This window comes from Sturnus vulgaris, chromosome 1 (assembly GCF_052056855.1).
Source record: "Sturnus vulgaris isolate bStuVul1 chromosome 1, bStuVul1.hap1, whole genome shotgun sequence".
Lineage (NCBI taxonomy): Eukaryota > Metazoa > Chordata > Aves > Passeriformes > Sturnidae > Sturnus > Sturnus vulgaris.
In genome coordinates, this window is record NC_142243.1 from 91155981 (window position 1) to 91228069 (window position 72089).

A 72089-nucleotide genomic window follows, 5' to 3' on the forward strand; every position below is an offset into this window, starting at 1 on the left:
CCCCTCTGCAGATTTTATCGAGGCAACTGGAAAAAAACCGGACACATCTGAGACTTGCACACCGTTCTCATCGTGTAAGGGCCTTTCACATAAACTTTATCTCACCTTGAGCAGGCTTAACACAGCACCTGCAGGGAGCACACAGAGCTCCAGAGCTGGCACGGCGCGGGGACAGGGCCCCACGTCCCAAACTACAGCCCGTGTGGAGCTGCTCCCACATCTTTTTACTGCGCCCCTCCCTGCAAACTACTGCAAAGGCCCCTGTGGTATGAATGACTCAGAACCAGCGCCTTTTCCAGTCCCGCTCACCCTCTACGGTGCGAAACCCTCACACCTCGACACACTTTGCTACCGCCCACGCACACGGGCTACCCCGGGGCTGAGGCTGCCACCGCAGCCAGGTTTCTAAAAAGGGGCCCACGACACCGCAGAGCAACGAGGAGGCGGCAGAGCTGCTTCCGACGAGTCTCGCCTCAGGGGCGGGCGCCCTGAGCCCTCAGCCCTACACGGGCCGGGCAAGCCCCGCTCACCCTCGGCCTCCCCGACCAGGCCCGGCCGGGGGTGTGGAGCCGCGCCACCGCCACTGCGCACGCGCGGCCGCAGCATTGCTACAACGACCGGGGAGGGGGAGCGCTCCCGGCCCGGGCGCGGAGCGGGGCGGCATGGCGAGCCTGGTCCCCGCCGCCGCCTCGTCCCCTGCCGGCGCCGCGTCCCGCGGCAAGAAACGCCCGGCGAGCCCGGGCACCGGCCCCGCCAAGAAAAAGAAGGCGACGGCGCCTGGCAGCTCGCAGGTAATGGTGAGAGGGGGGCGGCCAGCGCGCATGCGCGGTAGGTCCTGCCTTTCCCCGCCCTTTCCCGCCGTGCTGGGAGCGTGTCCCACAGCCCCCTCCCGCCGGGACCAGCTCAGCTCCCGGTACCCGCGGGTGTCCCGGGACACGCTGCCACCTTCCCCTCCCCCCCTGCCTCCTCCCTTCCGTCCCGCTGGAAGGTGCCGAGCCCGCTGCGGTGTCCCTCGGGCCGGCGGGGCCCTTCAGAGGTCGGGACTGTCGGGCATTCCTTCATCCCGCTGTGGCGTGGAGGTTGTGTCCCCTCCCCTCCATGTGCCCAGCTGGACCGGTGGTGCCGTTCTCCTCCCTTCCCCGGCCGGGTGTGCGGCCGGATGAGGCAAAGCTTATCCGGGATGCCGTGGGAGCTGCGTTTGTGACCACCGAAATAGCGTGTGTGGTGACACAGGTGTGTGGGGTGGCACTTCCTGACGAGCCGCCCGCAGCTCACGGCTCCTGCGCTCGCCTGCAGCAGCAGCTCCGCACTCGAGGCTGTGCCGGGCCCCAGCTCCGTGCGTGCCCCCAGTCACAAACCTCTGACCCTGCGTGATGCTGATTTCAGTGTGAGGCCGCTGAGGTGTCGTGGAGGAGCGACTAGTGCTGGACAGAGCACAATTCAGCAGCTTCTAGATCTGCTGTGTGCAGCGCACATGGCCTTCCCTCAGTTGGACTAAGTGGATAGATAGAAGATTTACATGAGAAATAAAGATGTAACCTCAGAGCCTGAGTTTTGGGGAACGGAGTTAATCAGGGAGGGAGAAGGGCTATTAATGTCAGTTTGCCCTAAACTCCAACCCTCAATTCGCAATGGGTGGTGCAGCCTCATTTTCTGCATTGTGTGACGCCTGCACCCATCCCCAGTTGATATCATCTGCCTCTTGATGATGAGGTGTAGGTCACACCATTACAGAAATAAGCAATCACTCAAACCATCCTGTTCTTCATCTGCCTCTTGATGATGAGGGGGCATCTCATGCTCCAAATTAAGTCATAGAAGATATTCAGAGTCAGTGTGTACATGACATCTGTATAGAATTTAGATGCTGTTATGTCTTGGAAATGGCAGACTCCTTATTTCCCTCTAGGAATTACTCTTCTCAGTAATATTTCACGAGCTATAACAGTAGCATAGCTACAAAGTCTGCCCTATTGCCAGTTAGGTTGCTTGTTTTCACATGAGCCACCAGATCAGGGGAGTGCTTATGCATTTTTCAGCAATCTTCTCTCCGGGCAAATAAAAGCCATTGTGCATGCACGAGAGCACAGACACAAACTCTTCCTCGTTTGAATGATGTTTTCACCCTGTGGCAGTTACATGGTTTCTTTTCTGGTGGGCTTATCCTAGGACAGGGAGTACACACCATAGTGCTTAATGTTGCTAACGAACTGCACCACAACTGTGAAAAATTACTGCCCAACATGATCATGTTTGACAGCTTTTTCAAGGTGTGATAGAGATCATGATCTGGATTTTCTAGTGTGGAGTGGTTTGCTCTGTGCATGTGTGTGTATGCAGATATAAAGCATTATATATTGATATATAACTTAAATGTGTAGAAAATAATTTATACTTAAAAGACTTCCCCACACCTTTCAGCCTCTAAAACTGTTTTCTAAAGTTCACACCAAACTTAAGCTTGTGGACAGCTTTCAGTGTTATGAGACAGTCCATGATTTCTTACTCAAACTGGGTTTCAACAGTGTGTGATAAACAGTTTTTGTAATTCTTCTCACAAGTCATTTCAGTGGAGAAAGAAGTAATTTCTCAACACTACATTCAAGTCATCATACGCATTCATTGACTTCAGCAGTGCTGAAGATCAATCCCACAAGGAAAAGAAAAAAATGGCTCAGAAAATGTGTAACCTCAGGAATGGACAAGAAACAGCTCATTCTAGCAATCTCATTCAGCGTTGCTGGGTAGCTCTGGAGCAAGCAAGTTCAAACAGAAATGAAATGGGGGCTCTGCATGTTTTGAGTTAAAAATGTTGATTATGTCATAGCTCACCAGAACTTATCATGCCATAGCTCAGCATTAAATGGTTTGTATTTTAAGTAAATTGACATTATTTGCTTGGTTAACTAGCAAACTACAGGTAAGAGAATCCCTACTGAGAATTAAAAAATACCTGCAGGGGTCAGCTTAGATCTGGGACCCCCCATTGTATTAAGTAATAACTTCTGCTGAGAACCTTGTGCTGGCCTACGTGAAAATACACTTCACATTGTGTCAGTTGTGAACATGCCCACGTCTCTGATTCCATCTTTGGGAAATTAAACTAAAAGGGATTTCTTTTTAGTTCTACAAATTGCATACTTGGTTTTTCTCTCGTACTCTACGTCACAAGCAGCTGTCACAATGCTCACCTGAAAGACAGGCTGGTCTGGTAAAACTGTAAATTTCAAGAATGTGTTTATTTTTTTAATATAAAAAATCTGCTTAAGCATACAATGTTATCAATTAGTTTGAGTAACTGTGTATATTCTACAAGAAGGCACAATTATCACACAGCATACAGATTTTTATAAACCCCATTCTGATTTTGTTTCTCCAACATGTGAATTGCTACTTTCTCTAAGAAACACCTTAGGAGCATTACCAAAAAACATTCTTCATCTTTTTTTTTGAAGCGTTGTGCTAATAACACCAAGGTTGTGGGTTCAATTCCCATAAGGGCCATTCACTTGAGAGCTGGAATTGATGATCCTTGCCAGTCCCTTCCAACTCAGAACATTCTGTGTGATTTGTGTGAGTTACCGACCCAAAGGTATTGAGTCATATTTGTTTTGCAAGCACATTGCTCATAGGGCTTGTCAGTCATGTCTACAGAAAGAGACACATGCTTTTTGGACATAATGCCTGTATTTGCCAAATGTAATATTAAAAGTGAGTTTACAGGAAACCTTGATTGCAAATTGATTACTTCACTTTCATCAGCATTACACAATTATTCCTCCCATGCTGTTGTGCCACTGCTAAATACCACTGCAGTCTTTGCTGCAGCCATGTTGAGGATTATTATGTATATTAAATGGTAACATTAATGTGTCAAAACCACTGATGTTTAATGATTTACACAGCTCCATTCCCTTAGATATCCCTGCCCAGTGGTTCACAGTAGCTGCTGATTCAGCTCCATCCCTGGTTCTTGTGCAGACTTGTTTCCAGGTCTCGTGTCTCATTAATTGCTATCACTTAACCTGGGATAGAATCTTCGATACTGATCTTAAAATGCCACCAGTTGCTCTACCTTAATGTTCACACCATTATTTTTATAAATTACACTGCAACAGGAAGCTTTTAAAAGAGTATATTCTAGATCAAGATGTAAGTAATGAAGTAAAATGCTTTTCCATGACAGCTAACAATTTTTAAAGGCAGAATTTGCAGTAAGATAGGAGAATGATTTGGCAAAAAAGTTTCTGATTTTATCATATGAAAAATTAAAGAGAGAAAATATGCTAAATTATATGGTAAATCTAAATTTGCTTACATTATTTGTGTGAAATGACTTCGGACTTAAACTGGTGAAGTATTTATATTAATTTTTTCTATAATTATTATTATTGCAGCAGTACTACTGGCATGTTTACTTAATGCTTTCTGTATTTCTCATACTATGTTTAAAAGCAAAAACTATACAACAATGTTAGAAAATAAAATCAAAATGGTTTAGTTACTATCCTTTAAATAAACTCCTCTAGTGCATCACACCAAAATAAATAGAGTGACTGATACAATTAGGACTCCATTGTTGTTTCAGATGTATCTATATTATGATATTTTTATCTCATAAACTGAAGATCATCAGATTTCACAGTTCTGATAGACAGCTGTAAGTTGAACAAGTGGACTTAAATATATACATATTAACATGGTTACTGTATGTACTCAAAAGCTGCACACTAAAGGCAGGGAACTTATCCTAGTACATAAACAGCACAGATTTTGACCCTAAACATCAGGAAATTTAATCAGTTCTCCTGTTATGCTATTTTACCAAGGCTAGCACTCTTAGTAGGAAACTATCAAATCAATTTAAAAATAACTTTTTTTTAAAGAGCCCATTTGTTCTGGCTGTTAGTTTCTGAAAATCGAGGTTAGGGTGACTGAGTTTAACTACAGAATCAGCAAATACCACTACAGCTACTGAGCTGAGCTGCTGCTGTCACCATGTTCTGGGACAACCTCTTAGAGGACCTCTTTCAGTGTGGCACAGTATGACAACTTCTGAGTGAAAATTAAGAATTACCTACTTACCACTTGAGACCTTGTTTACTGCAATCAGTATGATACCAAACTTATTCTAATTATTTCAGTATTACTCCATATTCGACTTTCTGCTGCAAAAAAGCATGATTCTCCTTTGTAGTTGGAAAGTTAATAAACAAGTAGCATTTCTCACTGATCCACCTGCCCTGAAAGACAGAAGGAACCTGACACAGCGTACTACCAGGGAGATACAAGTACATGTATTTGCCAGTTTATTAAAAAGCTGTCATGTCATTATGCTCTAGACTGCACGTTTTGTTTTAAAACCTCTCTCATCCTGTAAGATTGCAACAGTAACAAAAAGTACATGAATTTAACCAGTGAAGCAGTTCCAGTCTGAAGCTACTGTTTGCCTGGAATGATATCTTTAAAAGATACAATGTATTCCCACGAGATGTTTATTCAAACCTAATTAAATTGATTTAAATGACACTTCCATTGGATAAAATATAGATACCATGATATCTTGTAGGTGATTGCTAGTTACTGATAAATACTGCTAAGGTGAGTGAGCTCTTTGAGCTCAGCCACTTGCACAATTATATACCAAACCCTACCCAAGAGTTTTGGCTCTTACAAAACTAGCAACCAGTTCAAAACAAATTGCCGTGTCCTAACAAGAGCTTTAGCAGGTAGGATATCAATTGGCAGAGCTATCCCACACTTATTAACATACTGTGGCATCACAGTGCATGTCGCCAGACCACAGAGCACTGAAATCCCCCAGACCTGCAATTCTCAGAATGAAGCTCTCAGAGGGTCACTGCTTATATCTAATCCTTTCAGACTCTGCACCACAAAGATACTTTTTGCAACAAAGCTGATAGTGAATAGCTGGAATACTCTTCCCAAAATACATCTTATTTTCAGACAGTCCACTGAGGAGAAACAGGATTATCCCAAAGCACTAGTTTGTGTCACTTGCACATTTGAAGTTAAACCTGTTAAAAGAACCAGAATCCCTCCAGTCCCTGATGGGGAAAAATGGTAATTAAAAGACAAAAAGCAGATTTTCTACAGAAATCTGGCAAAATTTATGTGTGTTTTAAGCTTACCTTTAGTTTAAAAAGGGAATTGCTTTTATAGAGCAATCTAGATTAAAATGGAAACTGTCAAAACACAGATAGGAATTAACTTTGCTTGACATTTGTCACATTTTGAAGGCTTCATATGATCTGTAATCACGAAAGTATGTGAATTTCTAAACCAGACTATGCCAATCTCAGAGACTTACCTACCTCCTCCAACCAAATGTGAATAGATTTTAGTTTTAGAGTAAACACAGATGTGTTATGTTGTAAAAAGGCAAAAGCATATGTGTGTTGCCTTTTACTATGGGCATCAGTATGCTGGTGCCATGGGTTTTCAGGTGTCATGGGTTTTTTTACCCTTCTTCACTTGTCCTAGCAGACAATTTTAATCTCTCCTTTAGCTAACAGAAAATGGAGTCTTACAATGATCACACCTAGTTTCAGGATTCATAGTAAACATGCAGGAAATTTAGGAGACTTAATAAAGATGGTTCACCACTTCTATCATAAGGAGATAAGATAGGATAAGTTATTTTTTGAAGGAAAAAGAGCAATCTAAAACACCTCATACATGTACTATAGTATGAAATTTTCTCTGAGAGGCAGTACCCCTAAAAGTGATCTCAGAATCCAGTTAGTCCTATAAAAAATTCAGATTAACAAAAGAAAATTTGCAATAACTTAACTGTCTAGATATTGCAGATTTGAAGAGGTGTTAGACTGTTTTTCACATTTTTCTAAAGTGCAATAATTGTGTTTGGTAGTAAATTCAATTCTTGCTGTAGCAAGGCATTGGTAGTTATATCAATTATATATTATATCCATTTATTCATTCATTTATTCAGTGTGTTCATTTTGGTTTAGAAAGGCTAATATAAACATTCATTTTTAGCCAGGGACGGTTGTGAACACATTTTTCAAACATTCCAGCAAAACAGAGTGGAGAGATTGGCTGTTTATCTAAACCTGCAGAAAGCCATAAAAGCTGTGACACACTGTGTTGTGCAGTATGCCTGGCCCTGACACAAGAATTCATATCCATAAACAGCATGTCTTGCCTCACTGCAAAGCACACCTGCAACTTTAAGGCCTCAATTAGAAAAATGGATCAGTTTCTCATTATTGGAGTCCCAGGCTCCTCCTATCCTCTTGCCTCTTATCCACCTCCACAAGTCTCAGCTGCATGCTCCTGCTGCCTGCATCATGCCAGCTTTGGCCCTCCCCAGACCTGTTCCCACTGATAGAGATCAGCAGTCAGGACTTGCCAAACATTCCCCCTCCTCTGAAGCTGCATTGCCTCCTGCTGCACTGGTTAACTGGTCTGATTCACAGGGAATTAACAGCTCTGGGGTTTAGCACAAGGAAGAGGCATGACCAAGTGGTAAGGAGAGCCATTTTTCCACTACAAGCAACCTACTTCATGAGTTTACATACTCTTAATTCCCTATTTCATTAGTTGACTGTAACAGACTAAATGCAGTGCTTGATCCAGTGTCCCTGCTTGTGGGAAGGCCTGGAAAGTAACAGCTTCAGCTGTCATATTGCTTGTCTGTCAGTCTCAAAGTCCCTCAGCTGATTCTACTGACTGAGATGCCACCAAAATAAATTATCAAGAAATATGTACTAGTCCTAATTATACTTCTCCCTGAAGATTTAGGCAACTCGTTCTACTTGGGATTCAGACTCAGGAATATCTGCCTTTTGAAAGCAGGTATTAAGTCCTTTCTTTCGAAAGTAGGAGCACACTTATGCACTGATACTTGCTTTTTATATCATCTGTCCTTAAAACTGTTTAATCTCCCTCCACTTGAAGTTACCTGTTCCTACCTGAAGGGATTCAAACCCTCTTTTTCCCAAGCACACTCGAACCACTAGGCTAAAAGCAGATCTGTTGTGGAAAGGTTGTGTGGGAGCCAAGGATGGAGGTTTTCTCTCTGTTCCAAAGAGAACAAATCCACTGTTTGGTAATGAACATGGTTATCAGAATTGTCTGCTTATGTATTTTAGGTCTTTATTTCTGTTACATGTTTTGTCTTACAGTAATTTTAATAGAAAATACGCAGTTGTGTGAATAGGGATCAGAAATAATTTCCTTTCTAAACTCTAGACAAAAAGTGAAATAGTCATGCCATCTAATAAGATGTTTATGTTGTAGTAAAAATGCAATACTGTTAATTCAAGAAACAAATTCGACATGGATAGAAGGAAACTCTTTTGTGAATAATACATACTTACACTGTAGGCAGAGGCCATCATTTTAGAAGGGGTGAATACCTGTAGCTGTATGTCTTATAATTGTCCTGTCCTAGGATGTAAGTACTGATTGGCTCAGGACGAAAAACTTGCTGATTAAATGACCCTGCTGTGGAAAAGAAGCATTTTTGGGAATGAAAAGAGAAAATTCCTTTTATAAAGCATTTTAGGACATTGCTGGGATTTACCACATGAAAAGAGACTCTTAGTATCATATTAGCCTTTTAATCATTTATTAAACAGAGAAATATGATTTGTTGTGTATCGTATGTCCTTAATTTTCAGTAAACACACAAAATTCCATGCTTTTGTGTACAACCTATCTAATATATGTATTACATAAAATCTGATATAATTTAAAAAGATAACTCCCTTTGCAAACATCCACAAGCCTAGAGGTGAAACCTTCTACACTGTTTTAAGTAACTTAGGGTTTTGATTTTCTGCCCTTGGACTGTTGACATGCTTGTAGCTTTACTTACCCCAGTGTTCATAAGGATGCAGTGTGCTTATCATGACAGCCTTATTTATTGCTTCCTCAGATTTTTATTCTTCTGAGTTAATGAAAGAACAAGAAGAAAGGCAGGAAAGCCTGAGACACCAATGATAGTTTCTGCATAAATTATACAAGGTTTACAGGTATGGGGAGTGTCACTTAAGCAGTACAGCTGGAAAACTCAGATCAAATTTCAGGCATTTAAGTATTTTTTCGTATTTGAAAGTGAAACAGCAGCTTCCCAAGCTAAATACAGCACTACTGTTTAGAGTTTGGTTAGATATGGATTAAGGAGACTGTATTTGAAGAAAAGGTTATTGGCATCTCAGGGGTATAGAGGATGTTCATCAGGAAAGGGAGAAAGTATTGTGAAAACACTTATCATTTAGGTTAAAGGTGGAGGGAGTTAAAACCTTCTAGGAAACTATATGAAAGTTATGTGCCATAAAAGTCTTTCTGTTGAGTCTCTGGTGTATTGGTATGCAGTCCATCCAGAAGCTTGTCTTAATTTTCCAGATAAACAGGTACATTTAATAAAAGACGACTCCTCTGTCTAAAAACTTTGTTACATTTATGCTGTGAAACCATCAGGACTACAGCAAAATACTGCTGAATTGGAACATGCAGAAGTTCGGGCAGTAATTAATGTGAGTTGTACGACTGCTTATGACCAAAAGAGCTTTTTGTTACTAGAACCAGTATTTTCTATTATAAGATACTGATTTCTAGCCAGGGAGACGGAGAGCTGCACGGAGAGTTGTGCAATCTGTGTGCTTGGAAGTGTTCAGGGCCCGCTGGGGCAAAGCCCCAAGAATCTAGTCCAAGGTCAGATTTGACCCTGCTTTGAGCAGGACGTGAGCTGGTGACTTCCTGAGACCCCTTCCAGCCTCAGTGATTCAGTGTTACTGTGTCAACTTCCAGATGTGTGATTATGTGACTAAGATGGGTGTGTCCTCTCCCTAAACAAACAGTCCTGCACTCCTGTCGTAGGCAGGTTCAAACATGAAAATTACCACAAAAATCAATGACTACATTTAGACAGTATTAAGTCTCCCTATACTGTAACAATGGTTACGTTTTAGTGGAATGCTCTTCCCTTGAAAGGACAGGACAATGTTCTGATAGCAAAATTAACTGTTAAAGTCAACAAACTGGAATAGAAGAAGGCCATTTTTCCTTGATGTATGCACAGTATGGTCAGGCTCCTCAAACCAAAGTAGTAATCTGGAAAGACCTTACTCTTTAAGTTGATTATCTTTATTTACATAGTCTAGAACTAGAAGTGCTAGTTTGAGTCTCACATTAATGACCTTGAATTTTTGTTAAACCTATTTGTTGCAGCCAGAATTGCCTTTTTTTACAGATACAGACTTGCCCTTTTTATCCTTGTCCTCTTTTTTTATCTGTCCAAAAGGTATTTTTTTATTTGCTGAATAATTCATTGTGGGAAATGTCTTAAAATAGAATCCTGTTAAACCCACCTCAAAATGTTACATATTATGTTTCCCTCTCACCTACAACTGTAAATGTGATACCAGAACTTCACTAATTCTAATGTAGTGGCAAATCAAATCTTTTAATAGTTCTGCTCTATTTCAAGCAAAAAAGGCAGTTGGGATAGAAGTTTATTTGAAAACATGGAACTGTCTGGCACTTTTCAGATCTGCCGCAGTTCCTCAACTTCAATATATGGTATCAGGGTGAAGTGCCACAGAACTTCCATAGCTGAGTAAACAACCACCTACTTGTACAAATGTTTCTGCAGAAATATTTCAGAAATTTGCCTTCAAATTATCTCTACCATATAATTCTCTCTTCCCTTTTCCTCCTGAGCTGCCTCAAAATAGCCTTCAAGAGATACTTATATTACCTTATTTTCATCTAAATTAGAATTTGCCATATGTTTATTTTCGTTCAGTTGTCAGGATTTTTTTTCCCCATTAACCAGTTAAATGTAGTTATCCATAGGATAATGTACCTACAGTTTCTCCGAGTGTGGGAGACTGGTGTGCTGTTCAAGGCTGGAATGGTTGGTAGTGAGTTTACTAGATAAAGGAAAATGAATGCAGTATTCGGGACATGTGCAGCTAGATTTTTTTTGTCCCATAATATGAGACAAACAATAAAGATGACAGATTTACTTGAAGAATTTTAAAATACAAAGTATAGTTTCTTCTCTTGTATTCTTTATAAGACCTTTGGAGCACCTGATAAAATTACTGCTCTCTGATACATTATGCCTTTGATAACTTTTGGAAGGTTTGTAGAAAGAATGTTTTTATTCTCAGTTCCTGTAGCATTGCAATGTTTCATAGATCAGTGTACCTAACCTTTGTCTTTTTGACATGCTCTTTCAGTATGGCAGTCTTAAGTACCTGTGCACAAATGGAAAAACCTTCTTCTAAGAAACTTTAGACTGCAATGCACCATGGTAGAAGTAGTGTGGTTAGCAGAAATGAAATAAATCGATAATTTTTATATACTTAAAGTGACAAGAAAGACAGAATCAAGTGCTAAAATGTGCAAAAAATAGGGAAAATGCAAAAGTAAAGTTTTGTTTTCTGTATTGGTTTACCTGGTAGTCCATAACATTTTGAAGGCAAAATTTAACTCTTGTAATTCAGGTGTGCTTTTTCCTAAGCAAAATAGATCGAGTAGGAGCTCTGAAAGATGCACCCTGTTTTCAGTTGAAACTATTTAATTGCCTTTCCTCAAAGAAATGTTTTGTTTTTCTTTGTTACTCAAGTGTTATTTCTCATCCAAATGGATAATGTTCTACAGAATAAGTTACAATCAGGAAACTGAGGGGGTCTTTTTGTTTTTTTTTTTTTTTCCAAATGAAATTACTCTCCCATCAATCATAGGAACCAACAACTTTCTGCTTTCCTTGTCCTTGATTCAGTCATGTGCAGATGAATGGACTTGGATCCTTCTCCTACCTTGGCTGAAGGCTGTTACTCGGCACAGGGAGTCTGGTATGCTCCCTGAGCAGCATTACAATGTTAGTGGCACATGAGCATATTGTAATCCTCCACTCTTTTCTCCAGAAGTACTTTGACCTTGACTGTTCTGTATCAAATGATGTATTTTAAACTTTAAGATGCAGTTTAGCCAAAGTCCTTGACTGATTTTTTCTGATAGAGAAAGGAACATACTGGCAGTTTTTTTATAAAAATTCAATTGTGATTTACTGTACTCTTTTTTTGCTAGTATGCTTCCATCCATTTTCAGTCTTAAAGTTCATCAATTTAGGAGACTTTTTTATTTAGAGGGATCAAAATATTCTGTTTGCTAAGCTCACTTTTACCCTTGATGAAAGTATGACCCAACACATGCTTTTGGTTTCTAGGTATACTGAAACTTTTAGCTCTTGGGCCACTTCAGCAATGCCATTAAGCTTATGTGTATGAATTTGTTCAAATTACAATTTCCTAATAAGGAAAACTGGCAAACTATAAACAAGGAGTAATCCCAATCCACCAAGTGAAATCTAAAAGTGAAAGATCCCTTGCAATTATTTAAGCCGAAGGGAGCTTTGTGGCAAATGCCAATTAAACCAAGCTTTTCTGGGATAGCATGAAGCTATTCACAGTTGTGTCCCAATTACATTTTATTTGAGGCTTTTCCCCACAGGAAATAGTATTTCTTTTTCCTTTAAATATCTGTAAGATATAAAACTTTGCCTATCACAGTACTTAAAGGTCTTTAAATGGGAAAACATATTTGGTGGTTGAAATCTCTTGTGAATAAATCCAAGCTTTTTACTGAAGCTTGTTCATCTTTTTCTGTGTTTGACTGTTTAATAATTTTGAAGAGAAGAAAGTGAACTTGAGTTTTTTCTTGTTTTGTTTTTATTTTCTTTTTAAGTGAACAGTACCATTATGAAAGGAGATCTTGTGTCATGAAATTGCTATGTCTTTTTCCCCCAGGTTTTTAAGAAATGCTTGAGGAGGTAGGGAATGTAATTAAAATCTTATTCTCCCTTTGGTTGCATTTTTAATTTTGAATTCTAACCCTCACACATCATAATAGAGCTTTGCATTAGGGTGTTTTATACCTCTATCAAAGTGACTAAAGTAATTAGTATTTTATACATTTTGGTAAGTATTTTGTCACTGGACCCACCAGTGCAGGTGAATGATAATGGTTTGAAGCTCAGGCACTGACAGGACCCTAAATGAGAATGTCGCCTTTTAATCAAGAGCACTTGGAGTCTATGGTATTGAAATGCCCTACAGAGAGCATAGAAAAGCCATCCATCACTGTGTGACAGTCCAATCTTTTAGTGCATGAGTAAAATTTTATTCAGCCTTTCTGAGGCAGTTGGAATGTGAGATGTTTAACTCGACTCTGAGCAGCAGAAGTTCAAAAGCATGTCGAGATTGCTATCTGGGCACTTATGTGTCTTTATGTATTATCTTTATTTATTTAAATTGCAATTGAAGCGTTTTCCATGTCCTGTTTCAAACACCTTCTGCCATACTCTTATATACCCAGCAGCAGAAATTGTATCTAAATTTTAGTCATATGTTTGGAGTTAATTTGCACAGTTGATTAACTCTTGATGCTCAGTGGAAATACTCAGCAAATCAGAAGAAAAGGCAGGTTTTGTAAGTCTTGTACCAGTAAGTAGTTTGACACGTGACTCAAATCCTCTGGGAAATGGTTAGAAGAAGTGCATTTAGTGATACATGTACTTGGAATTGTAAACTTATTATAATGGTCCAACAATCTAATTTCAAGCTTTGTGTTGTTATGTTTGTTTTTAACAACCCTCTTTCAGCTTTCTTTATAAGTGAAAACAGCAGTAGCATCTGAGGACAACGTGGTAATTTAAGCAAAAATATTTTTGTTGTCAGGCCTTTGGAATATTTACTTGTGATGTCAGTGGAAGCAGAAATCTATACCAGGACCATTGTCTTTTAAGATGAGTTGACAGTGATGAAACCCACTGACTTTAATGGATGTACTCCCAATTTAAACTGTATACATAAATTACTTGCCAATCCTAGTAGCTGCTTGAAATCGAGGCCAATGATCTGCACTGTACTTAATAGCTGGATACTACTCAGGATTTTGGGTTTTTTAAGTAAATTCAATTTTACAGTGCCCCGTGGAACAAAATTTGCTGTGAATATGCAAGATTAGGGGTTTTTTTTCTCCTTCTTGACATTTGAACATTTTCAAGCTGAACTATTTTTTGTCTTATGCCAAAATAAGGTAGGACCTTCTGTGAAGGGAGGACGTTCCTAAAATACTACCATGTACCTGAATGCTGAGAGAGAAAAGGCTGGGGAAATTGTACTGGGCTTCATTTTAGTGAGTGGAAAGGAAGAGAGAAAAAGTTTTTCCTGCTGAATCCAAGAACTAGTAAAATGCAGCCAAATGAGAAAGATATGTTTATGCATCTTACTGAAAAAGTCTTTTCAGCAAACCCTTCTGTCACAGACATGGATAGAGTTAACATTGTTCTAGACAGTGCTGTTTCTTTGTCCTGCATTGAGTCTTCAGTAAGTTTGCTTTCACAAATGTACCATGGTTATAATGTTGGCAATGAGAAACTTTTTAACCATCATTTTAACTTGAGCTTAAACACATCTAATTCTGACACCTTTCTCAGTGAATTAATCCCAGCAATGTAAAGAGCTGCATTTTTGTCTGCCAGAGGGTATGTGTTCAAGTTTTAATGGCCCCTGTCATGTCATCACGCAAAGTTAAATGATTTAAATATTCAGAATGTCCAAGAGCCAGTCCAGCCTTGTTATAGTGAGAGCTAATATATTAATCAAACAGCTTAATATATGTTCCAGTATGAGCAGTATTCGCTGGCACTCTGTTAAATAGCTGACATTCAGGATCTACTCCCAATTTTAAAAAGTCTGCTCATATCATTGCTGCTGTCATTTAGTGACATTCGTGCTCTGTTTCCACACGGCATTCTCACTCACTGTAATTGTCTACTAGTAAAAATACAGGTATTATCCATTGATTTTATAAATCACCATTTTCTTCCCTGGCTGCATGCCACAGCTGTCAGGATATCACAGAACTTACACATAACTAAAAGCCAAGTAAGTTGCTACAAGTTGGATATTGTGCTTTAGAAGTTACCTACTACAAGAAAAATAAGATGTGCACCATTATTGAAGCTGAGTTAAAGTAACATTGTAGTAATATTGTGATTATGAAAATCAGCTGCCAGAGTAATTTAAAAGTAATTTAAACTATTTTTTGAATTTCACATAGAAAGGTTGAAGAAAGTGGGTTCCTCAGTAAATTGGTTACTTGGGGCCAGACCCTTCTAATTACTTCTTTTCAATAGTGATGTGCAACACCCTCATCATCACTATAAGACAAAACCAGCATTTCAGAAATACTGAATACAGAAACAAAACCAAACCAAAGCCCAACATGTGCAATCACCTTCGTTTACAATTCCTGTACTCAATATATTGTCAAAACTAATAAATGAATGATTTGCAGAAAACAGAGAATCAATATTTCCAGTATTGTTTTTTCATTCTTAAATTAGAAACTGCCCTTCCAGTTCTCATAGAATTTATTTATGCATTTAAGTTTTGATTTACCAACACACTATTCAGTTACTTTCTGGTTTTATATTTTGTTTTAGCATGTAAAACTGTTAACACCTAGTGAAACCAGCCACTGATGGTCATAGTATACTTTCAGTGATGTGCAAATCCATTTTTTTTCTAAGCCATGAGGTGCATGGTATGCAGTGACAGGATGCCAGAAATGCACGTATTTACATCTTTGACTTTATGTTTCATATTTTCATGGGTTCTTTTATATATACTAAAATCCTATTAATCCAAAATAATTTAAAAAATGTTATAGAATATAATCTGAAAGTAAATAGGTAAGAAATTTTACTTCAGTATGTATCAGCTATTCTGATATATACTGATGTTGCACAGTTTTAAGCCTTGCTGGGGGAATTAAAAAAAAAAAAAAGTGAAACAAGCACTTTCATTATAAGCTAATTTCACCTGGTATTTAGTGCAATTGCAGACACTCATCCCAAACCCCACAATACTGATTCCACCTAAAATAGCCAAAACAAAGAAATCAGCTTCCATGGTCTACAAGTTTTGTTTGTTCTCTCTAAATAAAACCAGACAGATGACGCAGTCTTTGGAAATCATGTGAAAACAGCTGCGGTAGGGAATATGGAACAAAATATATACAAAAAATTAATAGATCTACCAAAACCTAATACTGAAAATAGTATGTGAATAGGAAGCCTCCCAGTCTGTTTTCTCCCAGTACAGACAGTGTATACAGCAGGGTCCAAACTACGCTCATTCCTGGGGTTTGGCTTTACTCAAAAGAAACCAGTGTGAAGGTAGTAAAACTTAGGTCAGGTCTCTTCCCCAGACTTGGCTGCTCCTAAAACAAACTTATTAGGACTCCCAAGTGTTTGCTGCAGGTTTTCAGTCTCTCTCAAATTTTTGCTACCAAGTCCTTTGCCATCTTCCTCCCTTGTGCAACTGTCAGCCAGTCCTAGGACATAACAGGGAGGGCAGTGTCCCACCCAGCAAGGATGCTCTGAATACTCGATAGATGGTCTTGTGAAAAGAGCTGCAAAATAGATGCTCATCCCAACACTATTTCTCTTGTCTATCCCAGGAGGGGTAGAGGTTGCCAACTTGCCATACTGTGGTTGTAGTTAAAATTCAGCTGAAGCACATAAACACAATTTTACAGAGGAAATAAAATTGCACAAGTGCTCCTGTAAGAAGTATTTGACCTGCTGCCTATGACTTTTAATATATGCCATTCCAGTCAAGGTTGCTCAGTGCTTTGGGGATACTGGGAGGAGGAGGAGAACAGAGAGGAGTGACATGAGAAGGAGTGGCAACATGGACTTCAGTGGGGATTAACAGCCACAGAAAGAGGTGCTGGGAGAGGATGAGTTTCTCATAGTTACTGATGGCTTAGCTGCAGTGTTTACTGCAGTGTTTTTATCCTTATTTGAGGTAAAACTAGCATAAGCATGTTCAGCTGTACTGACGTCACATCTTCATTTTTCCCATGGAGGTGTACCCTGTAAACGTAAAACCACTCCAAAGTCTTTGTTGCTATAATCGTCAACAGAATATGGAGAAAAACATACTGCTTAGTGACTAATGTAGCACAAATTCCCTGTGGCCCTAGTTACATAAACTACCATTTAAAATACACAATTTAGTTATAAAGTGCATGTAAAAAACTGCTCTCTCCTTAAAGTGTATGTTGAATTCCCCATAAAGATTGTTTACAAGATCAGTTAAAAAGAAACTTTAAAGAAGCTTTTGAGCATTTCAGCCCATGAAATGCTCAAAAAGGTTGCACCTTCTTTTTAGCCTCACAGCAAAGCATTTGGGATTATCCCAGGAGTGTGGGGGTGAGGGAGTTCGCTAAGAGAGCAGCTCGGTAGGGAAAATGTGCTGGGGATGGGCTGTGGATTGGGCAGGAAGGGGAAGCTGCCCCACACGTGACTGGGGGTTACAGCACACATTGAGCAGAGCATGTTCCCTGGTGACAGACACTTCCTCACTGTGCTCACGACACCACCGTCACTTCACAGGACTTCAAAGGGCATTTGAATTCTTCCTGTTTGTTTGTCCCAACACATGACAGTGAAGAATGAACTGTCTTCCAATCTAAACGACCAAGAAAACAAGCACATTTGAGAGAGATTTGTTCAACCGATGTTAAAAGTTAAAGATTACCTTTACTGTGAAGTAATTGTTCACTGAGGAATCTCTTTTCAGGCTGTAAATAATGGTTTGTATTATCACTCTATTATTCACTTTCAGAAAATGTGCTCTACAGAACAAAGGTAGATCCATATCCCCCACCTTTAAGAAACTTTCAGAAAATGAACCTGAAAAATTACATGATGTTTCCTATGCTTTAAACCCTGACGTTTAAAATTTAGGCCAGAGAGATTTGTAGATTCTGGAGGCACTTGCAATTTGCAGCTATAAAGCTGCAGAGGATATCAGCCGAGACTTCTGCAGGCTGCACGGGAAGAGCTTTTCAGAGTTCTGTACTGCAGAGTTCATGCCTCTGTGCAATAGTACATTATTCGGGAAGCAGTGCTTCTGCTCAACTCTTTAATGTTTTTCCAGAAAGGAAAGCACGTTAGCTAAGTGTCTCTCTGCCATGGTCCCATTGCTAAAAATCAGAGTTTTCATACAAGCAGTGCTGAGTGAGGGAACTGTCATGCCTCTACAGTACATCTTTATCTCAGTTCCCAGCGTTTAACTGGAATCATAATACTCAGTCTTATTTGCTTCCCAGTCTGTCACAGGGCTCTGAAATCGTGGAATCAGCTGCATGCCTCAGTGGTATGAAAACTGCTTTACAGCCCTGCACCCTTTGCCTTGGACAGGAAACCAGTGCTCTCAAATTGTCCATGACAGATCCAGAGGCTACTGCTGGCATTATGTCTCACTGGCACTGGAGGATGACTTGGGTGATCCCATGAACTTGATGCCTTGATGGGCAGCAAACCCAAAAAGCAGCAGTTGCTGCTCTAGATCCTGCTGCCTCTACCACCTTGCAAGGGATACCAGCACCAACAAAATCAACAACAACATCTGTCCTGTAATGAGAACTAGCCCAACTCTTAGCAGCTCTAGTACCTGAAATCCCTTAGGAGTTGGTATGGAAAAAAATTACGTGTAGTATTTACATTCAGGAATTGTCCTGCTAGGAACAATTCCTTACTTACCTTCATACTGCACCAACAAGATTAGCACTGAATCCACACAGAAAAAAACACTGAAGACAGTGATGGTAGTCTGTAAATATATCCAGCTGCAGAAATTACCTACTATATGTATAAGGAAGTTTCTTCCCCTTTACTATTTAAGTATTTTTATTTGCTGAGTCTCAAAGTACTCGTTACTGTTTTGAGATATTGTTGAAATACTATTCAAAGCCTGTTTCATAGAAACCAGAATACTTAGGAGAAGATCACTGAAGGGGCAAAAGTGATAAAGTAATTATCTGTAGAACTGGATTTAAAACCAACCAGATGGTACCAAAGAAAAGGCAAGAATGCTTTGAAGAATAAATCTGAGTGCGGATTCTTCCACTTAAGAGAATTTACACTGATAATGAGCAGTATCAGAGATAATGAATTCATGAAAAATAATCTTGTATCTCAAGCCTTGTCTTTCTCAAAGCTGACTAATGTTTGCTGCTGAAATCTGAAGTGCTAGAAGCATGCATGTACAAGAATATACTTTGAAACCTAGGAACTCAGTGTATAAAGCCACTTTACTCAGGATTGATGAAGATATTTTCTCTGCTCACTGCCACATAATGTACATGTTTCTAAACATCCATCTGCATTTGTTCTGTTTCTCTGACAGTCACTGCCTTTTAATGTTTTCTGTCCTCAATGGAAGAATCAATTTAAGATACGGGCTTTAGTGTTGCTTCTGCTGATGTTATTATTGCTTTATCCCCTGTAATATGAACTTACAGAGGACTGTGTTGTTTTGAAAACAGATTATTTCTATTCATATATTTATTTTAGTAAGGCACTAGAAACATTGGTTTTTTTCCTCTATACTTCCAATATTTAAGACTTCTCTTTGCTGTGTTGAAAACAGAGACTGCAGAATGACTGAAGTATTTCCCCTAAGAAGAGTTCAATTTGCCTAGTCCCTAATCCTGTAATTACTTTTGCGTGTATTAGGAGTAAAAACACTTCCCTTGAAGTCACATGGAAAAGGATATGCTGAATCATGGCCTTTGTTATATAGTCCAGTTTGTAGAGGTACTCCAATAAGCCACAAATAATAACAGTCCTTTTTTTCATACTTAAATGAGAATTGTAGCAACACAAAAGGTTTTTACAGGAAAACACTTCTTTTCTTCCCTAAGTACTATCTCTCTAAACATAACATAAAAGAACATTTTAACCATCCACTCAGTAAATACTGACTTAGCTTTTAGCTAAGCTTTTACTCCAAGTAAAAAAAAAAAATAAAAAATCAAGGTATGAATTCCTATTGACTAAAATACCAAACTCAGTGGCAAAATTTGCACTGACTTTGGGATAGATGAGGATTTCAAACAAACATTTATATGTGTAGTATGGGCTAGTTCTGGTAATGTGGAGACATAGATCACTAACAGATTTTTTAAAAAAACACAAGCTCAGCTGTGCAGAATTATCAGAAAATTGTTTAGATTGACACACAACTTTTTTAGCTTTCCAGTCACACACATCTTTTCTGACTGCTCTTCCTGTTAAATAAATAAACAAACCATAAAGAAAACCTAGAAAATACTAACTAGTACCCATGTAGATTTTGTGAAGCTTGCATATAAAAATAATTTTTAATAAAATACTTTTTTCAGTCCTCACTCAAGCACAGCTGGCACCAAGGATGATGAATAAAATGATTAATCAAATTTTCTTTAGAAAGTTGATGAAAAGCCTTTTTATAAATTTTATATATTCCTGTTTATACTTTCTACAGAACATTCTAAAACAGATCCAGTGTACATTTCTGCTGGTTTTGGTTGCATATGCTGTCTTGCACTTTATAAAGTGAGATGAGGTGGCTTTCATTAATACTGCAGTAAACCTTATGTGGTTTTTACTTAGAAGGCCATTTTATTCCCCTCCTCCCTTTTGTATGTCAGTTGTAAATTGATTGAGAAATACTCTGTTTCCTGCTTTCCCACTCTTGGCACACAACATCTTTAAAGATTGAAAAGATATAGGAAAGCTAAAAAGGCAACAGGTAGGTAATATAGCAGATGGCTCCATCTCCAGTTAAACCTGCTCAGGGTAACAAGCAGTAAGACTGTATTTTTTCTGCAGAGTGCAGGTGGAGAGGCTGTGAGCGAAAATAAATTTCTGAACACAGACTCCAACTCAGGATCAGTGGAAACTACTGCCAAGCCGTTACCATTTAAAGACCCAAACTTCATCGTAAGTATATTATTTTAACAATTCGAAATTTCAAACCTTTCCCATAAAAGACTAACTAGGGTTCTATTTAACCATGTTCCTAGTGTAAATATTAAGAAAATAAGCATAATAGCCAAATTAAAGGCTGTCAGTTTTTAAGAAATTCACCTCAGTCCATGTCACGCTAGTGCCTAAAGTGCACACTGTATTATAGCATGAAAATGGCACTGGTCCAGAGGCAGAACTGTTATATTAAATTCTGGAACAGAGTGAGGAAACCTGTTAGGTGCACGTAAGTGTGGAAGTTTTATGATATGGTATCTCACAAACTACCACAGCTAGAGAGGAAAAATTAATACATGTTCCCATTCCTAGTCAAGGCAGGCTGCAAAGTAGTTGAGCTAGATATTAGCCAGAGTCATTAGCAAATGGCATTTTGCTCCTCTTCTGGTCCCTGAAACTCTTAACAGATTTGTGGTGTCTTCTTGCAATCATTGCTAGATTTAGAAGCAAAATGCTCTGTGCTCCCTAGAAGTTTGGCCTGCCAGCATTCAGAGTCATGTAAACACTGACAGCTGATGAAATGCAGACTCCTAACACTCTGAGGGTTAAACTAGGAGAGGAGGTGAAGAAAATTAAGTTAGTAATGCTGGGTTTGTTTTTGATATCTTTTTATCTTGCTGTGCCAAGGCCAACTCATTGGCACACTGTACAAATGCTTTCTAGACAAGCAAACCTCTCAGACTGTTGGTCCTAAGCCAGTATTTAAAAAGAAGGATTTTTATCCCAGATTTCATTCTGTATGAACAAGATACAATATCCCACAGCACATAACGAGTAATCGGGCAACACACAGCTCACTAAGCACAGGTTTGGCAGGGGGTATGAAATTAATCTCTGACATGTGAGTTGCTCTACATCTGCTTTGCAGACAACTTCAGTCATGAGAGGGGCATTCAAACAACCGTATACTTTGCTCACTAATCCTCCAGCAAGCCCAGCATCTTTGAGAAATGGGGCTTATTGCAAAAGCTCCTTTTGTAGCCAGAGGCATCCTATGTAGTTTCCACATAGGATTTAAATATCCGTGAGGCCGTGCGCTGATCCTTAGTTCTTAGACGGATGTCACTATTTCCAAAGAGGCAATACTAATTTCTGCATGCTTGAAATAATAATGAATGTGCAGGATCTTTGGCAACCACTGCAGAAATAATAGGCAGTTATAATAAAAACCATGAAATTGTCCCCTCCAATAGTGTAACTAATTTGAGAAGAAATGCATTGAGAGTTAATCAGCATTTCATTGGTATGACCTGGTAGTAACTAACAATTTGGATGGATTTTTCATCTTTCCTAATTTGCCTTAAAAGGAAGAAAATAAATCAAATAGTGTCTATCCTTTATATGTGTGCCCAAGTTTGAACCATTAGCTCACTGCAGAGGGTAGACTTAAGAGAAGGAGGAAGAACTGACCTTTTCCTAAACTTTCTAATTGGAATTTACATCCTTTGGCAATGGCAAAGGGGAAAAAGACTTTCTGACACTTTTGTAAAGCAATAGCTACTGTAGAGCAGTAGCTCCACTTCTCCTAGCTCCAGCTTTCTCTGAACTTTGCATGGTGCATTTGTGCTTGGCAGTTGTTGCCTTTTCATTGTAGGTGTGTGAGGTGATGCTTAGCTCTATTTTTAGGAGGCATAAGTACATATAAAAACAGAGGTTGGCTTTGAGAATACTGAACAAAAAATCATTACAATGATTTGGGGGAAAATTAATGCAATGACTTAGTAGTGTGGAAGTACATGTAGTTTCATCTTATTCTGTAGCAGTTTCTCTTATACAATGATCTTTAGATGACTAAGATGTTACCCTAAGAGCAAATACTTGCTTCTGTGTTTTAAATCAGATATCCATCACGAAAACCCAGTATATCATCATCTCATGAGCATCTTTTCTGAATATATCTTATGTCTGCAAAAAAAAGCTTTCTCATTGAATCCTTCCTCCTGTCCTCATCAATTTAACTGGTTAATTTACAAGCATTCAAAGCAGAAGTGTGTTTACAGAACTTCGCTGAGTTTCAATAAGACTCATGGGGCAAGTTCTAATTATTAACAGAAATACCAACTTCTCAATTGTAAGAACATTTTCTGAAGTTAAGCTGTAAATCTGTGTCCTTTGATCATTTAGAAGTAGTACAGTATGTTGTGCAGCTTCTGTCTCTGGAGGGACATAAATAAATTACTCTGTAGCAATCACATTTGATAACTGCAAGTGCCATTATAGTACCTGTAGCCTTCCATTAGTGTTCCTTTCAAAATGCAAAACTGTCTTGGCAGCGAACATTCTATTTATTGTTATTTTTCTATTATTCTGTCTCCTAGCCTTTGAAAGAAAAATAAAATTTCCAGAAAGTTTCTTATAGTATTCATTACATTTTTCAAGATCAGTTGTGTTTTCTGCAGTTACAGATACTTTGTAAAAGAGCTGTAATTGTAATATGCCATAAAAAAGAGAGGGAAAATTTAGCTGTATAATCACAATTTTAGAAGCAACTTCATAGTAATAAGTTCTAATACGACAGGAAGCACATACAGAATCCTGTAATCTCAGGCTAAGCCTAACCACATTGATTTTCTATTTCCATGTAAAAAGCAAATTTTAATTTCCTTCAGTTAATCGGAAACATAGAAGCTTTGACACAGTTCAAAAAGCTTTGTTTTTGCTTGCAGCCAAGATTAAAGTGTACAGTATAGTAGCCTGCTGATGAAATAAGTGAGAATAACAAATGGTTCATGACAAGATGAGACATATCAGAAAGACTATCAACTAGAAGTGTCATGCTCTGAAATAGTATTCTTTCTTTATTTTTTTCTCTAAACACCATATTTTTTATTCTAGCACTCTGGCATTGGTGGAGCAGCAGCTGGCAAGAAGAACAGAACGTGGAAGAACCTAAAACAAATTCTTGCTTCTGAAAGGGCATTGCCATGGCAACTAAATGATCCTAGCTGTAAGCTGCTTAGATGCTTTGCATGTATTTATAAATAATAGAATCCACACAAATAACTTTCTTTAAAACTAACCTAAATTATTTCATCAGTGCATGCAGTATCCTGCTTGAACGGGGTCCAGTAGTACATTTAAGATTACTCCAATCACACTTGTCAGCCCTAAGTGGAAAGTAGGGGGAAGCAAACAATTTGGAGCATCACAGCAAAGTTCAAATACATTTGGGGGGAGAGTTTAATAAGGAAAAAGTATTTATCCAAACCAAGTCAGAAACCCTTATTTCCATGAGGTTTTTGTCAGCTTCTCACTGGTTAGGCGCCTCCTCCTCTGTTTACAGTGCAGAGGTCTTTTATTGGGTGGCTGCTGCTTGATTTGCTGTATTTGAGCACTTTCAAATAGTTTCTGCTAAGCCACATACCTGCAGTAGCTTAGACCTCAGCCCAAGCTTTCTATCCAGCTCCTTATCCTAGATTCTTGAGAGATTTAAATCCTATATCCTCTCTTTAGAGCAGCACAGCTGAAACTACACTATAAGCAGGGCTGATTAGCAATCCTAGCTGGTTACATCCATAGGAGCAGAGTTACAGCAGTGGTCTTAATCTAGATAGTCTTCAAGTCTACTTGTAAAGTAGGATACTATTGAATGTAGCTGCCAGCAGAAAGCAATCCTCAGATTTTATTTAAGCAAGCGGAGGCATTTCAAAACTGAGCATATGCATATACTTTTTGTCAGACTTAGTGCTTTATCCAAAAATAGCTTGCCATTTTTTTAAGTGCTTTAGATGCAACTGTTACAGAAAAATGCAGACTACTGTGTGTTCCTGGCCATTGTAACTGACAATCTGCTGATGTTGCTATTTCTACTATGCTCTGTTTGCAACCAGAAATTCACAGGATTTTTTGTAGGAGGGAGGGAAAAGAAATTCAGTTTCATATTTAAAATCAGCTGTCTGTGGCATTAGAGTCTTTTGAATTATGAGATGATGAGTTAGAAATTTGATATGGGTGGAGTGTTTGCATTGAACATCTGAATGAGTTGGAAGGGAGATCAGGAAAGAGGAAAGAAATTAGTCAGGTACAAGATATTTTTGTAAACATACAAAATTGAGGATTTAACTACTTAAGCATACTAACTGTATCTTAAAAATGTTTATGAATGATAATTGCTATCTAAAGGGCACCAAAGAACAGCAATTTTCAACCCTCAGCTCAGTTTAAACATTCAGACAATTTTCTAGGTCATTGACTGGGCTTAAAGTGGTACATGCTTAAAGATTTAACTGATTTAAAAGATTACTTTGCTTTTCTGGATTATAGTATTTCAGAGCTGCAATCTTGAGCAATGTTTCATGGTCTTAACATACAGTATGCATTTGATAATGGCTATTCTTTGCACGTGACGGGCTGTAAGGTAATTCATTAAGACTTGGAAGAAATGGACACATTTTACATGGCTCTGGCATTTTCCTTTTGGGGAGAGCAGTTCTGCTTGCTGAACTCCATTAATAGGTGAGCAGGATCAGGTTGTGATTTACAGTGCTAACAGGCCAAATGTTTTCAGAGGTGATTCTGCTTCATATTTCTTTGCCTTAGTGTTGCTGGTTAATAGAGACCTCAGAGAGTAGGTTTATGTTATAGAATATATATATATATACATACACATATATATATAAGACACTGAGTTGATGCCTTTGTTTCTCTCTAGATTTTAATATTGATGCTCCTCCTTCCTTTAAACCTGCTAAGAAATACTCAGACATCTCAGGACTTCCAGTAAGTATATTTTCCCCTCAAAACTGGCACCTCATCTTCCACCATGAAATAGTGCTGGTGCCTTGTTTTATAAAAGATGTATATTCTGAGGTTCCTATTCAGACTTGGGCTTAATAATTACTCAGTGATTTAGGGCCAAACCCCAAATACTTGTCACTACATCACAAAATCCTTAGGTTGTTAATAGATAGCAGGACAGACTAAATACCTTGTCCTGCCAAGTAACTCCTATGACACCTCTTTCTCATCTGTAGAATCTACATTGGTGCCCATAATTTCTAATACCTAACATAGCTGCAGGGAAAATTGACAGTCCACAGTCTCCATGACTGCTAATTTTGCCAAGATATACCCACACTGACTGAAACGTTCCATGCTGTTTGCCTGATGTGGATTTATTTCATTGTATCTTGTAGAGGAAGTTTTAAAAAGATGGCTCAGCAATCTCAATAGTGAGATTAGGCAAAATTTTATTGTTTGGCCTCTTTTCCAACAGGTTAAAAAAAAATCCCAACCCTTGTTATCGTTGCTTTCAAACTTTTCCTCAAACAAATCAGCCTGAAACAGACACTTGGCTGTTGAGAATTTCAAATACCCCTATACTTTAGAGCTGGAAGTTGAGTTTGGCAGATATATAGTCTGTGTGTCACAGATGCGCTCTTTTATGTGTTTTTATTAAAGAAAGAGGAGAAAGGGGGAAAAAACCCCCCAACAAACTACATTTGACTTAGATACAGTTTGCACATGCTCCAGAAAGTCTTGGTAGTTACAATTTGGTCCTTGAATTCCCCAAAGATTCTGTTGGCGCAAAACAGGAGTAAAATCATTGAATTCTGCCCAGCAAAAATTTTGTATCTCCTGTTGAAACTGTTCCTATGTTGCATGAATAATTTTACTTAGAACAGGTAGTAGTAACAGCATATCTTTTCACTTTTCTCCTTCAAATGCCAGTGATTTATTTTGCAGAAGCCTGTGCATTTCTTACAACTGAAATTGAATTGAATGGGAATGTTGTGTTTTGGAGTAAAAAAATGCTTAAGTAGTGGTTACACTATGTAGCTGCAATAATGAAAACTTTGTAATGTCAAAGAGCCTTGCACAGAATTTCTGTGTCACTTCCCCCCGTTTAATCTGTTTCTCACCCATAGGGCACTAGCCCACCTTCACAGGCTTGATATCACCTCCTGAAGGTGTCCTTAAAGTACATATTTGTTATGCTGATGCAGGTTAGCATACCACCCTGCATTCTGTGCACTGAATTAGGCAAAACGTCCTCATTAGGACAGAAAATGGTGACCACTTAACTAAGGGCTGCCTTATAGTGGATATTTAGTGTAAGGCACCAAAGAATAGCTATAGCACCAACTGTAATCCTGTACATCCGAGCATTTGATCTTGATTTGGTAACATGGGTTTTCTTAGACTTTATTTTTTAAGCAACATATTTAATTAAGGCACCTAGGAGGTGACATGTGTCCAACCTGTGCCTCTGAATGTGGTTTGGAAAGGGAGTAAGGTGCTTAGATAAAGGCTGGTAACCCTTGGTGTTCAAGAGGGACTGGAAAAGCAACATCTCCCTTGCACATGAACTGGCAGACAGCAAATAGAAGAGACGACTCACAAACCCAGGGAAGATAATTCCCTCCAGCCAGGCAGACTCCTGCTCCATCTCCAAGGAACCAGATAATGCTTTCCAGCACTAACGTTTGCTGTGTTTCAAAACGAATCAGTCGTTGCACCTGTAGTGAGCTGATGATGCAGGGTATAGATGGGAGTGGAGACCACATCTCTACCAGTTAAGGGTCAGTTAAACCTTAGGAAATTCTCTCAGTTCCTCAGCTTTTCTTTACCAGCACCTCTTTTCCATCAGTGATTTATGTCCTATAACTATTCTAGTTTAGTACAGATACTCTCTATACAAAACCATTCAGTACTGCTTTTGTTTTCTTTTCTTCTCTTTCCACTTTTTTTTTTTTCCTAATTTTCTATCCTCTAATTGCATTGTGAGTCAAGTTTCTTATTTTACCTGGCCTGCAGGGTTCCTCCAGACTATGATAAAATGACCATATTTAAAAAACCTCTTTTTTATTAAAATACCTGAGACAGTGTGTGCTTTAAATTGCTAGGCTAGAAATGTTTCATAAGAAGCACTAAACATGCTTTCAAGATCATTTCCGAGAAGGAAGATATGTGGGACAATAGAATATTGTAGAAATGTGGTATTAGAAAAATGTGCCTGTATGTTGTGTGTAAAATATAAAAGCATTTGTGTAAGAATATATTTTCTGTGGGAATACTGGATTTCCCATGGGGGGAAAAAATTCCTTAGCATTACCCATTTAGGGAAGAATGAAATTGTCTACTAGGTACAAAAAGAGAAGTGTATTAAAACATTCTTAATCAGCATACTTGCTCTTACATTGGATGCCACAATTAAATTCTACTGATCCCCTACTCTTTCTGTGTGTAGCACAAATGGAATGAAATTTACCAATGGTCTCAGCAGAGCAGCCAATTTATATTTGTAAGACAGCCTAGAATTCTAAAGCTATTATCTACTATATTGACACTGCAAAATAAGCGTGTTCTTTTCAAACTTGCAAGATGAGTATTTAGATGTTTTAACCTGCAAAACAGAGGAATTTATTGTAAAGCAGATTAAAAAAAACACCCAAACCTTCACATGTTTATACTTCTCTTCCTTTTCTGAAAATGGATCAGCCCTGTTACTATAGAAACAGATTGAGATACCTAGTTTATTGTATTTTAAGAGCATGTCTCCATGGCCTTTGACTTAGTTTTTAAACACAACAGAGTTTTTTCTTTGCAAATTCATCTTAATTTAATATTCTAATCTCTAATTATTGCTGGAGTATTGGTAAAGTTTGTTTTCAGGATGAAGCCATGGCGCGAATGGCTGGTTACCATATATTAGTGTCTGCAAACGGTACAGCCCAATACATAATAGCAGAACAGTGAAAAGATGCCATAATATTTTTAACCTAGATCAGTGCACAATACAAATTGCAGATATTGCTTGGTTACTCTATTATGGAAGCATGCACATCTGAAAAGCAGTCTAATTGTTTAGCTTTTTCTTACACGAGGCCAGATATAAAGAGTGAAATAAAAGTAAATTTATACCTGCTGTAACCATGAAGTTACCAGCAGGCATAAATTTACTCTTAATGTTCCAACTTTGCCATTTGTTTGATACTTAATTAACGGCTTAAACTGTTAGCTGACTACATTTGATTAACCTGGCTGCATTTCTTTGGAAAGAAAACCAAGCTACAAATAACACTAAATTTTCTAAGTCATATCAGACCAAATGATTGGCTGAATTGTTACCATGGTCAACAGGTGCTTTCCAAGATAAAAATGTAGAGAGCTTTGCACTGTAAAAGTGTGCGGCATGGAAGATTACTCCAACTTTTCCTGCCCTTTCCTATTTTTAGTAGCAATGTATTGAGGGATCTCAACTGCCTGTGCCTTGCAGCCTGTCACCATCTCGTGCTAAAGGCACAGAAGACACTTTTGGAGCCTTGGCAGGCACTTGGTAATTGAATGTCGAAGAGGCAGGGATTGTCCTGGAGGCTGAGTGTGGAGAGGCAATGCCCTGAAGCCTGCCTTCTCCCAGTGCAGCCTCCTGGCCTACCCCTGAGCTCAGCTGAGCTCCAGGTTTCTGTAGCAACAAGGAAGAGGAGAGGATAGAAGGAAACTGGCACCACTCCCAGGCACCCAGGGTCCAAATATAGCAGAGGATACAAGCGTAGCCCAGGGTGAGCTGGCCAGGCTGCTTGCTATCCTGAAAGCAGGCAGCTGGAGCAAACCACAACGCTGGGTTCAAATCTCTTATCAGTTCAGTCGCAGAACCATAAGCTGAGACTCCCTAGCTTTAACAACCACTTTAAAGTAAATTAAAAGCTAAGTTGTATGCAGCAAGAGAAAGGCTGTCCAAAGCTATCAGAGCACCCATAATTCAGCCTCTTTGTGGGTAATTTATTGGCAGCAGCCTGATTCTTTGGAGAGCTGCCTTGAGAGAGACTGCACAAGGCACAGAGTTGCTAGGGTGAGTTTAGAGAGTTGAGGAATTTCTTTTGCACTGTGTTTTATAGGAAACTTACTTCAGCCCTCTGTTATGTTTAATGCATTTCTAATCTGATTTTATAGGAGTCTGTTAACTTCTCATAAGTTCTCACATGAGGAGAAAAAAAAAGAGACTTCTCGCCACATGGTAGAACAGCAGTGCTATTACTGGGAAGAGAAACTCACTGTTTTGTGGTCTTGGAATTAAGATACTTCTTTTATGGTTAGAAATTTTATTTGAATTGTATCTCTACCATTGTTTCTTTTTCAGGCAAATTACACAGATCCACAGAGCAAGCTAAGATTTAGTACTATTGAAGAATTTGCCTATATTCGGATGCTCCCTTCAGATGTGGTTACGGGATACCTGGCTCTAAGGAAAGCAACAAGTATTGTTTCCTGAACAGACTAAATATTCTTGTATATCACAGTGCTCATTTGGAGTATCATGATGGAATTGACTGTGGGACTAAGATACTTTAAAACTATCCATGGATTTTTACATCTGGAAGTAGTTGATGCATTGAAGAACACATGGATTTAATTTTCATAAATGCTGATATTTGTTAGTTTGCCAATTTGTTAGCAATTTAGTTTGGTGAAGAGAATAACTTAGACCTTAAGGATATGTATCTGTACTATAATGTCTCATTTATATTAATTTATAAGACAGGATTTCATCTCCACCCTGTATATTTTATGCATTATCCTGGCTTAGAAGAAACTGTCATTTGAATTTAGGAAAAGGTAACAAGATATCCAAATGTCTAAACCTGCCTTATCAAATGTGCTTGCTACTTGGCTATGAAGTTTGTCGCATTTGTAAAACAAAGCTAAAATAGCTAGCAAGTGCTGTTGTTGTGATGACTTTGCAGGTCATCACTGTGACACTGTGGTACTGTGGAAATGAAGACACAAATGTTTGTGTTGAATTAACTGCCAACATAAATAAAGTTGGACTCAAACGTGCTTGTAAAATACATTGCTTGTTACATGTTCATCAGTGAACATGTGTAACAGGTCCAATCAATTCACCATATAACTCTTAATCATGACACTTTGCAGTTTTTGAGTGCTTCATTTGACAACCTGACTATTCTTCTAACATTTCTAATGCTTACAGTATTTGTACTAATTAGAATGAAGAAAGTGCTAATTCCCCAGTCTTTTTAAAAAAATGGTAAAAAGCAGGAGTTCCACTCTCCATTGGCATTCTGACATACAGATGCCTTGCCTTCAGCAAGGCAAGACCTTCTACCTTAGAACACTAAACTTAGCACCATGAGACACCGAAAGAATACTTGAGAGCAATGAAACATTGTCATTCTTTAGAAGAAGGAGACTGAAAGAGAGTTTAGACTCTTGCTGGGGGGTGGCTGACAGGTGCATGCCAACACGCCAGGGTAAGAATGACCATGACTTCCTGAAACTAAGTCTAGGGGCAAAAGGGCAGAGGGTTTTCTGCCCATTCTTTCTTTCTGTCCTTTTTCTTATGACAAGCTACTGTCTTCCCACTTCTGAGTCTTTGTCCCAACCTTAAACTCTCGCTAGGTTGTAATGTGGACTCCAAGTTCAGGCTCAGCTGTTCCCAGTCCCCAGTCACACAGCTTTCACTCCCACACTCCCATCAACAGTCCTGTAGTGGTGGCACTACAGGTGGCTGCTACACAAGTTACTACCTGCTGTGGGAATGCTCTTTTCCCAGGTGCAAAGCTGCCAAGTGGAACACTTGTGCCATAGTTTGTTAGTCCTGGACTCCCCAGATTGCTGGGGAGGTGAGGTGCTGATCAGGAGACAGAACTCCTGACTCAGCATGCTCCACTGTGGACATCAGGATCTTATGCAAGGCACACCCTTCTCTTTGCCTGCACAAGCAGCACACAGCAGTGACTATTCAGTGTCTGTGTTTTGAATGCATATTTCTATAGACATGATAATAATTAACATGATTTTTTCAGATTGAAAGAATAAATATCCAGATGTTATTAATGCTAGTTTAATTTCAACTCCAAAACAGGAAAAACAATAATGGGATACATTGTATAATGAAAGTTGTGGGACGCATTCCTCAGTTTTTGTGATCTAATATTGCCAAAATCAAATTCTAAAAGTCTTTGACATGTTTACAATAGATCCTTCAAAGCACTAGATATCTGATAACGCCATAACTGTATCACAGTACAAAAAATAATGAAACATGATATCTCTCTGCATGCCAGCAAGCCACATTCTCTTTGCATTGAGTTTTATAATGGATATTTTTAACTTATAAACACATGTTCAGTATGTAATGTAAGATAAGTTTAACACTGATATGAAAAGGAAACACATAGAACTGCTGTGAGATAATTTTTGTTTTAAATAAGCAGACAGCAGCTCAGAAAATCGATTTCACAAGCTTGTTCTCTCCAACAAATATTTTTAACATTCTTTGGGAATGATTGTGTAGGAGCCCAGGCTCCTCCACTGTCAGAAGTGTTCCATGCACTCCTGTACTCTATATTAAGATGTTGTTTCTCAGCTAATTTCTCCCATGCAATGTTTATGCATTCTGTTTTCAAAGTCTAAGTGTTCACTGAATAAATCAGCATCAGAAACACAAATACATGTTAAATTTTGCAAAAACATTAGTGGTTCTTCTCTCAATGCTCTGTATCCATATGATGGCTATGAGATTCCCTTTTCTTCCCTTCCATGTTACTTCCCTTGCTGGCCTTTTGTTCCTAGTCAGTAGTACCTCCTTTTTACTCATTAGGTTGTGCAGTGCTCAAGCCAGGAGTGATAAATCAGCCACCAGCACCATTCAGCATTACATCAATCAACAACAGTTTACTATGTGGAACAATGAAACCAGGTTTCATTTAGCAGGAAGCTGAGGACAGAACAGATCTAATGACCAACATGTGCATTGGTATTCAGTCCTGCTGGGTTCCTTTTAAAAACAGCACATGAACCTGCCGCTATCATCAGTGCCTTCTATGAAAGAACTGAGCAGTATCTACTTTGCCTTATTTAAGAGAAAATATGGATGAGTGAAAAGCCTATCTGTGCCACAGAGCAGTTTTAAAATGTTTTATTGACAGCTTTAGAAGAAGTGAAAAGTGAGAAGTACATTTATATGTAAAAGTACTTACAGGATATTATCTAGATAAACATACATCAGTTGAATTTAAATTGAAAAGAGGACAAAAGAAAAGCTTTTGAAAAGAGAAGCAGCAATGAATACCATTTCGGACTTAGGGAGAATGTGTTTTGGCTAACAGCATTGCCATATCTCTAAAGCACTCAGGGTGAGGACTAATCTGTTAGAGTACAACCATTATTGTTTGGGAAGCATCACCTGAGTACGTTACTTTACACAGACCATGGATGGCTTCAGCCTCGCACACATTTGCATTATTATGATCTTCCCGGTCATCCCTCTGTAAGGGCTTACAGCACACCAGCTGCTAAGTGCCCACAGAAATCCCACTGACATTAATGAGAAGTGAGCTTGTCCAGCGGTCCAACTGGCTAAGCTTCAGCCTCAGTTTTTTTGGCAGGTGGAAAGCAGCTTTCCCAAACCTCATTTGCCCTATCCCAGAGGCCAAGCTCCTGTTTTCCTGTGCAACTTCCTGCCCAACACACACCACTGGTCCAGTAAACACTGGAGATGGGGAGTTGTCTCCAGCCTAGCGTGGGGTTTTGTTTTTATTTAAGACTGCAGTAGCTTTGGGTGGATCTGCTTGTCCCCAAGGCCAGGACAAAGCAGGCAACTGCTGCCCCAGGGCAGCAGGACTGCTGTAGCTGAACTGCCTGGTGTGCCCTAAGCCCTGGTGCTGCAAGAACACTGAACTGGGGCTGGGCCACAAGGGGTCAGGGACTTTGGAGCCAGCTGCTCCCAAGGGAAGGGGTCTGCTGGGATCCATGAGAGAAATGGAGCAATCAACAGCCGCAGCTGCTGTCTCTGCACTCTTTAGAGGAAGGGAAAACAGGGTGCTGGAACTCCAAGGCTCTTCCCTTGATTATTCACTGCTGTTTCAAACAGCAGGTGTGTGCCCATGGAAACTTCCTGCCCCAGCCCTCCCCTCTGCTGCATCTGAAGTAGGAATGACCTTGGCCCCACATCCTAGAAAGCTGCAAAATTCAATTGAGAGAGGCCTCGGCCAGCTCATTTTGGAGCCCCTCCATTTCACTGTCCTGTATTTCTTGGCTTTCTCCCATCATAGTGTTCTAGATCCCTATGGAATTGCTATATATGGGCTTCCGTGGAGGACAGGAGTAGCAGTCGTACTCAAGGAGAGAGGAAAATGAGAGTAAGCAAAGGGGGAGGGCTTTGTACTGGTACAAAATATCAAACTAAAAATTAACCAGTATAAGCTTAAAAAGATCTTTCCAAGTCCACCGTTTTAAGAAAAAAAGCTTGAAAAGCGTGATTACAATAATTTTCCTGAAGGACTAAGTAATCTTTAATAAATTCTTGCAACAATAATTATTACTAGAAAACTAATCAATGAATTTTAAGGTTTCTTATAATCTAACAACATGTGTAGCTTACATTCTCAAATAGCACAGTTTTTCTTCCTGAATCACTTCAAGAAAGGAGAGTTTCACAGACTTGATATCAGGAGGAAAACCCTGACTTAGTGCTCTTTTAAATAGGAGTCAAGTGGTATCTGTATTGTTACTGAACATTCAGTCACACTATCATGGTCATAACACAAATATTAGAAGTCACAGAAATTCTTTTATAATTCTCTCTTTTAGTAAGTGTTCCCAATAAAAGACCACTTCATCTGTTGGCGAGTGGATGGGTGGAACATAATAAAATAATACATCTTCAGGCACGAAAAACATTTTAAGTCCATTTGGTATCTGTAAATATTGCTTGACTCATTTTTGTATTACCTGAGAAGCTTAACAAACCCAGTATTTTCAGGTGATTACACTACTGTAAATCACAGCCTACAGACAGCAATAGCTCTAACTAAGCTCTCGGGAGACATAATAACAACAACTAACAAACACTGTTTAAACTACTGTAGTAGTTTAGTACTGCCTGTGTAATTGCACGTGGTTTATGACTTACGAGGTTACTTGTACAGACCATTGCTGTCTCTTGACACTGTAGTCTAAATCAGTAATCTACACAAAAAGCATAGAACTAGTGGACTAGACAGCAAGCTGGGGCTTGCTGTGGTTACTGTTTACCAGCATGTTCTCTGGGCAAGAGCTCCCCTCAGGTATTGCATGCTGACTGCTCTGGCTCTGCTAGTTGACTTCAGCACACCCAGCATTGCACCTCAGGAAATTGCACCTGGCTCATGGACTGCCTGAAGCCTTCTCCAGTGTCCCAAATCTGAGATGTAAAAACTACTCATCTCTCAAGTGAAGAACACATTTACAAGTCAGAGCCCATGGGAATAGTGTCCCTTTTCTCAGCAAGTCTTGAATCCAAAGCACAATTTATGATAGAGGAGAATAGGTGCCCCTTGTGTGGGTACTTCTGTTTCAGTGCAGATCATACACAAGCAAGTTCTCAGCATGAAGTTTTGAAATTTCTCAAGACAGCTGCCTACCCGTAGGAAGAATGTGTTTCCTACCTAGTCATATTGAAATTAATGGGGTGTGTGTGCATTCAGTGCCACTGTATAGAGCTGATAAATGTACAGCAATAAACCTTTGTGAGCAGAGAGGCAGGCCTGGTCTGCTTCGCTGATACCTGGTGTGAGTTGGGCACTGCACAAGCAAGGGTAATAGGGAGTTTTTGAATTTTTGCTGTGATCCCGCTTATATCCTGGGAGACAGCAGCTTCTCTTGATTCTCTTCTCCCAGGAGGAAGAAATGCTTTTAAAAGGACACCATAAACACATGTACATTGCCTACATACTGTATGTCTGGTCATTAGTTCCATGACTAATGGATAAAGACAATGCAAAGAGAACAGAATTAAGGATTTTTAAATAAATTGTCTGTGGGCCCAAATGCTGTTCTTGCAACAGAGGCAGTGTGGGAACTGATAATAACCTTAATAAAGAAGAATCTCAGGAATTTCAGCAAGATCTGGACATAGATTAAGGTGGAAGAACTGGAAGTGGGACTGTAGAAGCAATTGCCCTGACAATATAAGGCTATGTTGAAGAGAAATCATTTATAAAACACTCTGCAGTGTGATCCGTAATCCTCTGAAGTAATACATACGGCATTATGGTGACCTTAATATTTGAAATAAAGAATATAAATAGAGCTTAAATGACCACTTCAAATTGTGCCTTTCAAGAAGGTGTATATATGTCATAGCTGGTGATATTAAGTCAATGGCTGACATCAGTCTCGTGCACAAGTGGCAGCAGCTAATAGGCACAAACCTTATTCTCCTTCAAATAAAGTGGCTTATGTTACTGAAACTGGTGGTAAAGCACAATCAACCAAACATTTCTGACCTCTAACAACCAAGAATTTGTTTGTTATGCTTCATCTCTTCTACCAGGCTGTACAAAATCAGAGAGCTAAGAAATAAGTGCCAGCAACTCCTTTCCAGTGTTACGTGAGCCCTTCCCATAAGCTATTTAAACTGAGAATTACTATCACCATTTTAGTGAGGTATAAGGTGCTCTGTGGTTTAGCCCATGCCTCCTGAACCCTTGGGAAACAGCACATTGATCCCCACTGGGAAACACAGCCCTGAAACACATGAAACAGCTTTCATGTGTATAATTTACAGCTTTCATGGGTATAATTTACCTAATAATGAATTGGAAGCCAAATTCTCTGTGGACCTTGAAATGTCCTCCTAAAGCATCACAGTGAGACAGAGAGGGCAAATGCCATTTTTCCTGTACATTTCCTGTATACAATGCCACTGGGACAGACAGACCTCTCCAGACCCTTTAGGCAGTAACTGTCATCCCAAGGTCTGTTTATATCTTTCATAAAAAATACACAAAAGCCACAGGGATGATTTCTGGCAGAAGTAGTGGAATCCTGCTTTCACACATATACCTTGCTCACAGCACTTCACAGATTCTTGATTAATACCTCCAACTCTACAAATTTGGATTACACCAAAACAGTTATACACAACCCCGGAAGTTCAGACATGCCCCGGAGAATGGGAGAGCTTCTTTCAATCTTTTTGCTGAAAGAAGAGACTGAGCCCGTATGAGAGGACCAGACTGGGTGCAGGGAAGCATCCTTACCCTGGGTGGTGGGATAAGGAAAACAGGATCTGCAGCAGCTGCAGCATCCCTGCTGTAGTTCAAACAAAGGCAGTAGCCTACAACAGCCTTTTTGCAGATGCAGTCTGGAAGAGCTGCATCTGCTGCTGGGGGACAGACCTGGCACTGAGCTGCTCAGTTCTGCTGAGGCTAACATGCCTCTGGGCATGCCCAAAGGCAAGAGCTTCAGATAGCTTGGTAACTACCCAGGATCCAGTCTGTAGCTGTGTGAGGATAGAGGAATGCAAGTTTGGGCATAGGCTGTCTAAACTCCAGCCCAGATTCTATTGGGAATCTGCAACTCTCAGAAGATTTGGGAGTTAATATTACCGATTCAGTGGATTTTGACTCACCACCTTTATTATCTGACCAGCTCACACAACACACACTTCTTGTCACCAGAAGGCACCTGGTATTGCTCCCAGCACTGGATCTGAAGTGGTGAAACATGAGCATAAGAGGAGCAAAGAAAATAATCAAGGTCAGACAGGGGTCCTCTTATCATTCTTCTTCCAGAACTTCTCTGCCTGTGAGGCCACGTCCCCATTACCTTCATGACCTGTGCTGCACTACCCTCTACCCTCAGCTTTTGCCAACTTGACACGTATAAGATATGGACAAGGTTAAAAATCCTTTCCTACAACATGCATTTCTAAGGAGTTCTCAAAAGACAGCCAGAATCCAGTAGTAAGAGGGGTCCTAAAAGTACTCCTTTGCACCTCTGTATGGTTATAGGTGGCAAAGTTTTGGTAAGAGGAGGGCTGCAGGCAGGGCAGCTTTTGGAATGGGTTCAGGGGCTGTTAGGACTCATAAGAAAGAATTAAAGATGCAGTTCCCTGAAGCCCTACAAATGAATGTTTGAAGTAACAGCTGGGTTTTTGGGTCATACAGGAAGAGAGTCTTTCTTTTGTCCTAAATAGCACATATGAGTTTGATCAAGTACTAATTATATCTGAGCCATGAAGTAATAATCTCTAAGGCATAATTAGTGACAGCACCTTCCCTGGGAGATGTGATTCCCTCCGTCTCTCACTTCTCCTCCCTGCTCCAACAAACCTAATAAGCAACCAGCCAAAACCCTTTACAAACCACCACAGCTCTATGATGTTCATCTTAAGAATGAGGACTGAAAAATACATAGCCAATTTAATAAAAGGAAGGAGTTTATACAAAATGACTAGAATTCACCTGCAGTTCTGCAGAAACTGCTTGCTGAAAAAGGAAAAGAACCACTAGAAGAAGAAAACTCCCAGGTGAAAAGCAAGAAGAAAAGTTAAAACCATAAGAGGAAAGCTAATGGCCTATGTTTCCAAAAAGGATGGACTTCTACAGAGGATCAAAAAATATCCAGAGTGGGCCAAAGCAAGAAGCTTCACTTGAAAATAAAAAATGGTTTGCCATGGGGCCAGCCAGCTGTCCTAATACAGGACAAGCATACTTCAGCAAGTGTATTTCTACTGCCCAAGGTTTGCAGATACCACTTGAGAAACTTAAACCATCTTAAGTAAATTTAAAAGACACATGCACACAACAAAACCCTCCAGACTTCACCCAAGAAGGTACGTGGACACTTATTCTGTTCTTTTGCTGCTCTGCTCTTTTTTTTCCTGCCAACTTGTGTAGATAGGGATATTTGTCACACCATAGCTATATCTACACACCCCAAGTGTAAATGTATGTACAAATCCTGAGTGTAAATATATACATTGTAAAGATTTTGGCAGGAATTTAATAATACATGAACATTCAGGCTTATCTCTAGGTAAGGACTTTCATTTGATTCTGCTAAAACTAATTCTTATCTAGACCAGCCCACATCTGGAGCCGTGTAGTCCACATGTACCAACTTCCAGCCTTGGCCTCAGGCTCCTGTAGGAAGCAGTGCTGGGAATGGCACAGTGATCACAGTCACAAGAATGACAGAGTTTACTGAGAGATTTATTTTTCTTTGCTCCAACTTCATACACATCTCCATATAGAACCACCCCATATGACATTTTTAATGGTACCTGTTATATAAACAGCATGACTGGAAAAAGCATCTGCATGACATAGGGTTGCACCTTATAAATAATTTATTGTAGTTAAGCAAAAGTTAGGGGATAAACTTTGATTTTGTTTGCTAAAATATACCTGAAGTTGCTAATAAGCCACTAAGAGCTATTCAAGACACTGTTTATTACAAGAAATCTTTCCAGGACCAGGACACTCAAGCAGTTTATGGCTATGTCGGTTATCTGGGGAAAGGTGAAATGGGTCAAATGTTTTTGAAGTATTGCGGGGTTTTGAGAAATGCAGACATGTATTTTAACATCTGGAAAATCCTGAGATCAGCAAGACTATAGTCTGCAGGATTTAACCACAACTTGGACCTACCTCTTACCAAGTCTAAAAGTCTTAAAATTGCTGTTAAAAAAAAACACCACCAACAAAATACCCCACCAAATAACTCCAACCAAGCAAACTAAGAAACCCCAAACAAAACACAATCTTTCTTTTAAAAATGTACACATAATAATGGGATTTGTGCTGTAAAACATTTATCTTTAAATGACAGAGTTGAATATCATAATTCATGCTCTCTTCATAACCAAGCTAACTGGATGTGTCACAGTGACTGATTTAAGCAACTTGCAGCTTTTTGCCCACTTGTCTGCAATGTGTAAGAGGTGAGAGTTCTTGAAAGGCTCTGCAAGACTCATAGGCTCACACAGATCTCCTCCTGCCTTCTAAATGGTCCTGTCACCCAGCTACCATCACATCTACCTCTCATGGTGGGATATTTTTTAAACACGAGTTATGTGGTTCAACTAAGAGGTGCTGTATGTTCACACCTGTGCTTTTTGCTGACAGGCTCAATTTTCAAAGTTTACTATTTTCTCCCTTGTTACTTGTCCTTCCATATTTGAAATTCAGGAAAGATGGGAATGCAGGCCCAACTCTTCACAATATTTGAGATTTTTAATTGAGTGGGACATTGAAACAGCTCCAACGCTGTCAGCAGGGACTTCCAACTAAAAACATAATAACACAATGACTTCCCTTTTGACGTAAGAATCAATCATGTCAAGCACTCAGATTTACACATCCCTTCATATGTACTAATCTACACCAACATAACTGCTTTGCACATTTCTAGTATTTACTTTGGCTTCCTACATCCTCTGTTAATCAAGTCTTATTTTTCCATGACACAGGCAGCTGTCTTGAACTTTTCTAGAAGCTGATATGACACACTCTACTTTGGAAACTACAATAAATCATAGATGCACAGCTAATGCAATAGCTACAGTAGAGTCACTGCTCATTAAAATGTGTAAATAGGTGGATTGTGCTGTGTGGTGCAGCAGTGCTGTGGCAGCAATACAGCACTGCTCCAAAATGAGAGAAAAACCTGAAAGTGTTAAAGCCATTTATGACACTTATCTCCAACAAAGACACTAATTTCAGGTATTTGGAACAAAGAACACAGTGTACTTTACTATTTTTTCATCTTTCTGCTTCTAGACTGGGCAAATTAACATAGTTTTCTTACCACAAACCTCTGGAGACATCATGGTTTAAAAATGTTTTTATGAACTCTCATGCAGTCAAGCAGCTACTGAGCTTTGCAAGAAGGGGGTGGCTTCTTAATTCATAAATCCACCTTAAAACAAGTTATCCTGCAGGGAGCCAGGCTGGGTGAACTGAGGCTAGTCAGAAGCACTGCAAAATCTTTTCCCTTCCATCCAGAGCCAACGTAGCTCACTAAAGCAAATATTTCACACACATCATACTGATGATCTGATATCAAAAGAAACACACACTTCCTCAGTGTGCATTATCATTATCTAAACCACCAGCTATATGCTGACAAGAGAAGTAGAGAGGCATGCTGTCCCTCTCTCCTCTCTCTCCATACAGGGGGAATGCTTCTATCCCAGAAAGCTGGCTTGCTGCCTGCTGTCCTAGCCCAGTCCCAATACAGCAGTGTGTGGTGGAGCTTGCCTCAAACTGCAGTGATGGGAACCCTAGCACGGAAGAAATGTATGTGCGTGGCTAAGAGGGACAAAAACAGGAGAAGGAAAGAAACATGACTGTCATCCAATCTGCGACATATTTTTCCTAGAGAAAAGCCATTTTGTTATAGTAGTCATTATATTTTACATATTTTGTTGTTTTTTCCCACGGTGGCCAAGTTTTAGTGGAGCAAATCTCTAGTTAGTTTCTGAGAAAGGAACCAGAGGTTTGCTGCCTTGGCAGGGGTAGTGGAAGGGGGAAGAGCTGAGAAAATACCCTTTGAACTTTTCCAGTAGGCTCACGCAGGACTGCCCGCCAAACCCACCCCAAGCCAAGCAGCCGGGGCTGATTCAGCGGTGCGACACCTCTATCTGAACCTCCCACACACACGGATGCTGGGCTTGCTATCTGCCAGACAGATAAGTTTCCGGGGAAAGCCCGTCCCTCCCCCCGCTTCCGTGCGTGCCTGCTGGGCAGGGAGCGCAGGACGGAGCCACGGAGCCACCTGCATCCCCGAGCCGCCGGGAGCAGCGCCGGGAGCAGCGCCGGGCACGGCGGGCGCTCCGCCGCTCCAGCCGCTTTCCGCTGCGGGCGCTGACGCACCGCGACATTCCCCGCCGGCCGGCACTCCAGGAAGCGAGAGCTGTTTGGCTTGGACACGGGCACAGTGACACACGCACACACATACACAGGTGGCTCCATCTCTTGCGACACAGGGTCAGGCTTGCTGCAAAGGCTCCTGCTTTACGCAGTTGTTTCCCTAGGGATCGGGAAACAAGGGTGAAAAGCAGACCCCCTGTTGGAACTAAATTCTAGTGAAGTTCACTCTGCGAGTGCCTTTCTTGATAAATCAGCCCAGGCCCCCAGCAACACTTTCTGGTAGCAAAATCTCATTTCTGTACTACATTTGGGGAACATTACAACCCAGACCTGGAAGGCACTTTCTGGCTGACTTGCATTTCCACTGCAGATTTGGCCAAAATCCCACTCCCTGCTGACTCCTGTGGCAGGACATTTGGGTCTGGCACAGAGTACCTGCACCCTGAAGTAGGAGCTCCCTGACTGAAAGATATACTTGCTAAGATGTGGGGCACTGCTGGATATGTGCAGTTTTGACTTAGAACTGTACTCAGCTGTTTTTCACCTCTTCTTGATTTTTGGTGGAGCAACAATTTTTACGTGTTTGCTGCCATCTTTTACCTGGTGGTATTTTCCTCCCATGGGAGAAAATGTCAATGTTTTAAACGTATTTGAGGGAAAAACAGAAATTGAGTTAAGGTCTCTCTCAGCAACAGGGGCTCTTTCCTTTTCTGAATGGTCTACACATGCTTCATTGTTGTTAATAATTTTATTCTGAATAAAATTAAGTGGAGATCCCCTACCTGCGAGGCCTGAGGGAAGCAATTCATGGCTTAAATTGGCCAGCACATGACAGACATTGCTCGTAATACTGATTCTTCTTTGCCAGCACTGTTTGATTAGGATGCAGGAGCAAGATGCTCCAATTAATGATGGCAAATGCTGTATGAAAAGGCATATTTCAAAAAGGAGAAACAAAGCACAGTTCTGCCAAGTAGGGACCAGGTAAAGTAAGGTAGCAGAGCTCAGGCTCAGTGGTCGCTTCTCTCCTATTTCCATCTGCAGACTCTTTGGCCAACACAATGGGTGATTCACAACTTGGAACTTGTGTCCCCCTCACCCCCTGTCTCTTTTTAATCTCTGGTCTGGCAGGGGAAAGGCTTCCCACATTATCCTTGTGCCAAATCCTGCTGGAACTGCAGTTGTCTCGTGGTTTCATCCCAAATATCTTAGCTGCTATGCTGCCTTCTGTAGTTAAGAACTGCTCAAATTTTCTGTTTTCTTAATAGAATGCGTCTCTTGATAGGCACAGTGAATCTGAGACTGGGAGCAGGACTATGACCTGAGGAAAAAAAAGTCCAGTATTGCACAATTGGTTCACATCTCTTCTAAAGATTTCATTTGTAATTCTCTCCTGGAGTTAAAGCAAATTCACTGCCAAGTACAGTAACTGAAGTATTCAGTAAGTGTAATTTGTTGTACTTGATACTTTTTATCATAAATGGATCATATCTTTTAGGTTTTTTTGTATAACCATGTGGTGAAGAAATTCAATAAAATAATTATTTTTGCCTATGAGTTGCTGAATGGTGCCAATATCTCCAAGCATTTTTGTTCAGGATTCAAATATGCTGTGTGACCAGTTACCGGTGTTAAACAATATGGTTTCTACTCCCTACCCAGATTCCTATAGAGGCCAGGACTATTGGAATATTAAAAAGGCTCTGAAAGGAGATATAGGGCAAAAGTCAATTTTTGAAAATTCAGCAGTCTTCCCTCCTCTTGCAAAAGAGACTACCTCATACAACACTGGATATGTGCAGTTCAGACTTTGAAAATACCCGCGTTCTTTTTGTACTTCATATACGCCTTCCAAGATGATGTTTTACTCGAGACATCTACTCCAAATCCTTTCTTGTACATGTATACATCAAATTTTTTATTACAAAAGGTGCAAACAGGTGAATTTATAGCTTTGAAACATAAATGCCAACTTGAAGGTTCACAGAGATGCTTACTTTCGTATGGCACACACTTCAAACGGCTTTACATATTTACTGGTTCTCTGAATGGGGTTGTCTGCTTTATATCATGGAGTGGCTGGCTCAGCACAGCACTTCAGGTGTGTAAGGGGCATAAGAGGGTCCTGGAGCCCAAGGGCCGTCTTGGTTTCTGGGAACTTCAGACCTCACCTAGCTCAAATTTCTCTTCTCTCATTGACTTTTTGCCACCACAAAGAACAACGATGAGCTGGAAGCAATTGATGCTCTTGATGTGGTGTCCAGAGGGAAGTCTCCAAACTGGTGAGAAAGTCAAACAGGGGCAGACTGTTGTCTCCTGAGATTTCTGCCGTGTTTTTCTGCTAAAGAATGTGTGTTTACTGCTTGAAGGAGAGGAGACATACCATGTGCTTGTGGGCAGAGGACCTCTCTTTCTCATCTACCACCCACTCTTTATCCTGCTTTTGTGCACACAGGTATTCAGGCTAACAAGATTTAAAACACATCCTAAAATGTATCCATTAGAAAACAAAATTAACACCCAAATCCAAGCAAGAGCCAAGTCAATGAACTAAACTGTCAGCCTGTCCCAAAAACCTTATCAAAACAAACTGTTTGCTGTCTGTGGCTGGAGGCAACTTTATATTTCATCTTGTCATGCAGGCTCTGTGACCTCTCCTTCTAGACACTGCCTAGGATACTAAAACTCACAGCTTCCATTGGGGTATTATTTCTAAATCTACCAGTCAACAAAAGCAAAACAAAACAAAACAAAAACAACAAGCAAAAGACCAAACAAACCCAAAACAAAAAGACATCTATATTTAGATTGTTAAAGCCTGTAGTCTGCATTTATGACTGGTGAATATGTTGTTTATTAACCTCAAAGCAGTAACTACTTTGCTTTCAAGCAATTTTATAGAATCATTAAGGTTGGAAAATATCTCCAAGATCATAAAGTCAAACATTCGACTGAACACCACATCCCCCCTAAACTATATCACAAAGTGCCACATCTCCTTGTTTATTGAATACCTCTGGGACTCCACCATTTCCCTGGGGAGCCTCTTCCAATATTTAACCACTCTTTCAGTGAGGAAGTCTTTTCCAACCAGAACATTGCCTGGTATAAAAAGATTTAAAAATTTCTGCAGCATGTATGCAAGCAGCCAGCATTGCTGTATAGGATAGTTTCCCATAGCTTCACAGAACAGATAAGGAGCAGTTCATTTTGATAAAACCTCTGGAAACACAGTATTGTTGCTATTGGTCTTTAAATGGTAGGTGGCTCAGAGTGCTCACTGTCTATAGTAATGCTGCATTAAACTCAGTGAATATGGATGAAGTTTAAAAGTCTGTGTTTCATTTATTTAAACTTTCACAAGCATACTTAAAACATAAGCCACTGCTAGCTTCATATTTTTTATCGTGAAAACATATTTATGCTTCAAATGAATATTTTCCTCAAAATACACAGGCTGCTGCAGAACTTCAGCTGTAAGGATGATACATACAAGCCCTCAAATAGTGAGGCAAATACAAATGAGAAATATGCAGTGCTGAGAGTCAAGTACTGAAAAATATAACTTCAATAAACCTTGCTTTACATAACCAGCTGTTGGAAAAGCATTTCATATGTTGAAAAGAGATTGAATAACAAAAGCTGAATCCTGCCTGCCTTTGCTACTTATACAGGTAATCTTCCGGGGGCTCAGACGACTTAAATACTGTGTTATATAAATGAAACTGGAAGTTTAAACACCCTACATGGGTTTCACAACCTCTACAATATGCTAAATGCTTTCTCAGATAAATAATTTGATCAACCTAGAATATTATACCATCAAAAATTACATATTTCAAATGAGGATTTGGTTAAAAACCCAAACAAAATCTCTTCTGCGTATCAGGTAATAGAATATATAAATTAAACTCTCTGAAAATTGTGAAAGAAGTGAGCATGCATATTATCTGTACCATAAATTCAGTGACAATACAACATATGGTATGAATGAAATCTATTATCAAAATGCATTTCCTGAGCACCAAAGCTAAAAATATGTTATCATTTGCTGGAACCAGTGTAAATAAATATTTTCCAAAGATTAAAACAATCTACAAGGGGACCTTCCTGTGTCTAATGGGACTATGTGTTTAATAATTTTTCTTTCTTCATATTGGTGTTTGAACTGGGTCACATACATTCCTCTTAAGGTGACAGTTTGAAACCTATTTATAGACACTCATCCTGTCTACAACATCTTGTTTCAATTAAAATTTGATCTTGAAACAGACAGAAGGATGGAAGTGGGGGGACACTGTTGTACCAGCTACTGATGATCTATTAAAAGTTTTTTCTGCCCTTTGAATGGAAGGAAAGACTTACAGGAAAACACTAGCACAGAAACACTGCCCTGAAAACCTGCAAAGCCTCCCTCTGTGGCAGGAGAAGGACAGTCCCAGACGCCTCCTCCCCTTCCACCAGCACCACATGCTGCCCTGAGCCTTTTTTGAAGTAAGTTTTTGCTCTGCAGGCCTTGTTATTCACATGCCTTCTGCCTTTTTATGCAGTGCTTTTTGCCCCACTTCTCTGGGTTTTTCAGAGTGTGAGACCACTGTCTAGTTTAGAACAACCTTTTGCATTTCTGACTTTTATTTATCAAAGTTTTTTGTGGATTTCTGTTTCAAGAATGTGCTTCTGGAACACAGTAGGCTCTTCTGAATGTCACTGATCTTGGGAATCCTAACTAGTCTGGGGTATTTCATCTACTCCTGCATCCCTCCATTCTACCCCAGCAACTTCAGTTCATGTCTCCCAGTCACAGTGAACTCAACCTTCCCAGTAATAATGCCACTTCTCCTTCCCACGGGTCTGCTCCCTGATGTGTTACCTCTGGCTGACTCCCAAGTCCCCTGGGTCCCCCTTGAGGAAGACTGAGATCTCCACATTTCTGTCTGGCTGAGACTGACACATGTGGATGTGAGCAGGGTCACGGATGAGAAAAAATTGATGGAAACATCAAAAGGCCTAAAAAGATAATTTGTACATTTACAGCTATGGCACCCCCTTTGCAAGAGGAAACAGCTCACTTCAGGCTGCATATGGTGCAGTTCACACTTTAAAATAGTTGTGCTCTTTTGAAAAAGGCAGGGAGATCTGCCTTGGGGCATCTGAAAACTCCCTCTGATCGAACTCCATTTCCACACAAGCAGACAGTACTTTAATATCCAGTGACCCTCTGCCCTCTTGAGTGAGGCTGAAATCAGCCAGCTGGTTCAAAACCCACTGGAGAAATGGTGGAAAAAACTTGCACAGTACAAGTGTAAAATAAAACCCTCAACACTGCTGCTATCAATGCCTTCACCAAGCATTGTCAGTGGGAAGCAAGGGGATTTGGGAGCACTGCCCTGAGCTGTGGAGCACAAGCCTGGTCTCAAAACAACAGCTGCACCTCGTGACAAACGGCACTCAGAGCTGCCAAAACACAAAATACACATTTCATACCAGGCCTGAAGAATGAAGAGACACTTGGGCACCTCTACCCTCACTCCTGGGACTCCTGCTGCCCCAGGCCCCATGCCTCTCCTTGCCTTGTGCTGCCCTCAGCCCCCAGCCCACCTCACAGCTTCTGCATCCCACAGATGTGGGGTCTCCTTGGCAATTGTACCCATCCCATGCTGACTTCAGTGCTTTTGTCTCCTCCTTCTGCCTCTTACATTACCCCACACTGTGGTATTCCATCCTGCATGCACACACACTCTCTCACGTTTCCTTCCTTCATTTTTTGTCTCTGAAGTTGGACAATTTTAATGTTTTTATGTTAATTGCTTTTGAATAACAGCCTTTCTGGAAAACAAAAGGTTTCCCAGAGTACTGGTTTCTTTGGAAATGTTCCCATAGCCAACTACAAGCTGAAATAATAACAGTAATAGGAAAATTTCCACGTAAGTATATAAGACATTTTTTCAACAACTGGTGAAAAAAAGTTGTGGAGTTCTTTTTGGTTGTTTGGGGTTTGGGATTGGTTTGTTTTTTTGACATTTTCAAGCCAGTTTTCCCCTCCAGCCTCTCAGTTCCCCCCTCCTGCCAGACCAAGGGCACAAAGCAGAGTCTTGTTGCAATTTGCTTCAGGAGAGGGAGAGGCAGTAATCTTGTTTACCAAGGGCAACCTCGGTGTGTATGAGCAAGGAGCTGTGTGCAGAGGCTGCCTGCCTTGGCTGGCATTCCTCTCTTGTTAAAGACCACAGGAAATGATGGACATTTCTAAACCGGAAAAATTTGCAAGCAAGCTTGGGCTAACCACAAGAAAATAAAACACACGGCAAGAATCACAAGGCTCATGGCAGAAGAGGAATAGCTGACAACTTTTGATTCATGCACTGTTAAAGGTTATGATGCTGCCATCTAACATTATGGAAATAAAGCCACTGTTTTGAACACTAAGCAGGTAGCTGCTTCAGCAAAAAAATGCAGGGTTTGCTCTTTTTCATGTATTTATATGTGAGTTGGTGGTGAAGTTGGGCTGGTCTCAAAGAGACAGTGACACGAGGTTGGAGAGGGCCAACTCGTATGCAGAGCGCTACAAGCCCTCGCTTGCTTTCCTGAAGCCAAACCATTTGGAGTATGAGCCTGCTATAAAGTCTGCCTTAGTCTGGCTTCCATCTCCCTGAACTTCTGGAGTCTTTTAATGTCCCCTTCCACCTTTAGAAAGTGAGGGTCCAACAGGCAGGGGCACAGAGCCAGCAGCCCCATTACAGTCAGTGCAAGTGGGTGAAAGATTAACAACCACATGGATGCAATCCTACCTTTTTGCCTTCTGCTCTGATAGCCACAAACTCGAAGATTTTCCTTTCAGTTGGCTCTTCTCAGCTTGTCCTGTCTTCCTCTGTTATGCTCTAGTTCCACAGACTTCTTAAAATAAAAAAGAAAAATAATTTAAAAGGTGTTGTAAAGGAAGGCATACATTACACAACATCTAATTTCTATACAGGATTTTTCTTACAGCACGCACATGTTTGTTAACTACTAAAATATCACAAAGAGTACAACCATCTCATATGTTGTGTTGGCAGAAAGAGAGGAAAAGCATTTCAAATCTTAGCTTCTACCAGTGACTGGCACACTTAGGGGCTTGGCAAGGAAAGGAGCTACTGAACAACCTTCTGCCAGTGCAGAGATTTCCCCTGAGCTGGCACTGGAATGGCTGTGCTGGGGGGTTGTCTACACATGGGGCTGCCAGGAAAGAGGGGACAAATCACAGAAGGAAAGGACTGTTAAGATTATCTAGTTCTATCCCCCTGCCATGGGCAGAGACACCTCCCACTAGGACCAGTTTATTCAGAGGGAAGAAGTTTTGCTCATAGGCCCACCTTTTTACCAATGATCCCATGGCATACACAAGGTGGAGGAAGATAAAGCAGAGAAGCATAATGGGTCTTGGTGCTTTACAAATATTTACCTTCTGACAGGGCTGAAGGGTTTCATGAAGGTTTCCCAGCACACTGCCACATATGGGTGCTGGAAAGAGAGTTTTTGTGTCCTCCTTTTCTCATGACCAGTTCTCTTAAATCACAGAGAACATTAAAATGAAAGAAGAAAGGAGCTCAAAGGGAAAGAAGGTACAGGAATACTTGCAAGATGAGAAAGAGAGCACACTGGCAAGCAACAGCTGTTACCAAATAAGCCCAAAAGGCTGCAGCTGCTTGTTTTTCTCTAGTTTTAAAGTAACAGCTTGCAGGAAGGCTGCTGGAGCTTTGCAGGGGGCCAAAGAGCCAGGCAGGGACCATCAGCTATTTTCAGTGTGGAATACCAGCACAAGGACAAAAACCAGAAGATATCATGGTTTAATAGAATGGCTTGGGTTGGAAAAGACCTTAAATATTATCTAGTTCCAACTCCATAACCATGGGCAGAAACACCTTTCACTAGATCAGGTCGTTCAGGGCTTCATCAGCCTGGCCTTGAACACTTCCAGAGATAGGATATCTACAGCTTCTCTGGGAAACCTGTTCCAATGCCTCACCTCACAGTGTTTTTACTCCTTTCCAAAAGTATTTTCTGTGTTCAGTGATAGCCTTGGTGTGTCTGCTAAGTAAAACTTTCGTGAGGTTTGTGAAGGTGCCTATCTTGATTCCATCTACAGTGAAAATGCAGCAGACTTCCTTGTGAGTCACGTTTCTAAAATGGGGATCCATACAAACAATATTTTGAGACTAAGCCAATGGGTAGAGAGGAGTTTCCATTTTGTTAGACATCCAGTGTTTGCACCATGTTAAAATAGAGACAAACAGCTTGCAGTGAGGCTGCAATGCTTGTTTGGCACCCACTGCCTGTGTGTGCATCCAGACTTGAGTGCTGACAGAATGGAAAGGCACAGGAAGATCACCTGTGTCTTACCAGCACCTGCTGCTGGAAATTGTGTTAGAACAGCATCTGAAAAGCCCTCAGTAAAAAAATTCCTCTCCCATGACTACTGAACTATGTTGTCTCTGCTTATTCTGGTAGAAACTGGGTATGGACAGACAGACAGGGATGCTGCAGCCCCTGGTACTGTTTTTACAGCAGACTATTTACACAGACATCAGGGTCTATATTCCCAAAGGTACTCGGGCATCTTGTACACACTGCAGTCACAGGGGGTCAGCTTCCCATCACTACAGGTTCCTTTTGCCATAGCGGCTTTTTCCTTTCAGATCCCAAAAACCAGGGGGTTGATATCAATGTATGTCTTACATTTTATGTCTCTGAGTATCATTTCCAGGAAAGGTAGATCCTCAAGATATGAAACAGGTAAGTGGAAGTTGGAGGGAAGAGTCAACTGAAATGACAAATATTTGGGAGCCTGAGGTTATGAGCATGCAGCTGCTGAGTATAAAAGCTTTATTCATTTCAGAGATGGAAAAAATAAACAGAAAAATCAATACATTGTCCCTCTATGCTGCACATACCCAGATTAAAATAATTAAAATGCATCTCTCTGCCTCCTGTGCAAATTTAACAGAGCTTAAATGGACTGTGCTCTTCTATTCCGGAGGCATGGAGGAGGGAGGAGGGATGAATTAGTGTCAGTCACCAAAATGGGTGAAGTAGCCACTTCAGCTCTGTAAGCTAACATGAAGCAGTGTGAGACAACCACCAGCCATGTGTTAGCACCAGGCTGCCTCCTGGCTGAGTCAAATTCCAGCATGCAGAGAGCACAGAGGGACAGGCTGCTGCTGCTGAGATGGACCTGCACAACAGAGATGCACACTCACTGCAAGGCAGGGGAATGCTGGTCGGGCCTGGAGACGTGGAGAGATCGAGAGCAGAGAGGGTGATGATGTTCATCCTTGTAGGATTTTGCCCTTAATCTCCACTACTTGCCAAGAGAAGCAACTCAAGTTATTTAAGTTGGGGCTGTCTACGTGCTGTCAGAAAAAATGTTTGAAGTTCTTGCTTTTGAGGGATAAGCAGTTTTTATGCAGAAAAACCTGGCACTTCAAAACTTTTAAAAATTCAGACATCACACAAGGAAGTCTTTAAAAGCTGCCACTGATAGAGACTTTGTGTAAAGAACAACTGCTTTTCTCTCAAACAGCAGGGAGGTAAAGAACTGGCACTTTCCTCTCCTAGTGTGCTGAAAGCAGCTATGGGCTAAACCTGTCAATTTAAAACAGAAACCGAATATAAATGCAAAAATACAAATATGTGTTGGATGGCATACATATTAAAAAAAAAACGGTTGTCAATATTTTCTGCTAATTATTACTGTATGTGGAAAGTAATGAGTTCTCAGCCGTCTGAGACTGAGTTACTGAATTGTCTCAGCTTTGGACATCCACACAACAGTGTGTTATTAACTATTGGGTACAGGCAGCTTGAAGAGTGCCACAGTACAGATAACCCTGACCAGCTCTCCTGCACACTCTCAAACATGTGGAGAGTAAGCAACGTCTGCTCTGTGCCCTTACCTTTCTAGAAATCAGCCCTTTATTATTCTGGGGAAAGCCCAAATCTTTTCAAGGACACACATGAATCATGTTCCACCTGAGTGCTATACATCTATTCTGCTATTTAATTTACTGCACTTTCACTTCATATCAACAGTATTCACATATTTCAAACAGGAAAACTGAGTCAGGAAGTTTGGGAACTTCTTTTATGTCACAGCTTAAAAAAATACTTAAAACAGCACATCAGTTCTTGTATTGAACAATAGACTAATAAATTCTAGTATTGCATATGCTATATAGTAAAATTTAACAATCCCTTATTCTTTAGATTAAGTGTCTCCTCACACAAAGTACACCCTGAAGCGCTCAGCAACAATATTTTTATCATCTTTCTTATATGGCTCCCATCACTGTGGCACCTGCTTTTATAGTAGCTGTGAAATACAGAGCCATAGAATCTAATATGGAATCCGAACCAGGAAACATTGTTTGTCCAACTACTATATAAGTCAACAAAGGAAAGTAAACCGGAATTCCAATGAGCTCCAAGCTCTTTTTATGATGCTGGATCAGCTGACTGTTACTTTATTGATCACAAATTGCTATTGATAAGATTAAGTATAAGAATCATCTGGAAGAAAGTTACATTTTGTGAGAGACTTCATTTTGCAGAGAAGGAGGGAAGAGTGTGATTCCCATTTCTTCTCTTACAAACCCCTCAAAACAGAGAATATTTGTCTTGCTGTCAACCATCAATTGGTATGAGTCACTCCTAACTTTGCTTCTGAAAAAAAACAGGAAAGGAGAAATGAGAAGTGCACACAGAAAGTAAGTGCACGTACATCCCATCTGTTATGACCTGCTTCTCAGAACAAAATGGTATTATCTCCTCAGGGAAGGACCACTTCATTTTGCTCCCACAGTCATTAACATCTTCAGAAAGTAAATACAAGAGGCAGCACTGGGCATTGTTTTGTACTCTGCAGGGATATGATTGATGGTACAAGACTGTGGACGGATCAAGACTGTGAGAACATAAAGCTTCCAAATGCCTCTTTCTCTTGTGAATGTGGTGCACTTTAGTAATGAACATGCTCAGGTATTCTAATCTCAGATAAAAACAGAAGTTTTACTTCTGAGGAATCATTAATGTGAACAGGATGAAGCAGCCAATGTGTGGGGCTGAGGTGCAGCTCTGCCTGCAGCTGCAGCACAGCAGACAGGGATCTGCCACAAGAGAGTGGATGTGCACAGGGATTGTGTGGAAAGTACCCCCAGAGCTGAGAACAAAGTGCATGCGAGATAAAGTGAGATGGTGGTGTCCCTTTGGCAATAGGGAGGTGTAGGGAGAGTATGTGCAAGAGGGAAGGGAGGTTGGGAGTAAAATGGACAAGATATAAAATCAGCCTGGGAACACCGATTGCCTAGAGAAGAACAGCTGCCGTGCATATGGAGATGCATTAAGACTTCCCCTAGGAAAGGCTCTCCAGGAACCTCCACAACAGACAGGCTGCAGCACTCAACCATCTGACCAGTGGGTCAATGGAAACACAGAAAGTTCCCCTCTCAAATTCACCTCACTCAGCCATGATTCTCACAAGCAATATTACTTTGTCAAGGATCAGTCTTGGCTTTCATGAGTGTCTCAGACAAACTCTTTGTCTGCAAAACACAGGAAGTCTGGACAGCAAGACAAAGAGCCACCCACCAAAGCAAACATGAGATCTGGGCCAGGAGGTGTTTACAGGGAACATTATGAAAGGTTAGAAAACATGCAGAAGCAAACATGGGGCTTGCGACAGAAACAGTGTTTGTGCTGCAAGTGTTTGTGCTGGATTTAGGTCTGTGTTTCAGACAAGACATCTCTCATACGCCGTAGTGAGCTCTAGGATGACCATCCTGTACAAGAAATCTGTCTTACTTCATTAAAATAGAGGCCAGAATCTTCTTAGTTCTTCCACTGAAATGTCAAGGAGCAAGTGGAAAAGAAGATGTTCCTTCATAGGAAAGATATCTCTCTGACAGTGCCACTTCACAAAGATGTCAAAACGGGGCAGGGAAAATACTTGCAGTGGTGTCTATTATCTGTTTCCGAGGCAGGAGAGAGAGGAGGAGAAAGGGCTGACAAATGACGTTTCGAAAGCAGCTTTTCTGTGTCTGAGTTACCAGGCCACCCATGGGTGTAGGTGATGCCCATGCTGACAGACAGTGCTGAAGGGTGAAGCCAGGGAAGGAGGCACAAGTCCTGCAGCACCCAGGATCACCCAGAATCAAACACTCAGGGTGGGAGAGCATAACAGAAGACCAGACCCACTGTAGCAGTCAGAGCTCCCTTGTCTAGGGAATTAGGTCCCACCTCTGCTCCAGAGCTATGGAGGGTTACAATTAGAAACAGCCCTGCACAGACAAGGGGTCAATCCACACACTTTACACAGGCTCAAAAGTTAGCACTTGCTATTCCTTAGCTTGTTTTTGAGGCTTTATTGTGGTACCCTAAGTGGCTGGAGGGGTGACCTCCTCTAAGGCCCTGGTGCTCACCCTGTTCACCTCCAGTTCTGACGTGGCACCTTCTGGGTGGGTGCTTTGGGGAGGGAGAACTGGGGAATTCCATCTCCACTGCAAGGTGACTGCGTGGTGCAGAGGAAGAAGCATATGGGGGTGAGGGTCATGGGACTTCAGGGACTCTGATACTTGTGTGGTTTGGGTCACTGCCTCTAGACAAGAGGCACTGTTTCAGAAGCAGTGACATGTCCTCCCTCCTGCCCTTCACGGGGTCTGGTCACTGTCCCAGCCACACCAAGTGGGAACAGTCTTTTTCTGACCTCTGGTCTCAGCCTGTGTGACAGAGGGGACATCGAGTGATAGAAGTTTCCTACTTCTTCTGGAGCTCAGCTCAGAAAAAAAAAAATTAGTATCCCTGGGTCTCTCTCCTGTCCTCTGATGCTGGCACCTCTCCTCCCTGGAGAATTCAGAGAGGGAAAAAAAAAAAAGATCAAAATAGTCTGGGGCTAAGCCTGTGTGTCTTTTTACCACAAACACCTTCTGTTCTGGCCTATGCAGTTGCTTTCACAGCTGGAAATGGAATATTTTTTTACCTTAAATAAAAAGAAAAAAAATGACTGGACTGTTTTCAGTGTGCTCTAGGGAGCTTCAGGAAGCCACATGAAACTAAAATGCTCTCCATCACACCTCTGGCACCTCTCCACAGCTCCCTGGGTGTCACTGTGAATTAAGTTATGTTGGCTACACTCACAATTTTTTGCAGGACATAACTCATCGAAGGTAAATACATGGAAAACCTCCGGCTTTGGTAGTAATTAGCGGAGACATCTTGATGGCAAAACCACATGTTCTTCCTTCAGGCCTGGCCTGAGGCATTCTGCCTTAGTATGCCTGCACCATCCTCCAAATTGTGAGGTGACCTTCGAATGACATTTTCTACTGCCTGCCTCAAAGGCTGGACAAGAAAGTCTAAGGGGAAGCTGAAACCTGTTAGAGCAGAGATTCTGCAGGAGATGTCTCAAGGACACAGGCAGGAGGGAACAGAAAGCGTGTGCCCACTCTCTATAAAACACTCCTCAGCTGTCAAGCAATTTCCTGTGATGTTCTCCCACCAGAACAGCCAATCCTTCCAGTAAGCTGGGTGACCAGTGTGGTCCTTCCAGCCAGTTTCTCCTCACTGGCTCTTCCCATGCAGAGCCCAGCTCCTTTGCCTGCCTTCCTTCAGAGGCACTGTGCAATGTCCAGAGAAGTTTTGGGGTTTTATTTTCTTTCCTTGCTGGCGTCCCCAGATGGCAGTGACTCAGGCTGTCAGCCATCCCAGCCCCAGGAGCACAGACAAGACTCTTTTGCAAGGACTAAACACTGCAAACAAAGGCTCTGAAGTATTCATGTGGCTTATTCCTGAGGAAAGATGAGGCAGGGGAGATGTGGCCATTGCTGCTCTCTTTCCATGTGGATATTCAAATAGAGAAAGTTTCCTCCCCCATGCAGATGTGTGGACAGGGTAGTTAACATGGCCTTCATTCATGGCCTTCAGACAGGGCTGGGGGACTGAGCATTTTACATTTTCTACCTCTTTTCATTACATTATTTTTAAGAGACCAATGTTTAATATACTGGGACTGACCCTGACCTTATACCAGTACAGCCTGGACTTCACTGTATTTCTATTTATACTGGAAGAAGAAAAAAAGAATAACTTTCTACTTGTAGCAGCACTACAAAGATGAGAAGAAAAAGGACTGTGAGTTGCTCTAAGACTAAGTTGTCATAGCAGCATAATTACATTTGAGTCTACTTTGTACAAAAGCAGACTGCCAGAACCTCATTTTGGAGGGAGAATTGCTGTCAGGAGAAAAGGGGAGGGCTATGCTGCTCTGACTAAATCGTGTTAGACAGCAAACAGCAAACTGGATCTGCATCTCCCTACAAATGAACCTCCTTGTATGAAACCTAGCAGGCCATTTTCATCTGTTGTGAATTCAGAAAGAGATCACATGAAACGTTTCTTCATGGAGTTTGAGGGAAGTATATCAAATTTTAAACTACAGAGCATAACAATCTATTAATTATAGATGCAAGCAGTGTTTTCCAGAGGTTACATTGTTACTGAATTAAAATTTAAACAATGATGAATTGGTGAGATAAGTAACTGTTGAAGAAATAATTTCAGTAATCATGTAAATGATGGCTTCCCTAACCATCAGCATACAATTCCCTTTTTAGATGCTCAATTGTGTAAAAAAACCCCAAATAGAATATCTGGAAAAAGACAAATCAAACCAAAATGCACCCTAATTGCTTATTTTCTGGTATTTATATTGGCTGGTTGCTCAGTGCATGTTTTCATGGCCTACCTCAAAGTGAGATTTCTCATTGATGCCAGCTCTGGCAATTTTGCACTCCTCTTTGCTTCTGGGCCAACTATCCTAAGGAGAGACATTTTCCAGCTGTAATGGCCATATTCACATCACATGTACAAGTGTTTCTTGGAGGTTAGGAGACTAGCTTTACTGCACACACACCTAAAATGAGCATCTCAAAACCCTCTGGCAGTGGCTGCTGGGGTGGAGGTTGCAGGCAGCATTGCTCCCTTTTCTTCTGAGAACCTCTCACCCTCCTGCACTGGTAACTCTGAGCCAGCAGAGCAGGACAATGGATACTTAGTGCTGTCAGGGCAATTTCTTTCAACAACTTTAAAATCATAGAGTCACAGAATGAGAATTGTAGGATGGTAGGAGAGGATCTTAAAGATCAACTAGTTCCAACCCCTCTGCCAAGGGTAGGGATACACCCACTAGACCAGGTTGCTCAAAGTCCCATCCAACTTGGCCTTGAACACTTTCAGGGATGGTGCATCGACAGCTTCTCTAGGAAACCTGTTCCAGTGTCTAACCATGCTCACAGTAAAGAATTTCTTCCTAATATCCAATCTAAACCAACTCTCTTTCAGTTCAAAGACATTCCCTTCCCCCTTGTCCTAGCACTGCATGACCTTGCTAAAAATTCCTCTCCAACACTCTTTATACCCACTTTAGGTAATGGAAGATGGTATAGGGCCTTTACAGAACCATCTTTTCTCCAGACTGAACAACCCCAACTCTCTTGGCCTATCTGCACAGGAGAGGAGCTTCTGCCCTATGTTGATCACCTCAGCCCTCCTCTGTTTATGTTTTGTATGATTAAATTGCAAATTGTCTTTTTTATAAAGAAACAGACAATAAGAGACATAAAAATGAAACATGCTCCAGATGGCACAGGATTACTAACCAGAAATAAGCAGACACACAGTTTCTGTAACAACCTGGAGCAGAAGAAAGCAAAACTATACAAAGTCTGAAGTTGAAGGTCAGAGAAATAAAATAGGGGAGGCAGTGTCAGCAGTAAAGCCGAAAGAATATATTTGCTAGCAGAGAAATTATTCTAGCTAACCAAAACTTTCATCCAGAGTAAAATAAAATTCCTCAGTAAACTTTTTTCTTTCATTTGACACTATTACTTGTTTTTCAGAATATAAAGACTTTTTTGGTTGATGGTTTGTATAACCTTTCTGCTTTGCTTGTGAGGAAAATCTTTATCATGAAAAAAGGTGTAATTGATGTGGTGTCTGAAAACAGCACCTATCATATGCTGAAATAATATTTCTGAATCATAAGCAGCTTCATTCATCTCCAAAAGACATTTGTGCTGAAGCTTCACTGTGACCATCTGAATGTCAACATCATTAAAAATTTTGCAGCCACTTAAAGTTTACTTTCAAGAGAGAAGTGTCCTACAAATCTTTCTTCCTATATTGATGGCTGCATCTATATTTCTGAACAGTCAATATTGTCTGTGCTATATTTTATTTTTGTGGTAAACACTAGATAAAATAAAAATGCTATTAGTTTTCTGTTGAATTTACCAGTCTGGGAAAATAACCTGACTCACTTTCCAGATAAACATTCACATTAAAATATATCTTACAGGCTCCTACATTTTTATTCTTGGCATTTTACAGTCATTAACATTATCTACCTCTGAGTTAAACTTCTGTTTCTTAGGAGTGACATTCAAAAAAAACCAAACCAATTTTAAAAGTTTTGTTTGGTTGGTTGGTTTGGTTTTTTACAAAACATAGAGCTGGAGCTTCCTGATTGTTAGGTTGGATGATTTGCTGGGGTGAAGTAGGCTGGTTTTAAGAGGACAACACCAGCACCTAGCACAGCTGTCAGAAGAAGGCAAGACTTAATTTTCAGCCTTTTGTTTCCTTTTTCAAAAATGCTGCAAGCCCAATTTCCTTGCAAGGGCTGATGAAAACCTTGGGATGTCCTTGGGGAGCCAAGATTGTGAGGAGACCCACTCCTGCTGCCCAGTGCTGCCCCACAGAGCCCTGGGGCAGAGGGGAGGTTGTGGAACCACATGAGATCCTAATGCCAGATATAAACTCCTCTTTCAGACAAAGCATTTGCTTTAGTAAAGATTATTCCTATACCTTCCTTATATTTTCTAAGCCTTTATCTGTTCACCTTCTTCCTCTCTCCCATCTGTTTTGCAGTGTAAGAAAACACACTGAAACCAACAGCTGTGTGCCCAAGCAAGGAGCAGCAGCTCCCCGTCACATCCTGGGGACAGCAGAAAAGCCACTGTGTGAACACAGCTGGAAGCCATGGCATGGCCTCCCCCCTTGCAGAAGTCCTAATACACCAATCCCACAGCTGTGATTCCCAGGCTGTGACAGGGAGACAAGGAGATGTTATTTAGAGCTCTTAATTGACATCTCCACCTCCCTGTTTGTATCCAGAGCTGTTCTGAAGACCTGGTGTCCGAGTATGTGATTATTCATTACTGGGTGTCTCAAGGAGATCTGTGTCTGCTGCAGGACAGTCCCTCTCGTCCTGGGATGAGCCAGAGCTGTCGCAATGCCCTACTTTCCCCTGCAGCCTAAATCTGCCTGTAGCTCCAAGGACACAGCTCAACCCACATGTCTTCAAGTTCACTTTGTCCTCTTCTCTAATGATCTCATTCTTGCCCCTGTCCTGTGTTCTGCCCCTGACTGTAGTTTCTCAGCAGCTCAGCATATCAAATTAGAATCTGGTTCACCTGGGAGAAAAACACATTATATTTGCCTGTTTATTCTTCAGCTGGATCAGTTTCCCAACGTGGTCCACTGGATGAACACAGAAATATTCTGCTAGCCTGAGTATAGGGCTACTGTGGTGGCAGGCACAAGCAGCTGGGGGCCAGGGATGTGTTTTGAGACAGATCAGCTCCTTGAACCAGATCTCAAGATATCTATCCCTGCATCAGTGTCTGCCCAGTGGAAGAAGCAGGAATAAGGGGCAGGGGAAGAGGAGTCTGGCCAGCAGCTTGGTCTTGGATTGACTTAATTAAACCAACTTCAATTACTAAAGGAAAAGAAAAAGAAGAGACTTACCAGTTGCTTATATTTATTCTATTTTCCAGGAAATTCACTTAAAAAGATTGGGTAGCTGGACATCCTCCAATGATCATGACCTTGTAAATCTTTGGGGTTTTTTTTCTGTTGCTTTGTCAGACTTGATAAACATCCCAAGGCTTGTCTGTCTTTCCCTTTTATATTATCAGATGTTACAGAACAGGCTATACCTTTATGCAAAGCTGGTTTCTGTATTACTATTCACACTGATCAAGAACATAGTGAGCCCATTATTCCTGTGGGCAGAGGGGCAGTTCCTGGCTTAAGGAATTCAGAACCTAAATAGGCTCTGAGGGAGGAGGTCAGGAAAATTATTTTGAATATCAAATTCCAGAGAACAGCAACAACAATTGAAGCCATAGCTCAAAAATGGCCAGAGTACCATCCAAAACTGTAATTGCTCATCTTGTGACCAATTTAATGACAGGGTTTTGACAGATCACTGTGTCAGGGCTACCTAAGGTGTGCTACTGCTGAAGCAACCCATGGCATGAGACTGGCAAAGAGAAAGCACCCTAAACCTAATCCTAACCCAAACAAAGCTGCCTCCCCAACATTGATCATTAATGGGACAGGGAGAAATGAACAAAGTAATGGCCAGAGCTTTCTCAGAGAACTAGATAAAAATGATCCTTGTTTGTTGCAACCTTGAATTGGATCTTGAAGCAACTAAAATACACCCAGTTTACCAAATGACCTCAATTAGTGTAGCTAATGCTGAGCCTCATGGGTTTTTCCAAGTCGAGCACACTCCAACATCTGCTTGCAGTAAAATCAGATGACAGTGCTTCTGCATGTACAGCGGAAGCTGCCTCCCCCCTAAATTAGGAGCCCTCCCATCCATTAAATGGAGTGCAACTTCTGACTTGCTTCCTCCAGATATCAGTGGATGTTACTTAGAGGGCTTGAGATCTGAAACAAAGGAGGTTAAGATGATCTTTTAATATCCCATTCTATTAAAAGTGGGGATCTGGCTACGATGTTGGAGTACTCAGGGGGGGAAATGTGGATAAAAGTGCATGGAAAAATGTGCCCTGCTCCACAGCAGACAAACCCACCCACACAGCGGTGAGAAAGGGTTTGAGTGCCATGAATGGAGCATGGTTATTACCAGCCAGCTTCAGCCTGCATGATGCTGAGTTAACATGCCATTTTCCCTGTGCTGTCAAAGCCTTTGTCACGGTAATAGCCTGTTTCCTCTTTTTGTTAATATCTCTGTCAAGAGAATGAAGCAGCAGAATTGAAAGTGCCATGGTGTGCGATAGCACCGTTCTGCTCAGGCTGCGCTGGCAGCCTGCTGTGTTTTGATTAACTGAATGTTCCTCTAAAATTTGCATGAAATTATTTTTCCATGGAAGCGCAGGGTGATGAAAGGAAGAAGAGGAGGGAGCTGGAGGCTGGTTGTCTGGTCATTCAGGAGCAGGCAGGGCTGATCAGGCTGTGCCTGCCTGCATCTGCTCCTGTGCCTTGCCCGTGACCTGGGGTCTGGTGAGGAGAAACTATTCTTGTTCTCACAAGTCACCTCCAGTTTCTACTCAGCTCTCCCAAGAAGAGTCTGTCAATAAATGCAAATTGTGACCTGAGATACATGGATGGTAATTTGGAATGAAAGCCTTGAAGCCTTGAAGTACAAAATCTTTCTGGCAAGCATACTCAGTATATCCGTCTGTATGTACAGACACTGTCATCCCTACCACACAAAAACAACACTGTACAGGGGGGAGGATGTGCTGAGTTTCAGTTCTGCAAATTTCTCAGTGACCCCAGATCTTGCTGAGGCCCTAGAGCACAGTGCTGCTGGCATGGCATGCATCTTCTCTGCCTCTCCTGCCAGTAAAACCAGCATAGATTTTGCTAGTGCTGGGCTTCGATTTCCTTGCACGTCTGCTTGGGCTTTGCAGCACACACCAAAAGAAACCTACTTCATTTTGCCCTCTTTTGGCCTCTGTAACTGAATGGGACAAAACTGATGAACAAGGAGTTCTAATTTTTATTTCCTAGGGCACCTCACCACTCTGGAAACAGGGATCCAGAACCCAGGATCCCATTTCTAAGATTAAGCACAATTCACAGGGAAGGCGCAATGAAAGTCTTGTGTAGAAATTGCTGGTGTATAAGACCTCTTGTTACTTGCTCAGCTCAGAGAAGTGGACAGAATAATCCAAACTGGAACATTTTCATTCTGATTTAGCACCAGTGCAAATGACACAGGATGTAAGATAGCCAGACTCAGGCATTCCTGTCATTGATCTCTGGTTTTACTGCCTAACTGATGTTGTGGAGGGCATTTGTGTTACAATCTGATCTGTTTTCTGCTCAGAATTCATGAGTAAAACAGTTCTGACCTGTGTGATGTCCATATAATTTTTTTTACTTGTATCAATAGCCTTTGTAACACCATTGCTCTGCAATCGATTGAAAATTGGTATGAAATTAACTTTCCCACCACTTATAAACTCAATCTCATGTTCCAAAAAATATTTCAAGTTTTTTAATGAGCTGGTTTGAGTTTTCAATCTGCATGTTTATTATAATTTTTTCAGAACATTTAATGTATTTTATGTATTAATAAAAATAATATTCCAAATGAAAATTTGGAACATATTTGTGATTACACCTGTCTCACTCTTCTTCTCCCTCTCCCTTTACTTATTACATATGCTTGATATACTGTCTCTAATCCAGCGGCTTTGTAATACATAAGAAGTTTGAGACATGGGTTTTGTTTTGGTAACTTAAAGAACTATATTAAAAAAAAAAGAGAGAGAGGATGGGGATACACCAGTGATGCCTGATGTCTGACTACCTCAAGAAAGTGTGCCATTCCACACAGGCAACTTCCAGCTCTCCTGCCTATGGCCAGTCCTCCCACACCCCTCCCCATGCAGAGGACTGAACATGTCTTAGACCTCTGCAACTCACCATAATAGAAAAAAATATTTTATTTTGTCACCAATTCCCATTCCATTGCTCAACTCAATTCAAAGGAGAGCATGCCTACAAAGACTTCATATCCTACCTATAACAGAAAATGCAAGTTGTGGCTCTGTGTGAGGTTTGACCACTGCTAACTTGCAATAAGCAAGTTCTGACAGCTGGTTTTTGGTTTTCTTTAGGTTTTGGGGGGGGTTTTGTTAGTTTTGCTTTTTTTGTTGTTGTTGTTTTTGGGGTTTTTTTGGTTTTTAATAACAGAAAACAAATATTGGCATGAGATGAAAAAGCAGGATGCCACTTACATGACACAGTGTACTAAAAGGACTTTAACAGAATATTGAGACATACATCCTGACAAAAGAACATGCCTGGAAATCCAACCATTTCCGAGTCAGATAATACTGTGCATTTTAAGCACAATCATTAGTGTAATACTTGAAAACCACTGCTTCTTACTAAAGATCAAGTGGGTAAAGACAGAAATGAAAAAAAGTATTGAACAAGGCTGGAATGCAATAATAGCACAAATAGCTCATGGATCTGGAAGACACAAGAATTACAGGTGTGTCAGAAATTAAATATGATAAATAAAATGTAGGAAAAGAGTACTTACAAACATCAAATCCAACAGAGGTGCAGCAGAAAGGAAAAAGAAAGAAATGTTTACAAGCAATGGGCTGGCTTTGCATTTCAAAACACCAGATAATTGTGCTGGGTAAGAGGAAACCAAAAAAAAAAGTATGGGAAAGATGTGGGAAAATGACAAAGGAAGTTTTGCAAGAGGAAACTGCCTTGGCAGGGGATGTGGAGAGGATAATGTGCGTCTATGGAATATAATAGTTAACTGCCATAAAGCATTCACTGCTCATAGCCAAAAGCAGCAAACCTGCACGGCTGGGCTAGAGCACGAGTGGGTATTTTGGGTCACAGCAGGAAACACCACACACTGTATTTTGTTAGGCTGCTGCAGTGTTTTGCAAACATGGAGAGGAGGGAGGATTGTAGATATGAAAAGGCAAGGCAGGTTGTTTAATTTGTTTATATTAAAAATAAATAGCTTTTGAAAATATGACTGAGTCAGTGAAGAGTATGAAACACAATCCTCTATTTGTTATGATTTAGCAAGTAGGAAATAGAGAGAGGTAAAATCCATACAACAGATGCACACAATAGCTTTCAAAATTCCCCTCAGTCCACAGAAATTCTTTCAAGAGATCATGCCAGTATTGTTCTAAGACCAGCTTGCCTCAAAGTCTAGCAAAAATAGGCAGGTTTTTATAAAAGAAACAACAGCTCTTGCCCAAGACCAGGCACAGCACACACCTCAGGAAGAAACACTGCATAGCATGATGCCAAAGGAGTTCACTGGTATAAAGCCTCTGGCAGTGCAGCATGTCACTAAATGAAACCAGAGCACCCTGAGGGACTGCAAAGCCCTGTCAACTACCCACTCCCTGACCTTAAGCTTTGTGTTGGTTTAAGAACATAATTCTCAGGTTATTTCTTCTGATATAACTGTAGCTTTGCCTAATCTCAAAAAGTTACTCTGTCTGACCTCCAAGTAGCAGAACTGTGATAATCTCAGGATATAAACGAGGTAAAACTCATAGAGAGAGATAATATCTTTTATTAGTCTAACCAGCAGAGCTGAAGAAACCTGCCAAGTGTGGACAGAGCCTACATTCATTAGAAGCAGATACAGTGATTTCCAGCTTTGTGTGCTTCTCAGGAATGCTGAGACTGCAGTTTATATGGGTCACAGGCGAGCAGGCCAGCTCAAGCATCACACCCAACCTAGCTAATTCCTTGTGGAGCCTCTGCAGCCAAAGTTTGAAGGGCTAGGTTGCTGCAGATCCTAGGCTGGGTAGGCTAAGCCTAAGCTATGTGCTCTGCATTCAGTGAATGGATACTTGGCCACTTTTGTCACAGAAGAGCAGCAACAGCCTTATGCAGTGATGGGGTCCTTGTGCAGTGATGGGGTCCTGCCTGGCCCAGACTCCCCCTGCTCCTGATCCAAATAGCAGCAAGGGGACTGAATCAAGACTGGGGCAGGGGTTCACTTTAGCAAGGCTGTTTCTCTGAACTCATTCAGCTACTTCATTTATTTCTTCATTTCATTTGCACACCCTTCAAAAGCACTGTAAATGTACTCATCGCATTTCACAACACTCAGCATATGGGAACAGGATGAGCCTGGAAGCTCAGGTTGCAGTGATCTCTTTTCCCAGAGGATGAGCATGGTGGAGGCTCTCTAATAGTTACCTCTTAAGATAAATCATGAAGAAATCAGAACTTACTAGAGGTAAAAAAAAGCTAGAACCAGTTTTTATTAATAGAAGCCTTTGAAAAACTCCAGAGCTAGGTTTTAAGTCAAGACCAAGAGATACTAGGAACATTTTGCTTTGTTTTCTTTTAGATTTTTTTTTTATTTTGAGGTGATGTTAATATGACTGCTGGGTGATATGTTCTCTTTAGTTTCATTATCTGAAATCCATAAACTTTCATCCTTTTCAACATGATTTGTTGCAAATATATGTATACAAACTTGCATATATTTATACATATAAAGTAAACCATATTTCATGAATAAACACATCACATAAATGAGACCTGAGAGACTTTTGACCCGAAAAGTTTCACCTTGTCCTTTGAAGTACCAGTTTCAAGGGGTAAATTGCCCTTAACTGCCTTCTTTCTTTATCTTTAAATTAGAAAGTGCAGGTAAGCTTTAGGTATGTCTGCCTAGAAGTGCCTCTAGTACTCCTAGGAAAATTATTTCCTTCAGGCACACAAATTATATAGCTGAAATCGTATCTCTCATATATTAACTTGATGATAGGCCAGGATTTTTGTACTATGATCACATAAAAAGGGATGAAGGATTTCCCACAAAAAAAGCACTTGAACAGTAATCATACAATTGAAAGCAGAAAATGAAAGTGCTCAGTGTTACCAAGCTTCAAAAAAAGACTGAATCCTCTGTTTAAGATCCATTACACCAATAAATGATTAAATTGTCCTCAAACTATGGGAAGCATAGTAGCTGCAGTTTACAGTGGATAAGTCTCACCCACATAATTGCAATGGAGTAGAAGCAAAAGAGGGGCACACTAGATTCAGAATGATGTGATCACTTTAATTTTCCTTTATAAAAACTTAGTTTTCCAGAGGTCAGCCTAAGGAGCAGATATGTTGGTTATGTTTCTCACTCTGACTATGAAATTGAGAGCACCCTCCAGACTGTGAGAGAAAAAAAGATACTGTAGGGATTTCTGCCAGCTCATGGAGCTTTTTGTGTGGCAGGTACTTGGAGATTGTAGGTGCCTCGCTATTGATTACTTCTGCTCCCCAATGGAGGCAGAGTCAGCGGCAGTCAGTCAGAAACTTGTAGCTTTAACTTTTTGGAAATCCTTGCCTTTGGGGAATATCAGGATGAGCAAATTTTAAAATCAGAAATAGAAATGAGGTCAACCCACTGCAAACATATATGTATATGTTTTTATGTTATGTATAAAAATACATATGTGTATATAGATACACACACACACACACACACACACACACATATAACCCCAGGACAGACAAGGCTGGCATGAATCTTAAAATTGCTTTCCTATTTTATTGTTACTAACACTATAACTCTACCTCTGTAACGTTAATGAAAGCTAACACTTAAATGAAAATAATTATGAGACTCCCTCCTCCCTTTTAATATTCTTCTTTTAATACCTGGGTTTAGAATAAATAATACAAACTGTTTATTGATCATGGCCATAAATTATAAATTGCAGACCATGCTTACTTTTAAGACCAAAGAACTGTGGAAGGTAAAACGAGTAGTTTTAGATCCCCGTAGGAATCAGTTATTGTTTTAAACACAAGAATATTATATCAATACCCTCACCAACCCACTAACCAGTGATGCAGGTAGGTGCTTCTATCATCACTTCATCCTTCAGGGAGCAACACATCACCGTTTGAGTTGTTTTGCAAAAAAAAGAAATCAAACAGTTTTGTCTCATACAACAACCCTGTGATTATCACTGAGGGTCACAGAGTTCACAAATGAGGTCAATTCTTCCCTTGAAAACTTTTTCAGAACAACATACTGAATAGTTTGCGACCCAGGGGCTAACCAAAACAACCGTTGACCTGCTTTTTCCTGTCTTATCATCCCTCTTCTTCCTTTCTTGACATTTTAATGAACTATCAGATGTTCCCTGTTTCCCAGTCTGTAGGCTTAGTGGCAGCATTCAGAAGCCTCTCATGTGTAACTTTAAAAGCATGCTTATTGTATTAATTTAAAGAAGTTAATTCCTTGATCATTTGAATGAATTCCAGTGTTCTTACAACAGAGATTTGGTACCATACCTATCAAACACAAAGTGACCTGTAGTCAGGAGGAGGTTGTTCAAAATATACTCCAGTCCCTATCATTCAATAGGTTTAATTATTACTCAGATCCAGCTGAGAAATGGCTTATCTAGTGTCCAGGTACAAGCATGTACACGTGCTTCTTCTAGCCATTGTGTTTCTCAGCCTAAAAAATTCTAGAAAGTCAATTCCATTGCATTCTTCCCTTCAGTTGCATGGGCACGGAGAAACATGTTGAAATAAAAAAAACCTTAAATCAAGCCTCATAAAACAGCTGTTAACTAATAATGCCTGACTAAGTAGATGTCTGTTTCTCGTATAACATGCTTAGAAAGAAGTCCTACTGTTTGTGGCCACCCTCCTGGAGCAGATGCATGGCTTTATGATCAGATTCATCTGCTTTCATTCACCACAGTGGCATCATACATGTGACTTAAAGTATTTGCTGCAATCTGGAATTGTCAGTAACATGGTGTCTGGAAAGAGTTAAGACTCCATCCAGGACTTCCCAACCTTGTTGCTCTTATCTGCTCCCATGTCTTTGCAATGAGATTCTGCAGCTAACAGAAAATTCTGCAGCTGCTATTCTCTCCATGTTCCCAACTCTTTAAAATGTGTTTATGCTAGAAGAGCTCTTAACAAACAGAAGAGTTTTTAAGTTGGCAAGATGTTGTCATCCTGATAGATGCCCTAATGAAAGCATAGTTTTTGCCTTCAGGAAGCATCATTAAAAGTAACAGCAGCACTAATCTGTTAGGAATATAAAAAGAGGTCCCAGAACAATGTTATTTATAACACCCAGACAGAAGGAGCACAAACAGCACTGAGGTTCTGGAGGATCCTGAAGCAAAAGCTGTAGAAGTGTAGACAGGCACCCCAAGATCTAGTTAAGCTGTGTTTGAGCACTGTGCCATAAAATGAGGGCAAACTTCACTTTAATCCATCTGTATAAATTATCATTTATGCTGCTTATAACTCCAGCTGTGCATAGACCCAACACACCATGCCTTTCTTGAGCTATGGTCTGTTAGTAGGAGAGAGGAGCTGAAACTCAGCTTCCCATGTTGCTTTATCTGTTGAAGGGATTTCACCTGCATGGAAGCCATCAGCACAGACTGATGCAAGAGGGACTCTGTAGTAAAGTGACTGAGCCACTAACAGACCAACACTCACTTTCCAGTTTTATATTATGGGCAACAACATAATGTATTGCAGAAAAACATTATGGATTGAGGAGATCAATAACTGATTATCAGATCTAGGATTGTTTGACACATCTAACAGGATCAAGTCTACCTGAAGTAAGGAGCATGGCATAAGCTGCCCAGCACACTGAAAGGAAGTGCAGACGGTAGCTCTGGCAGGTGAGTGTCACTACTCAGGAAACCTTGGTGTCTCTGTGAGATAGCTTTCTTAGGGCATTCTAATGGAAAAGCTTTGAAATTTTGAGAATAAAACCCACTAGGAAGACCTAGCTCGAAAAGAACTAAAAGACAAAGAATTTCAATGAAAGCCGTCCATTCTTGATCAAACAATCCTGCCTCACATCCCTTTCCCTTGATTACCCCAAAATCCCACCTTGCCACCACCTCTATGCTCACCTGCATCTTCCCTCTCCCAGCATCACAAAACATGCTGCTTTCCTCTTTCAGTCCATTCACCACTCTCCCTCATAAAAGGCCAACGTTAATGGCACTGACCACTGCTCTCTCTTGTCTTCTTGCTGTCTGCAGTCTGTTCTGGTAGCACATGGGCTACCTGACCAGAACCTCTCTCCCCACAGCAATCCTCCTCATTTGTTCTCCTCCAAGTCATGGAAATGACTTGGCCTTCCACAAACTGAGTTGCTTTGGTGCCCATGAGCATGACTTTCCTCTGCCCTCTCAAAATAAACCAAAGGAAGCCAAGATGATTAGGAATAAATAAGAAAATAAGCAAGAGCTCTCACTCAGAGAGCTGTTGACATCTGTCCAGCATTAACAGCAATAGAGTTCTGTAGGGTAAAAGAGTGGATCAAAAGTGTTTCCAAAAATCCTAAATTGCTTTAGTTTAGTTTAGGTGTGGTTATAATCTTATGAGATACATGGAACAAGAAGGTGGCTGCAGAGGAACCCATTTGCAGATATTAGCTAGCCAATGCTAGCTACTCCAGGGTCAGGCAAAGTGTCAGTGTCTCTTGGGTTTCAGTCCTTCCTTCTCCAAGGCCAGTTGCTAGCTCAGTGTAATACACTTTTGGGATATGAAGGACTGGAAAAGCTCAGCACAGCTTTGTTGGCTGATCGGGCTGAAAATGAAAAGCTTTATTTTCAGATCCAGCACATTACACACCTGCTTCCAAAGCTGTCTGACAAGTATTTATATTCTTTTGATTGGCAAAAGAAACATTCTAATATTGTCTTTGAAGGCTGTTAAACGTACAACTGGAATCATCATGTTTTAAATGCTGTGGTATTAGCTGTTACTGTGATCACTGTCAGCAAAATATACAGACAAAAGTATCCCCTTTCATCTCTCAAAAGCACATTTTGGAGAACAGATGGAAGCAGCAAGGTTGGAAATGGTGGAGAAAAGCCAGTAGTAGACCTAGTAGCCTCAGAGGGCTGCTAGAAAGTACTTTCCCCTCATGACAAAAGGATGATTTCACTGAGACCCTCTCAGCAACTGTGAAATCTACCTTATTGGGAATATGCCCCAAAAAAGGCTTGAAGCTGTCAAGAATACCCAATCTCCAGAAGTCCTCCAGAGAGGTCAGCTAGATTGTGCAGACACCTCTGTAAATGGGGGGGAAATCTCAAAGTAAATAAAAATGTGAACTTCTATTGCTTCTAACTATAAACCAAATTGTTTACCCCCACCTCTCCACCCTTCTTTGTGGGGGGTGAATAACTGACCTTCCAGCCTTCCCTATTAAGGAAAATGTTTTTCTAGCACACTTCTGTGCTCTGTCTTCCTCCAAAAGACTGTAAAAACACAGAAAAACAGGTTGGGAGGACATATCTTTTAAAGGCTTTTTGTAGGTTACAGGAAGAGGCACTTAATTGTTGGCAGGTGGAAAACCTGACTGTGGGTGATCCAACCCTGGTGACAGTGCAGGAAAAATACAGGGACATAGCTGGTTTGCTCCACAGCACATTTCTGTTTGCCATTTCTTTAAGGATAAATAATTAGGATTTAAATGAAATAAGTTCAATCACTATCTCTTCACAAGAGAAAGATTTTGGTACTCTACAACTATGACCCATGTTGCTTTTATCTCATATAAACTAACCAGATGCAATTGCTTTTTTCCAGTAAGCTTTGTGAACCTATCCACATCTGATCATTCCTACCAGCTCAGTTGGTATGACTTAAGCTAAAAGCAAACCCTTTGTAGCCAAACCCTCTTTTTAAAATGGAAATATTTCTCCTTTTTACCTTTAATGGATTTATTTTCTAAAGTCTTAATTGGTCCAAAACACCTTAAAACACATGTGGTGAATTCACATTTGGGAAAGTATGCCACTGTCCATGTTTAAAACCAAACCAAAACCAAACTTAAAGACTCTAAAAGAATGCACAGCAGTTTAATTGATTCCAGCCACATTAACAGTTGCAAAAATCTGTGGTGCTTTACTAGGCAAGTAATGGGTTGTGAATAATTTATTTTTTATTCCTCACTTGCAGGTGACAGGGATTAACCTGGCTATTTCAAATGAGTTTTAGATTATTTTAGTGCTGAATAATATCCTGTTTGAAGGCAGCTATTATACGTCAACAAGCCAATGTTTGTGCAGCAGGTCATTCAGAAGTGAGAGGAAATTCTGACCACATACTCAGAGTTCAAGTGCTGAATATTTTATGAACTTTGCCTGTAATACAGGGAATAAACTCAAAGTGCTTTTCTTCATTCCCATTCTTTCTTCTCCTATTTCCCCTTCCTTCTATGTCTTTTAACACTCTAGTGTCACACTGGGTGCTCTTCTCTGGAAACATAAGAATTCATGTTACCACCTGTGTTCTAATAAGCACCACAGAACTTCCAGCTCTGAAGCAATTCTATGTAAAATCAAACATTGCTGTCACTAAGTAAATTTCAGTGCCTTGTGGTTACAGCCACGGAACTGCTCACTAATGACCAGGTGTGGCTGATTGCAGGAGCAGCTGTCCTTGCTCACGGAGGAGAAATAGGGCTTCCATGTCACAGCTGGACCCATGCCACTGGGCTGATGCAAGCAGGTGTGCCTCCAACATAGCATCTAGCAAGGTGAACAAATGCAATGGAGTTGTTGAATGTCAAATCAGTTATTTGGGCAGCAAGGAATGAGACAAGTTTCTACAGTGCAGTCTGGCTGAAAACAATTGCTGGCCCCAGTGGCATTAGTAATCTCAGCCATTTCTCCCCCGCTCACTAAAACAAAGACTCTTCAAGGGTTTCTACAGAGATTTTGAGGCATATTTCATTACATTAAGTTCAGCCTTCATTTGATCAGAGGGCCTAGAGCAGCTCAGATCTCCATTCAACAGCGTTCTCATTAACATTAGGTTTGGGTTTTCTTTTAGTGTGTGTGTATGTATTAAGACCATTCAGATATTCCACTTCATTACTACAGAAAAGGAATATTGTACACACTATCCTTGTAGGAAACTGCTATTAAAAGAGAAAGTGCTTCTTCCTATTGGGTGTAAAAGCAAATAGAAAATCCAGCCTCTCTGAGCCCTCCTGATTGTGTCTGGGCAAGTGCAACAATGCTTCTTTACCCAGACTGATTTTCTTACAAAGAGACACTGTTCAGAAACATCCAAATTCTCTTTTTGGCCATTTTAAAGTGACAACATAGTTAATAGACCCTGATTCTCCTAAGGTGGTTACTATCTAGGCAGTCTTGAATTTCTCCAGGCTCTCCTAGCCCATACATGAGGCAAGACATTTTTGGCTGAGGGAAGATGCAGTCCCACAGGGACATTAACAGGAGTATTTGCTCCCATTTCCTGAGCACTGGGCTGATGCCTGAACAAAGGCAGAAGGTAAGGCTTGTCACCTTCCTCACCACAGAGTCACACAGGGGATAGGGAGTGGAGACAGGAATAGACTCAACATGAGCCACATGTTAACTCAACATGCACCACAATGTGTATGTTCCCAAAAGGCACAGGGGAGCATGATGAAGCACTCCTTTCCATGAGGAATGGCCCCTGGAGCCCAGCCAGTCAACACACTGCTGCCTGCCCATGCCTGCCTTTAGTGGGTTAATCCAGGCCATGGGTGGAGAGTGCTGGGAAGAACACATGCGTGAGTGGGAGACAAGGTGAGCCACTCCACACGTGTGAGCTCACCTAGCACGGGTCAGCAGTGAAAAAGCCTGTTTTATGCTTTTCTCAAATGCTATAAATGTTGCATTTTTCTAAAATTATTGCTGAAATGTGTATTTGTATGTAGCTATTATATATATTTATACACACGTTTA

At 40.6% G+C, this 72089-nt stretch overlaps 1 protein-coding gene across 1 annotated transcript; it reads left to right on the forward strand.

The window, feature by feature from the left end:
• Positions 1–588: 588 nt before the first annotated feature.
• INO80C (INO80 complex subunit C) lies at positions 589–30672 on the forward strand. The gene is made up of 5 exons (XM_014887979.2): positions 589–791; positions 20732–20842; positions 23720–23831; positions 25536–25603; positions 29964–30672. Exons 1-5 carry the CDS (start codon positions 663–665, stop codon positions 30093–30095), a joined length of 552 nt encoding a protein of 183 aa, XP_014743465.2. The 5' UTR covers positions 589–662; the 3' UTR covers positions 30096–30672.
• The last annotated feature ends 41417 nt before the right edge of the window (positions 30673–72089 follow it).

Bases quoted from the DNA above. Each gene is read 5' to 3' on its own strand.
- INO80C (XM_014887979.2), top strand. From the start codon at position 663: ATGGCGAGCCTGGTCCCCGCCGCCGCCTCGTCCCCTGCCGGCGCCGCG. The intron at 792-20,731 runs GTAATGGTGAGA...TTTTTTCTGCAG, and splicing joins CGGCGCCTGGCAGCTCGCAG to AGTGCAGGTGGAGAGGCTGT. The intron at 20,843-23,719 runs GTAAGTATATTA...TTTTTATTCTAG, and splicing joins TTAAAGACCCAAACTTCATC to CACTCTGGCATTGGTGGAGC.